The sequence below is a fragment of the Pongo pygmaeus genome, chromosome 10 (genome assembly GCF_028885625.2).
Source record: "Pongo pygmaeus isolate AG05252 chromosome 10, NHGRI_mPonPyg2-v2.0_pri, whole genome shotgun sequence".
Lineage (NCBI taxonomy): Eukaryota > Metazoa > Chordata > Mammalia > Primates > Hominidae > Pongo > Pongo pygmaeus.
In genome coordinates this window covers 57947553-58019641 of record NC_072383.2, presented here as the reverse complement: position 1 = coordinate 58019641, position 72089 = coordinate 57947553, and positions in this window count along the sequence as shown.

The window sequence follows — 72089 nt, the reverse complement described above, 5'->3', positions numbered from 1 at the left end:
TTTCATAGATGTCCATTTTCTCCTTGTGTCCTAATATGGCAGAAGAAGTGAGCTCTCTGAAGTCCTTTTTTATAAAGACACTAATCCCGTTCACCCGTTCACGAGGATGGACCTAATCACCTACCAAAGGACTCACCTCCTAATACTCTCATAATGGTGGTCAGGATTTCAATATATGAAGTTTTAAGGAACTACAACTTTCAGTCTATAGCAGAGCAAGACCTTATAATGCTTTTGAATTACCAGTATGCTTTGAAGATTTCAAAGTGAAGGGTATAATATGCAGAATTTCAGGAACATGTATTTTAAAGGAGGATTGCAAGACCAATGCTCCAAGGAATATTCTTTGCAAAAAGCTTTAGCTATTTGGATGAATGAGGTTTACCTAAAATTACCAGGTCAAATTTCCAATCCAGAAGGAAGGGAGGAAGTGCAAAGCCATTTATCATTATTACCACCAGACTAAAGGCAAATGATCAACATGAGAACCACACCAGCTCCTGCTAGAAACTCTCTCTGATGTTGCCACACTGCTTACCTTTCTCTATATCCACAAAGAATAGTTAGCCTCTACTCAGGATGCATCTACCTGCTTCTACTCAGCCTGTCCATTTTGCTCTATCTATTAATTTGTTTTAGGATTGATATATCCAATACTATATTTGCCTATCCCCTGCAGTTCTCTCTCTTGCCTTTATCTTCACCTTAACCAGAACTCCCTTTGTTTCTGTTCCCTTGGCTCCCACCTTGTTGTCTCCACCCACTTGTTACCTCACTTCTGAAACATACTAAATTTCTATGTGTTTTCACCTTCCCAAATCAACACACCACAATTATACGTTTCTAATTCAATTTTTAAGAAATTTCATATACATATGAAAGATTGATAGCATCTTATCAAAGTCACCCCAAATAGGATGAAAACCATTCAATGTTAAAATAATTCTATCTTTCAACATATACCATTACTTTTGTAAATGTGTATTTTGTTTCTGGGCCTTAAAACAATGATACTAGGAAAAAGGATGAATGCCACAGGTGTTATTTACTTTACCTACATGGGCTGAAACCATCAAGAGGTGCTTATGATTTCCATTTCTGGGAGAACTAATTTCCACACACTGTTCTTGACCAAACAGCATTAATGTTTACCACAAGAGCAGTTTTAGAAGTGTCTGGATGCATATGCTCTCCTAGCCTCAGATTAAGGACAAGGCCCACAGCTAATTTAGTGAACAGTGAGTTAGGAATCCAAAGCAAGGAAAGCTGAAGTATAGGAGTATAGGCTGTGGGGTGAATAAAAAGACACATGACCCTTTAAACAATAGTAAGAATGCAAAAATTGTACAGTATGCCTCTCTGATTAAAGCACTAGACACATGGTAATTTATAGCTCTTTCAATGAAGGGACAGTCCGCTATGTGGAACCAAAGATGTAAGGCAAGGAAAACATCTCATTAAGATCAATGGGATTTGAAAAGAAATCTACCCCTACCTTCTTTGAGTAGATTTTGGCTGTATATGAAGCACATATGTAGAAACCCTGTAGACAATAACATAAATTGTATAACGTGATTTTTAAATATCTGGCCCTGCTACTCTTCCTCATAAAGTTTAGCTAAGGTTTCTTTTTTCCTTTTGTCTTATTTACAGCATCTTAAAAATACCCTTTAAACACTTTTCAAGTTGTAAATATTAGATCCAAGCACAGATAGTTTGCTCCAATTTTTATATGTTCTGAGTTTACTATCCAGACACTTTGTGTTTATATGCTATTTCTTTCCATTTTACATGAACAGACATTTTCTCCACAGAATGAAAATGTAATATTTAGTTCACTTGTTAAATACTACAAGCAAGATTTCATAAACAAACAGTTTCAAACTATGTTTATTTAAGGAGTACTTAGTTTTGTGAAAATTGCACAGGTAAAATGGGCTGTTGACATTGAAAATGTAAGGCTTTTTTGTCATGTTCAGCTTTGTTTAACTTGGGGAAAAAAAGTTTGCTTATTTTTTTAGGAAAAAAAGGAAGGTATGGTTTCTTTATTTGGAAAGTTTTCTTTGTCTTTAAATTAGACACTATCTTTTGTACATAAATCAGAAGAAACTATACAAGTTATCTATAAAGTATTATCCCACACTGTGGGCGGCAAGCCACCCAGGCGCCGAGGCAAGAGACCGAGGACACGAGCTGTTCCAGTATAATAAAATATAAAGCAAGAATAGTTATACCAGATATAGATCTTAGATATGATTATATATGAATATCATTAATCATTAGTTTGTAGCAATTACTCTTTATTCCAATATTATAATAATCCTCACTCTATAATCATAGCCTAGGAAAAACCAGGCCATACAGAGATAGGAGCTGAGGGGACATAGTGAGGAGTGACCAGAAGACAGAGTGCGAGCCTTCTGTTATGCCCAGACAGGGCCACTAGAGGGCTCCTTGGTCTAGCGGTGACGCCAGCGTCTGGGAAGACGCCCGTTGCCAGGCGGACCGTGGTCTAGCGGTAGCTGAAAGTGTCAAGGAAAAACACCTGCTACTTAGCAGACCGGGAAAGGGAGTCTCCTTTTCCCCGGGGGAGTTTAGAGAAGACTCTGCTCCTCCACCTCTTGTGGAGGGCCTGACATAAGTCAGGCTTGCCGGCAGTTATCCGGAGGCCTAACTGCCTCCCTGTGATGCTGTGCTTCAGTGGTCACGCTCCTAGTCTGTCTTCATGTTCCATCCTGTACACCTGGCTCTGCCTTCTAGATAGCAGTAGCAAAATTAGTGAAAGTACTAAAAGTCTCTGATATGCAGAAATAATGGCATGAGCTGCCTTTCTCTCTGTCTCCTCTCCCTCTCTGCCTCAGCTGCCAGGCAGGAAAGAGCCCCCTGTCCAGTGGACACATGACCCACATGACCTTACCTATCATTGGAGATGACTCACACTCTTTACCCTGCTCCTTGTGCTTTGTATCCAAAAAATAACAGCGCAGCCAGACATTCGGGGCCACTGCTGGTCTCTGCGCATTGGTGATAGTGGTCCCCCGGGCCCAGCTGTCTTATCTTTTATCTCTTTGTCTTGTGTCTTTATTTCTACATTCTCTCGTCGCCGCACACGGGGAGAGACCCACCAACCCTGTGGGGCTGGTCCCTACACCACACAATTAACATAAATGTTAAATATTTTAAAGTATGAAATGTCAGATTAATCATATAGTATGAAATACATTTGAAAAATTTTCTTGATTAGAAAAGAGATAAAAAAACAAACCACCTGTATTAGTCCATTTTCATGCTGCTAATGAAGACATACCCAAGACTGAGCAATTTACAAAAGAAGGAGGTTTATTGAACTTACAGCTCCACATGGCTGGGGAGGCCTCACAATTGTATTGGAAGGTGAAAGGCACGTTTCATATGGTAGCAGACAAGAGAAGAGAGCTTGTGCAGGGAAACTCCTGTTTTTGAAAAAAATCAGATCTCGTGAGACTCATTCACTATCACAAAAACTGTGCAAGAAAGACCCACCCCCATAATTCAATCACCTCCCACCAGGTTCTTCCCATGACACATGGGAATTGTGGGAGTTACAATTCAAGATGACATTTGGGTAGGGACAAAGCCAAACCATATCATTTCACCCCTGGCCCCTCCCAAATCTCATGTTCTGACATTTCAAAACCAATCATGCCTTTCCAATGGTCCTCCAAAATCTTAACTCATTTCAGCATTATTGCAAAAGTCCCCAGTCCAACGTCTCTTCTAAGACAAGGCAAATCCCTTCCACCTATGAGCCTGTAAAATCAAAAGCAAGTTAGTTACTTCCTAGATACAATGGGGTTACAGGCATTGGGTAAATACAGCTGTTCCAAATTGAAGAAATTGGCCAAAACAAAAGGGCTACAGATCCCATGTAAGTCCAAAATTCAGAGGGGTAGTCAAATCTTAAAGCTTCAAAATGATCTACTTTGACTCCATGTCTCACATCCATGTCATGCTGATGCAAGAGGTGGTTTCCCATGGTCTTGGGCAGCTCTGCCCCTGTGGCTCTGCAGGGTACTACCTCTCTCTCAGCTGCTTTCATGGGCTGGCATTGAGGGTCTGCAGCTTTTCCAGGTAAACAGTGCAAGCTCTCAGTGGATCTAACATTCTGGAGTCTGGGGCTCTCTTCTCACAACTCCACTAGGCAGTGCCCCAGTAGGGACTCTGTGTAGGGCTCCGACCCCATATTTCCCTTCTGCACTGCCCTAGCAGAAGTTCTCCATGAGAGCACCCCCCTGCAGCAAACTTCTGCCTGGACATCCAGGCATTTCCATACATCCTCTGAAATCTAGGCTGAGGCTCCCAAACCTCAGTGCTTGACTTCCATGCACTTGCAGGCTCAACACCATGTGGAAGCTGCCAAGGCTTGAGGCTTGCACCCTCTGAAGCCACAGCCCGAGGTCTACATTGGCCCCTTTCAGCCACAGCTGGAGTGGCTGAAACATATAATACCAAGTCCCTAGACTGCACATAGCACACGGACCCTTGGCCTGGCCCATGAAACCACATTTTTATTTTAGGCCTTTGGGCTTGTAATGACAGGGGCTGTCATGAATACCTCTGACATGCCCTGGAGACCTTTACCCCTCTCTTGGGGATTAACATTTAGCTTCTCGTTAGTTATGCAAATTTCTGCAGTTGGCTTGAATTTCTCCTTAGAAGATGGGATTTTCTTTTGTATCACATTGTCAGGCTGCAAATTTTATAAACTTCTATGCTCTGCTTCCCTTATAAAACTGAATGCCTTTAATAGCACCCAAGTCACATCTTGAATGCTTTGCTGCTTAGAAATTTCTTCTGCAAGATACCCTAAATCATCTCTCTCAAGTTAAAAATATTACAACTCTCTAAGGCAGGGGCAAAATGCCACCAATCTCTTTGATACAATATAACAAGAGTCACCTTTGCTCCAGTTCCCAACAAGCTTCACATTTCCATCTGAGACAACCTCAGCTTGGAGTTTATTGTCGATATCACTATCAGCTTCTTGGGCAAAGCCATTTCATAACTCTCTAGGTAGTTCCAAATTTCCCCATAATTTCCTGTCTTCTTCTGAGCCTTCCAAACTGTCCCAACCTCTGCCTGCTACCCAGTTCCAATGTCACTTCCACATTTTCAGGTATCTTTTCAGCAATGCCTCCTCCACTATTACCAATTTACTGTATTAGTCTGTTTTCACGCTGCTGATAAAGGCATACCCAAGACTCGGCAATTTACAAAAGAAAGAGGTTTATTGAACTTACAGTTCCACATGGCTTGGGAGGCCTCACAATCAGGGCAGAAGGTGAAAGGTACATCTTGTATGGCAACAGACAAGAGAAGAGAGCTTGTGCAGGGAAACTCCTGTTTTTAAAACCATCAGATCTCATGAGAGTCATTCATTATGGGAACAACACAGAAAAGAGCTGCCCCCATAATTCAATCACCTCCAACCTGGTTCCTCCCACTACATGTGGGAATTGTGGGAGTTACAATTTAAGATGTGATTTGGGCGCGGACACAGCCCAACCATATCACCTTCTATACTGAGAGAAAAAGAAAATTGAATTAAAAAAAAAAAAAACCACACAGTAAGAGCTATTGGCAATAAACTCAAATTAAGGGACCTAAAAACCTGTTAATAAAGCTAAATAAATGCTCCTCTATATGAAAAAATTATTTCAAATACTAATCTATATGAAATGAAACCAAAAAGTGGTCAAAAATGAAACACACAAGTAAAAATTTTTTATTATACTTCAAAAATATAATCATGCTAGTAAAAATACATAAAATAGAAAATAGAGAAATTACCATTACAAAAAAGAAAAAATGATTGTTAATAATTTTAATTATATTAATATATTTTTAAATAAAGGAAACATATATATATACTTAAAACCACCAGGCTAATAATAGTATTATATTTCTGTTTTCAAGCCTTCAGTTTGAAGTCGTCAATGGCTTTATCAAAATTGTTCTTTGAATATTCATTCTCAAAGATTGTACACCCAAATTTTTCAATCTGCCTTCATGTGTAGTTGATCCAAGAATGATTTTATAAACTTTACGTTTGAAAACTTTTTTAACATAAATAAAAGATATACCCAAAGGAAAAGTCTTATAAATAAAGAATGTGTTTGGTTTAAATAAAAATCCAACTCTCAATACAATGCAGAATTTGTTTTTACATTCAAGTGATCACATAGAAGCATTGCAGAAAATTGAGTTCTGCTTCTTTGTGTTTTAAATTGCCATTTTATCATAGTTTATTCCAAATTACCACTTAAATGCAGGATGTTTAAATGGTAATCTTATACCATTTTAAATGGTAAAATGGTACCGCAAAGGTTGGAGACACGTACTGTGCCCAAAGTAAACTTAAACAAATCTGAAATTATTCTTCATGCAGATGCCTAGAGTTGAGTGTATATGACTATATAACTGGGAATTTTCTGAATTAACTTCGATGTGTAATACAATGATCATTAAAGGATTAGCAATAAAATTTTTCTGATTTGAAATATATATAGTATTGAATCCAGTATTCAAACCCAAATCTACCTGACTCTCAAATCTATAAAATGCAAAGCAATGTAAAGGACATTTATACTGCGTTGAAAATATAAAAAAGCATAAAATATTTTGGAAACCATAAGTAACAATTCAAAGTTATGGGTATCTAGGGATTATTGAAAGACTATGGTATGAGAAAGGGCTAGAATGGCAAATTGGATCCATACTACAGAGAGGATTGGAAATACTTGGTGAGTCATTAAAGGTCTTTAATTAGGTGAGAGGGCAGATTTGTGTTTATAAAGAATCCTGGCAGAAGAATGGACATAGATTGCAACGGAAATACTAGAAGTGAAAAAGATATTAATATGCTTTTACAACAGACTGTTGAAGACATAATAAAAACGTCAAATCATGGTAATGATAGAGAGAAGATGGTGAGAGGTTTTAGTAAGGTGAGTAGTGAGGGAGGGGGAAGTGTTTATTCTCTTGTTCTGTATAAATACTTACGGGTGTGCCTCATATAACCTCAGTGCCATTATCAAGAAATCTAAAAACATTAGCGAGAGACAATTTGGCTTTCTTTTCTCTAAAAGCTGATGGCCAATATGACAGTAGTTTGACGCAGTCCTGCAATGTGGATAAGAATTACCTATATAGGGATTTTCAGCAGCCAGAAAACTAGTAGGAAGCTCAATGTAATTTTTTAAATAAAATAAACAAAATTAATACCTAAGTTTTTGGTTTGAAATTTATCTCTTCAATCTTTATCTGACATAGCAGTTTTGAAGGATTTATTACTTTTACCTATAGTTCTTAACTAATCTTAAAATATTCCCTCTTGCCTTCTAGAAAATCATGTGTCCCTGACTTTTCACTCACCCATTGTTTGTTATTTCTCCCTCTCAGTAATAGACTCAACATTTTTTTGCTTTCACTTCGTATACAGATCCCAATCCTAGATGGTCCATTCTTCTTTATCTGTCTACTTTCATGGTGACCACCCAAACACTCATGGTCTCAGTGTATACCTATATAAATTGTTACTCAAGTCTGTCTAACTTAGAAATATATGTTAAAGTCCGATTTCCTATTTAACACATCTGCTTGTAAATTCTACAAGTCATTAGCTATATGCTCATTAACTCTATTTTTTCTTCTAGACCTGCATCTTTATTCCATGTACTGAATATTTAGGCTATATTCTAACACTAATATATCTATTTTGTAAGCAAAATAGATCTGTTTTGGGAGATCGATTATGGGAGGTTGTGTTTCACAAACAATATTTTGATACCACACCAAAAACATGATCCATAAAAAATAATAAATGCCATTTAATCAATATTTAAAACTTCACTCCTGGAGACATTATTAAGAGAATTAAAAGATAAGCCACAGTATGGGAGAAAATAACTGCATATCTCACGTATGATAAAGGGCATTTTTTTCCTCAAAATATGTGAAGAACTCTTAAAATTCACAATGAGAAAATTATTATTTAAAAAAATAAGAAAACATCTATAAAGTCAATTCACCGACAGAAGAAAAACAGATGGTAAATATGAATATGAAAAGATGTTCAACATCATTAGTCACTATGGAAATGCAAATTAAAAACACAATAAGATACTACTATATGTCTATTAGAATGGCTAAAATAAAAAATACTGATAGCTGATGAGGAAGTTGGACAATTGGAACTCTCATCCATTTCTAGTGGTAATGCACAATAATACAACTATTTTGGAAATATATCTAGGAGTAAAATTTATTACCAAATTACCATAAGACCCAGCAGTCTCACCTTAGGCATTTATCCAAATGGATTGACAACTTATTTTCTCCACTTCTTTCCCCAAACCAAAATCTATTATCTATCTATCTGCATAATTTTATAGTAGTCATTCATATCAACAAAACTTGATGCCAATTTAGATGTTCTTCAAAAGGTAAATGGATAAACAAAATATACTATAACCATACAGTGGCATACTTCTCAGCAATAAAAAAGAATGCACTATTGACCTACACAAAAACTTGGATGAAACTCATCTGCTTTTTAAGTGAGAGAAGCTAGTTCCACAAGTTTCAATACTATAGTATTTTTTACAAAAAAGAAGTAGACACAGAAAACTGAGACCATGTTATCCAGGGGACATATATTCAAAAGTCTGCAAGGGATGCTAATCTACTAATACATGTATAAAGCAGGTGCTGAACTGATAGTTTTATAACCCAATTTTTGTAAGTGTCATCCTCTTCCAAAACACAATCTAGACATTAACAACAACAGCAAAGGCATGTTTAATAAAACGACTCCCATACACAAATTTGGACTCAGTTTGGCTCCTAATCTAGCCTAGAGAAGGAAAAACTTAACTCATAGCTCACCTACTGGAAGGGATATTAACTTCAGAACATGGTTTTACATTTACGTTCAGGTCAACCTACAAATAAAATTATGAAAATGTTTGTGGGGAAACATTTCTCTAAAACACTAGTACCAGGTTTAGTTATCAAAGGATATTACAGAGCATTTCCCCTGAAACTTTTATAGCTATTTTAATACATAGTTTCTAAGCCGAACTCAGAAATCTCTACATGTTCATTTTAGCCTTCTGTGAATCTGATGATTGTGAGGGTCTACTGTGCATACTTAGTTGTTTAACCTAAATCAATTCTAATATTGAATTTCTTTGAATATGCAACATGCAAGTCAGCATCAAAATCAATAGCACTGGCTCCTCATTGTCACCTGCCAAGAAAACATTTATGAAATACAGCCCAACACTCATTCTCTCCTTCATTCACAGTCACTAGTATTCTGCACATAACATTCACCCTAACACTATGAATAAATGTGTGCTATTCAAGTGATAATTTTTCAAATGTGAGATCAGTTTGGATTTGACAATTAAAGAAATGTGCAATCTTTCTGAAAATAAAATAGGGCCAAACTTTTCTGTTTTCTATTTATCTACAAAATGATCATGCATTGGGGTAATTCAAGTGAAGGAGCATCATTCATAAAACCCAGATTTGATCCAAACCATAAAACATTTTTAATGCATTGCATCAAAATATCAAAGTAACAAGTAATAGCCTAGGTTTCTGAAAATATTTGACTTTCAGGAGGACAGCCTGGGTACACAGAATGATTATACAAACATTGTAGCAATACGCTATTAATTCTATGTTTATCCTCTCTTCAATGTGACTGGCAAAGCAATTGGTGAATGTATTCACCATGCAGTGATCAGACTCTTTGCATAGGACTGAAATAGCATCATCAGCAATGCATGGTTATTTGAGTAAAGTGTTCAAATTATTGATTCTTTGAGTAATAGCTATCAAGATAATAGACAGAATTTAGTTTTAAAACTATATGTTATATGAATATCTTAAACATCATATGAATTATTTTTTCCTAAATAATTTTTCTGGTTTTCTTTTTAAAACCTTAGTGTATTTATTTTTACTCTGGGTGTTCAAAGTAAACAACAAACATAAAACAAAAATAACTATACTTGGTGGCATTGCAGTGAGTTTGTATTATCGGAAATTAAGTTATTTCACAAAGAAAATTCGATGAAATTCAATAAAATATGACACAATTCCTATATTAACTTTAATGAAGCTCTCCTGGAGCTAGATGCTTGGAGAGTTTTAAAAGCAGGTAGCTTGGATGCCAGCTGGAGTTTTCTCAGCTCAGTCAGATTAAGCAAAGAACAGTTGTTCAGCTTTATTAACACACACAATTTAGCAGAGTAACAGTCAGGCTTCTCTATTTCATGGGTTGGTTGCTTACTGGTAATATCATTCCTGGGAGAATTCAGGACTTTTAATTAGGCTGTGAATAGTTTACAGTATTGAGCTACGAAATGGAAATTAAACTAAGGACATTTTATTTGTGAACTGGTTAATTAAATAGCAGACAAAAGCAAGCTACACTTGTATAAAACCTCAGCAGATTTGGTTTGCCAGCCACGTGTAAAAATATTTTCTTCTTTTTAATTTCAATTAGTAGCCCACTGCACTGAACTGAAACTGAGTCAAAAATGGGTTTTGAACTTCTACGTAGTCACATAACATGAACCAGACTTTAAACACTCATTAGATATTCACAACCCTCAGTAAATCCACTCTACCTTTTCAAGTTTATATTAAATGGATAAATTATGACTCTTGAGAAATACAGCTCATTGCTAACTCACAATATGTCTAAAATAATATAAAAGGGGGAGGTGTTTGCATGAAGCAATACAATTTTACAGAGTTGATGGAAAAGCTACTTTCCAGTATTAGACAATAATAATAAAATTCTTAAAATCTGATAATTAACAATATAGCTCTGAATAATCTCACATACATTTAAAGAAAATTGTTAAACCTCTGCTGTATACCATGAGTCATACTAGATGTTGTAGATAAGTAAGATTTAATTTATTTTCTTAAGGTTCTTTTCCAAATAAAAATCTGATCATTTAGTGACCTGGTTTAGTGTCCTTCAATGTCCTCTCATTGAGATAATGATCAAAATCTTTCACAAGGTTTAAAAGACTCTGGAAGATCCTTGCTCTATCCATATACAAGGCCTTGCTTGAATCACTTTCCTCCGGTGTTCTCAGGTCTGGCCACGTGGCCTTTCATTTCATCAAATGTGCTAGGCTCTTTCCTGTCTCAGAGCCTTTGCTGAATCTCTTCCTTTTCCTCCGAAAACTCCCTGCTCCCACTTCAACTTGTTTCCCTGTGTTTATTCTTCATAGTTGACTACAAATGATAGTTTATTTAGGAAAACTTCATGGACCACCCCCAGATTAAAATCCCATTAACTGTTTCTAAGAAGGGACTATTCAATATTGTTGCTGTTGAGCAGGTAATTGTGTATATGACTATAAAGCTCTGGGAATAAGTTTAAGGTGGAAAGATCAATCTGGGAGTCAGATTTATCTTATTTATTTAAATACAGATGAATTAATATTTAAATGAATATCAAGCCCAGAAGCTAAACGATAGCATCACAAGGAAGTATTCAGTTTACCAATTTTTTCCTTTTAACTGACCAGCTTAGTACACTTGTATTAATTATTTAGATCTGCTTCAGTAACATGTTTTAAGATAGTGACAAATGTTTGTAAGATATCTGCTCAGATTTTCTTCGGATAGCTCCTTAATCCATGTCTGCTGGTATTTATGTACTTTATACATAGCTCTGTTCAAGGCAGTTTTCATGTAACAAAGGTTCTGAAGACTTACATAACTAAGAATGTATTTCATGCCCTCTGTTTAAATGACAATTTGCTGGATATAAAATTCTAAGTTTTTTTTTCAAACTCTGGAAATATAATTGTATCATCTTCTTTCATACAGTTTTTGTAAGTTATTGTCAATCTCCTTTCTTTTTTTCCCTTTCAAATTTTATTTTCGGTTCTGGGGTACATATACAGGTTTCTTACATGGGTAAATTGCAAGTCGCTGTGCTTTCATGTACAAATTATTTTATCACCCAGTTAGTGAGCACAGTATCTGATAGGCAGTCTTTTAATCCTCACCTTCCCCCTACCCTGTACCCTCAAGTAGGCCCCAGTGTCTATTGTTTCCTTCTTGGTGTTTATGTGTACTCAATGTTTAGCTCCTACTTATAAGTAAGAACATATAGTATTTGGTTTTCTGTTCTTGTATTGATTTGTTTGGGAAAATGGCCTCCAGCTGCATCCATGTTGCTGTGAAGGACATGATTTTGCTCTTTTTTATGGCTGCATAGTATTCCATGGTATATATGTACCACATTTCCTTTATCCAGTCCACCACTTTTTGACATCTAGATTGATTCTGTGTCTTTGCTGTTGTGAATAGTGCTGCAATGAACATATGCATGCATATGTCTTTATGGTAAAATGATTTATTTTCCTTTGAGTATATACCTAGTACTAGAATTGCTGTCAAATGGTGGTTCTGTTTCAAAATCTTTGAGAAGCCTCCAAAGTGCTTTCCACAGTGGCTGAAATAATTTTTCTTCCCAACAACAGTGTATAAGTGTTCCTTTTCCTCTGCAACCTCATCAGCATCTGTTATTTTTTACATTTTAATAGTAGCCATTCTAACTGGTGTGAGATGGTAACTCATTGTAGTTTTGATTTGCATTTTTCTAATGATTACTGATGTTGAGCATTTTTTCATATGCTTGTTGGTCATATGTATGCCTTCTTTTGGAAAGTGTCTGCTCCTGTCGTTTTTCCACTTTCTAATGGCATTTTTGTTTTTTGCTTGTTGATTTGTTTAAGTTCCTTATAAATTCTGGATATGAGACCTTGGTTGGATACAGAGTTTGCAAATATTTTCTCCCATTTCATAGGTTTTTTGTTTACTATGTTGATAGTTTCTTTTCTGCACAGAAGCTCTTTAGGTTAATTAGATCACCTTTGTCCATTTTTCTTTTGTTACAATTGCTTTTGGAGTCTTCATAATGAAATCTTTGCCAGGGTTGATGTCCAGAATGGTTTTTTCCTAGTATTTTTTTAGGGTTTTTATAGTTTTAGGCTTTATATTTAAGTATTTAATCTATTTTGAGTTGATTTGTGTATACCATGAGTCATACTAGAGACTGTGGATAAGTAAGATTTATTTATTTTCTTAAGGTTTTTTTCCAAATAAAAATCTGATCATTTAGTGACCTGGCTTAATATCCCTCAGTGACCTCTCATTGAGGTTTGGGAATCTCTACCTAGATTTCAGAGGATGTGTGGAAACACCTGGATGTCCAGGCAAAAGTTTGTTACAAGGACAGAGCCTTCATGGCGAACCTCTGCTATGGCAGTGCAGAAGGGAAATATTGGGTCAGAGCCACAACACAGATTCCCTACTGGGATGCTGCCTAGTAGAGCTGTAAGAAGAGGACCACCATTCTCCAGACTCCAGAATTGGTAGATCCAATGACAATTTGCATTGTGAACCTGGAAATGCTGCAGACACTCAATGCCAGCCCATCATCTCATCAAGGAGGGAGACTGTACACTGCAGAGCCAGAGGAGCAGAGCTATCCAAGACCATGGGAACTCACCTCTTGTATCAGTGTGAGCTGGATGTGAGACACATGGTCAAAGGAAATCACTTTGGAGCTTTAAGATTTGATTGCCCATCTCAAGGGAAATGCTTCCAGCTTTTGCCCTTTCAGTATGATATTGCCCTCTCCTTTATCTTGCTCTTTTTGTCTCTAATCTTCTTTTCCTCCCTGCAATCTTTTCTGTTTGTCTTTGTACATTAAATTTCCTCATATATCTAGAACTGTGTGTTTTTATATTTCTCCTTTTTGGCAATTCATAAGCCCTTTCAATATCAAGATAGTTTATCATTTTATTTTTTAAAATTTCAATACATTTATGTCTATTGTTTTTTCAATTATTTTTTCTTCTTCATTTTTATCTTTCAGTTCTTCTGGAATTCCTGTTACCCACATGTTACGTTTCCACCTTTATTCTTCATCTCCTTTATATTTTCTTGTTCTTGGGATGTTGCTGCTATAGTTTGGATATGGTTTGTTTGGCTGCTCCAAATCTCTTGTTGGAATTTAATCTCCAGTGTGGCAGTGTTGGGATGGGGCCCAGTGACAGGTGTTTGGATTTGGGGGCAAATCCCTCATGAATCACTTGGTGCCATTCTCACAGTAATGAGTGAATGCCCACCCTATTACTGCCCATGAGAGGTGGTTGTTAAAAAAAGCTGGCATCTCCCCTCCTCTCTCCTGTTTCCTCTCTCATCATGTGATCTCTGCACACACTGGCTCCCTGCCTTTCACCATGAGTGGAAGAAGTTTGTGTCCCTCACCAGATACAGATGCCCAATTTTGAACTTTTCCTGACTTAAGAATCCTAAGCTAAATAAATCTCTTTTCTTTATAAATAACCATCCCTCAGGTATTCCCTTATAGCAACACAAATGGACAAATCTTCTTTCTTCTATGAGGCTTTTGATTCTGATTTTTTCTAATTCTTCCCTCAGCTGTATCTATTCTATCTATTTAAATACGTGTTATAATTCTCACATATTTCCATGCCTAGTATTATAACTGGCTTTTTAATGTTTTCATGACAATATACTTTCTTATTTAAGTTACTATGATTATTAAGTGAATAAAATTCTAGAACTTTTTTATATTGATATCTCTGTTCTTGATACAATGTGTGTAATACAGTGCATTTTTTGTTATCTATGAAAATAAAGGTGGTCTTCAAATTTCTTGTTAGTTTGGTTTATGGGCTCATTTTCCTCGGAACAGGTTTCTCTGTCAAAGAATGTGTATGGGGGAAGGCCAGGCATAGGTCTGGTTATTCTCTATGGGCTTAAGGAGTAGTGGCAGATGAGCTTCAGAGTCCTGTCTTGGTGAAGGGATTCAGCAGTCATATTGCTTGATATTGTTTTTAGAGCACTCTGAGTTTTAGAAATCTGGAAAAGGGGAGAAAACATCAAATGGAACTGTTGAGGAGCAATGAGTGGGAAAGAAGAGAATCAAAAAGATGGTGGTGTACTGACAGAAGAAAATGTTTCAAGAAGGCAGCATCAATCACAAAAATGTAGAAAAATGGCAGGGCACAGTGGCTCATGCCTGTAATCCCAGCACTTTGGGAGGCCAAGGCAGGTACATCACGATGTCAGGAGTTCGAGACCAGCTTGACCAACATGGTGAAATCCCGTCTCTGCTAAAAATGCAAAAATTAGCTGGACGTGCTGGCGCACACCTGTAGTCCCAGCTACTCAGGAGGCTGAGGCAGGAGAATCGCTTGAACCCAGGAGGCGGAGGTTGGAGTGAGCCAAGATCATGCCACTGCACTCCAGTCTGGGTGACAGAGCAAGACTCCGAAAAAAAAAAAAAAAAAAAGAAAGAAAGAAGAAAGAAAGAAAGAAGGAAGGAAGGAAGGAAGGCTAGAACAATAACTAGATAGGGGAGTGGGATCCAAATATGACATTTGTAAGTCTGGGGAAATTAAATAATACAATTTGTGTGCCAATGTCAAGGTTTTTCTCTAGAATGATGAGTCAATCATTCCCAAATAATGAGACAGTCATTGTAAACTTGATAAACTCAATAAAATTGATAATTTTAATTTTTAGTTACAATATATTGCCTGATAATTTAGGATTAAAAATGCATTCTTTCTTTCCAGAAAAAAATCTGTATTTTGCAACTTCAAAAAAATGCACATTTCATAACAAAATGTTAAACTACTTCAATATATAATTTTACATTCTCTTTAGATCATAAGAGAATTTTATTAACAATCCACAAAAGTTTTGCAAATGTTAATACACTTGGGTTTCTTATTTTAGCACTGTTTCTGACTTACATAGTTTATAAAAAATTGAGTAATTCAGAAGGCAAATCAGAAAATGTATCATGGCTTATTTAATTGCTATTCAACTATATATAATACATGATGATAGATGCCTGTTTTGAAATGTAGCTTAGCATGCCCTTAGGAAATAATGTGTTTGTACATATTCATTGTTATAACTGACCTGTTACAGCAACTGGCTAGCAGTAATGCCAAAACAAAGATTCATTATAAATAGATCAGTTTATTTTAGTAAGAGTTTAATTGTGACTCCATAATCATTCAGTTTTACATGCCAGTTAAAAATATCAAATAATTCTCCCACTGCTTTGGTTTTTATAAATGAATAGTGACTGTGAACCATCTTGCCCTCTCTGCCCTTATCCCACAATTCACCGTTATGTTTATATCTAAATCCTTAGGTTGCCGGGCACAGCTTACGGATAAGTGGGTGGTTTGCATGTCTTCAGAATGGCTCTGAAGGCATATGCTGACAGAAGCACTAATTAGTGAAGCGTATTTCAAAGTAAATAATTTGGTGTAGAGAACTTCACCAGAAGCCTTGTTCATGAAACTAGACACAATAATTGCTAATATAGATGACCAGGTATTGCTGTTGTCTTCTCAAAATCACATGGGCAATTCTAATCAATTCTGAACTGTTGTGTGTCGCATCTTTTCCTTTGAAATACATAAGCGAAATTACTGAGCCAATTTCAGGCTATCAAATAACAGAAAGAAAGGAAAGATTTGCAGTCTGATAAAGCTAAACTTTGCCTTTGGATTCAGAAAGACTTTAGTTCACAACTCATTTCTGGTAACCATTAGCTGTGTCTGAGGAAAATTCTTTATCTTCTCTGAATCTGTTTATTTTATAAAATATAATTGTATACTTCAAAAAATTGATATATAAACAGTCAAGAAAAATAAAGAGGTGTAAGGCAAGATATCTAGTACAATCCTTTTCACTCAAGAAATGCTAGTGTTTTTAAAAGTTATTATTAAGTCTACATATGATGGATTGAATGAAATACAGACAAGGGAGAATTTGTAAATTTGTACTGAAAATTTATATTTATTTATTTTCCTCCTTCTCTTGCTCTTCTTCTCCTTTTTTTCCTCTCTCTCACTTACCCTCTCTTTGTCCTCTTCTGCAGAGTCCTGCAAACATTCCTACATTTGCAGAATTCTCTACTTTTTATTATAACTAGTACTACCTAACAAACAATCTCAAAATGAAGTGACTTAAACAGCAATTTATTATGACCTCGCATGTCCATGAATTTTGTGGGCTTCCTGGGTTCATTTGATTAGTTCTTGTTTATGGTCCCTCAAGGGGTTGAAGTCATGTGTCAGCTGAGAACTGGAGAGTCTTAAAGTTTGAGTGGGCATGGTACCTAAGATGGCTCACTCACATGGCTGAGAGTTGAGACTGTTAACTGAAAGTTCAACCAAAGCTGTCAACCAGATCCACACATGGCTTCTCATGTTCATCACTGTGTGGTGGCTGGGTTTTAAAGTAAGTAACTCAAGAGTGAATGTCCCAAAAGACCCATGTGACAGCAGTAAGAAATTCTCTGACCTTGCCTCCACCACATCCTGTGAGTCAAGAGTGAGTTACAGCACCAACCAGATTTGAGGGGAAGATACCACAAAAGGAGAGATACATACACAGAGGAGATGACATTTTTTAGATTGGATGCCACATGTCTTATACTCATTCAGGGGGAAATAATGCCAAGAAGAAGCAGAACATACCAAATATTTATTTTCCTGGTGTATGTTGCTTCAAGAGCATAGACATATGCTCTAGATTCAGCCAAACACATATAGCTGCCCTAATAATAAAAGAAGTTGCTAAGGAAGTCATTTCTGGCAGGAGCTTCAACAGTGGCAGTATCACTTCGTTTCCACAGGCAGTAGTGTCTGGATTAGTGCATCAGTGACATCAGCAGCTTGTATCAGTGACAGTTGGATACTCCAGTGAACAAATCAGAATGGTCGGGGCTAGGGCACAAGTTGTGACATCTAGTCCTCAACCTTGAAAAGCAGATCTACTTGTTTGTATCATGCTGTTGGATATGACTCTGTCTTCATGTTTTTGAACCTCATCCATCAGGCTCTTCAGTGATTCTTTTTGCTGCCAATGGTCTTTTAATATGTTATTTTTGCTTACTTTAGTCAGGTATAATTTTATTGCTTATATCAATAATTATGTTTCATGATTTTTTTATGTGAGAAAACTTCCCCAGGTCCAATGCTAAACTATATAATCTGTTCATATTGAGTAACCTCTACAGAATAAAACATAAATACTTGCATTATTATAACATTTAAGGTCTTCATATTATAATTAACCATTTTACACTTTACCTTGAATATTTTTTATTTTATTTTGGTTTCTGAAGATAAATATCATGCTCCATAAATGTGATCTCATAACAAGTACACAGCTTAAGCCTCTAGGTGCATATATTCTACTACAGAAATAAACTTGAAAAACAAAAAAAATGGAAACAGTGCTGTGCAAGCTGTGTATATAATGGTTAACTTTAGGTTTTTCCAGTTTTGTCTTCACAATTTTTGCTTTTATTTTTTATGGTTAAATATATTTTAGAAGAATCCTAAGAAGAAAACCTGAGGCAGAGCAACTGTTCAGTAATATTTTAATGGAGCTGAGTCATCTAACCTATCTGCTAAAATTCAGACAGCTAAATAGTTATGGGACTTGTATTATCAGGGGGAAGGAGTGAGGGCACATCCTCACCAAGGAATAAGCAATGAAATTATAATAAGCAATTATATTAATAACAGTTATAATAACAATTATAAGCAGTGGAATTATACTAAGTGAAGCAAAGGACATGCCCTAGGGTAAGCTCTTCTTAAAATATTTTTAGCAGGTTACTTACTGACTATACATCAGATTTTCTCACAGAAACAAAGATGTTACAACAAACATTACCTAGCAGAGTATTGCTAGCAAAGGCATATTACAATGTTAACTCTCATTCTGATATTCAAAGAAAAATTTCCAACAATATATAACCAATTTGGAAGATACACGTAAATGCAAAATTAAAGAGGGAAAAATGGTTAACAAATACAACCTGGGTCCCCTAGTCATTGTAGTTAATTCAAAGAAACATCAGACTAGCACTGAATATGCCTCATGTTTGATTCCAATACAGTGCCACATTTTTCTGACCTACTCTTTACCTGGCTTATCTTTCAATAAATAGATGATTTAAATTCTCTGTTTAACGTACTTTGTATCAGATGAGTGTATGTGTGTGTATGTGCACGTGCATGTAAGAGAAAGGGAGAGGTATGAGAGTTAAGAGTAAAAAATATTATGAAGAACAAAAATAATGCAAATTCTAGTTATATCAATCCCTTTCCATTTTTAGCAGCAGAGTCATTTACCAAAGCAGGTATATCAAGGCATTGATTGAAATTCCAATGATGCCGTAATATTTTCCAAAGAAAAAAATTAGTAAAAGTGGTTTTTCTCCAAGGGGACAGCTCACTAAGTTTTATAAGGGCGTTTCTTGGTTTTGGTGAGACACCTAAAAATTCATTAATAAGAGAGAATAAATATTGCAAAATGTAATGTTAATATTTTAATTGAACTAACCTATGCCTGACTTCTGAAAAATAAGTTACATTCTAATGTTTTCCCATATTTATATATGAGAATATCTTTTAGGGGACCACAACTATGTTACAAGCATACTTTATGTTCTCTATCACTTTCCTCCAAGCACTTTTCTCAGTATTAGGCATAAAGTATTGTTAGTGAGCATTTACAGTGGTCATGCCAATATCACTATGAATCTCGTTTATGAACAGTTAACGAAGGCCAGTTTATCAAGTCACGATCAGGGTAGAGATACCTCATGACTCCCACACCAATGATTTTTAAAAAGTTACTAATGCTTATGTAAGATATTTATTTTAATGACTTTTCTACCATTTTCTAGAAATATTTCAAAAGAACTATAAGAAATGATCAAAACAACATATTCTAAAAATATCTGGCAAACCCCATAGAAATAATAACTTTGCATATGTGTATAATGGGCCAGATGTTCTCTTCAGTTAATTCTTAAAACAACCTCAATGTCAAAGAATTACCATGAATCCTCATTTTATTTATAAAGAGATTCAGACACAAGCAATTAAGTAACTAGTCAAGGGTTACGCATGTCGTGAGTCAGAGGGCCAAGATTTGAATCTGGGTGGTCTGGCTCCAAAGCCCATCTCTTCGTGCTCCGGAATCTTGTCTTTATGGAGATCACTCTATGTGTCAATTCTCCTGGCAGGGTCTCATAATGTATTTCTGAGGATTTACTAACTTGAGGTTATTTTTATTTTCATTCATCATTAAAAGTTATTCAATTATTTAAAATTCCAAGCACTGAAGATTGCTTTAGTGATTGAAACAGGAGTTGTACATAGGAAATGAAGCAAAATAACATATTAAGAGACAAAAGCTTATTTTGAGTTGAGATGTTGTGAATCAGTGGAATAAGATTGATAATTGTATTTCTATACTTGAGATTCTCTGATTATGACACTATGATTTCTTACAGAAAGTCAAGTGGGCACTTAATATAAGAGGATGGTCCCTGAAGCTTTGCTATTTATTATGTTTTCTCTCAGAGAGAATTGTTACCTTTTTTGACTCTAAGTAAAGACAATAATAATGAATACTTAGGATATTCCAGGATAATGCCATTTGGGTATTCGCATTTCTCAGTTTATTTGCCCAGTGCACACAATTTAACTGAAACATAAAATGACAAATCTTGTTGTTGCATACACCAAAATATAATTATCTTTCAACTCAGGAAACTTCTGTCTGGTCATAAGATAATCCAAAAAGTACATAAATTATGATTAAGATTAGGTAAAATGTCATTTTCTTTCTATTTTTAAATTTACTCACCATATAAAAAACAGAAATAAAAATTATTCTTCAGTTTTTAAAGTGATTTTTAATTTTTATTTTTACTTTGATGCTTTCATTGCCCTTTCTCAGTTGCTCTATAATTTATGGAAGATACCCAAAATTATTTTCTCTTGTGAATAGTCTGTAAATATTTGAAAGTGCTATTAGTGCTACTGCAACTTATTAAAATACCAGTTTGCCTAGTTACAAGTTACAGAGTTTCAAGATCAATTTGAATCTCATCTCCATTTAAAATAAAATTTGTCAGTCATGTTCATTCAGCTATTTAACATTTATTGATTGATTAGTTTTATATTCTCAGAGCAGGTAGAAATGAACACACAGACAAAGCTCATGCTTCAGTAGAATTGTATTCTAGAAGAGGGAGACAAAAATACACAATTAAATACATAATGACAATTCAATAAATATAATATGCATTTAAATAATTGCTATGTCAAGAAATTAACAAATTAGGCAATATAGAGTTATAGGATGGTGAATCTACTCTAGTACATGCGGTTCCAGGAATCTTCTCTAATGTGATGGCATTTAGGCAGATTTAAATGAAATGAAGACATTGGCCCTCTGGCAGGCCAGTAAGTGTGGGACAGGAAGATTAAGTTCCATGATAGGGGAAGCTTAGAGTGTCCAGTTATATGTAGGGCAGAGGACTGGGAGCTTGAGGGAGGTGTCATAAAAGATAAGCAGAGTGATTTGAAATTTCTGTGACTTTCATATAACTATTATGAAAAGCAATCTTGCCAGTGACAGGTAAGAGGTTAACTTTGCAGTCATGGAATCTCTAAATTGTCAACTGATATCTCTTCCCATCAAAAAACACATAAAACAGCACAAATATCTCATTATTAGAACATGACAATATCATATATGGACATCATAATTGAAGTGTGACAGGGAACAAAAGGACAAAATTATAATAGTTGGGCACTTTTGATGTCTGCATAGTTCTCAGAAATAAGATGTGAATGAATATTCCAACTTAATTCCAGTACAGCAGGATATTATTAACTGGTCATTATACCTTCATTTCCTCCCCTTCAAAGGCCACCATGCACACACAAAGTCATCTTTTGGTAACATCTTTTCTTTGAATAGTGTATGGATAGAAGTTAAGATTTAGGCATTGGTAACTGAAAACATATTTTTTATAAAATATCGCCTTAATATAATCCATGAAAATAACAATAGCAAGCCCTTAATATGGTCTAAACATACTTTTAAACATCCTGCTGGAAACCACATCATTTAATTTGATAACAATTCTATGAAATTGTATTTAAAAATCCCATTTTTATACCCATTTTACAGATGAGAAAACTGAGGTAGAGATTACTGTTTAGCAAAGTGACACAGCTGGTGATGAATACAATTGGAAATGGAACCTGAGCTAATAAGCTTTAGAATTCATGCCTTAACTGCTATTCCATGTAAAACTTGGTAAAAACAACAAAACAAACAAAATATGTGAAATGCAACATAACAAAATAACAGAATTTTAAAAATTCACTTATAATTTTGCCAACCCAACATTCACCTATTACATTTCTTTCATGTGCATTTTCTATGTTTATGAATATATATTTTTAATTAATTCTAACTGGAGTGCTCTACAATTTTCTATTCTATTTCAAAGGTCATTGAAAACGTCAGTGTTACTTTGGGAGGCGAAGGCGGGCGTATCACGAGGTCAGGAGTTCGAGACCAGCTTGACCAACATAATGAAACCCTGTCTCTACTGAAAATACAAAAAAAAAATAGCAGGGCATGGTGGCGGGCACCTGTAGTCCCAGCTATTCAGGAGGCTGAGGCAGGAGAATGGCTTGAACCTGGGAGGCTGAGGTTGCCGTGAGACGAGATTGTGGCAGTGTACCCCAGCTCGGGTGACAGAGTGAGACTCCATCTAAAAAAACAAACAAACAAACAAACAAAATAACAACAACAACAACAACAAAATACAAACAAGTCAATGTTGGGATCATTTACAAAGTAATTATTTCAATATCTCAATAATATCACATTGAGTGGACGGACATGACACTCAATCATTTGGGATGATTCCAGCATTGCAAAAGTCATCTGTTTTTTTTTTGTTTTTTTTTTTTGCATGAAGATATCTTTACTTTTTCAGAACATTACCTTGAGAAAGCAGTCTAGAAAATGAGGTTGGAGTGGTTTAAAGATACAAACACATGTATGGCTCTTGATACACGTGCTGTTTATAAGGTACTTTATTTGCCTGATACCTATTGTATGAAAATTGATGATAATCAGTAACTGTATAACTGTATCTTGTCTAATCATTCTGATAATATATTCTGTTATGCTAAGGCTCAGTCCCGGAAGCTGGGCAGGTTTTTGAATTTTGCTAAAGGAAAATAATACAATACAGGTGGTAACACAGGTAGTAAACATTTAGGAGTGAGTAAAATGTTAAGCACTTGGAGAAAAAGAGTGAATACTATTCCAAACTAAGAATTTGATATCTCTCTTCTGACTTATCTCACTTTAGAAAAAAATGTAACCTGACCTATTAGTGGATTAGATACTGCCTGTTTTCAAGACAGCTAGATAAAAATTAAAGAACAATGCAATTTAATAATCAAAATATTTTCAACAACATAATTTTTCTAGGGATGATTAACATGACAACTAGCTGGGACGACTTTATGTGTTGCTAGAATTATTGCATATCACTCAGACAAAACATAATAGTCTGCGTATGCATTATGCTAGAGCATAAATATGACAAAATGTGTGCCTTTCCAGAATGCTGAAGAAAGTTATTGGTCTTTCCATCATTTTTGATATTTAATGTTTAGTGATTCATACTGAATTTTTTTATGAAATATTATTATATGTGTTAAAAAATTAAGAGTGGTGCTGTCAGGAAACTTCATGAGGTATTTAACATATAAGCTAATATTTTCCATAAATATTTCCATGCATTCACATTCACATCTTTACTTATCTCAAATGAAAGCCTATGGAAAAGACTTCATTTAGGCATTCTGAAAAAGATACTTACTGAGAGAAAGAAAAACAATGACTAACAAATAGCAGTCATTTAATACCTTGAAACTAATGGTTTTACCATTAAATGAAGCTACCAACAACATTGCATGAAAAGATGATCTTCATTAATGTAACAGCACCCTCTATGTTCAAGAGTCTGCAGTAGAGAGTAGAGTAATAATCTTTAAATAGTTAACAAAACCTGTTTTTTCCCTATCAGTTTTTATACCTTAGGGTGAAATTTTCTTATTTATCAGTCAATTTTATAGTCCACCTTCATAAAGCCAAAAGAATATAATTAAGATTTTATAAGGAAAAAAATGAAATAGAATTTTAAGTCCTACTGTCAATTTCTTTGGAGAAATGCCATTGACCTATCATGTTTGGATATTAAAAGCAGAAATAATTTTTTGAGCAGGAAAATAATACATTTTAATAGATATAATTAATGTTTAAAATCTTCTAAGTAATAAAAAAGTATTAGACTTTGACATAAACCACAGGCACCAATTATAGGTTTCATTCATAAGGCACCTCTTAACAAATTGTAAGGCAAGCCTGGCTGAATTATATAGAAACCTTTTACTAGAAAAATATTTTACTAGAAAGATTTTTATCATAGAAATAATACCAGAGGAGCATATAAAAGTACCTTCCAGGTAAAAACAAAACAACAACAAAATCTTTATTTCCTCTCTACCCTTTAGTATCTATAATGTGTTCATAAATTTTCCAATGTAAAGCTTTGACTTATTTCACTAAATTTGTCCTTAATCTGTTAAAGGCAATATAAAAATTACAATAGTAAAGGCTAGGTTTTTTGAGGACTTACTTAAATAGGAATAGTTCTAAATGCTTATTTATTTTTATTAGGAATTTAAAATGCTTGTTCATTTAAGATACCTATCAGTTTATGTTAATTGTTTGCATACTGAGCCCATAAACATTTAAGGATACTGAATTATCTAACATAAAATGAAATGCAAAAAATGAATAATACTTGTTTGTTTATTTATTTATTTGTCTATTTAGAGATAGGTTCTCTCTCTGTTGCCCAGGATGGAGTGCAGTGGCATGATCATTGTTCACTGCAGCCTTGAATTGCTATGCTCAAGTGATCCTCCCACCTCAGCCTTCTGAGTAGCTGAGACTACAAGCAAGCACCACCATGCCCAGCTTTTATTATTATTATTATTATTATTATTATTACCATGTACAGACACAGAGTCTTGCTATGTTGCCCAAGTTGGTCAAGACTATTAAAAGACTATGACCATTTGAAGAAATGATTCTCCACATTGTTCTCTAAAACTGCCAAACTTATTCTACATGATTTATAATACAATATTACCGAATCTTGAATGTATAATACTTGAGATGAAAAAATAGGCAAACCAAAACAAATAAATTTAACAGATGAAAAGTTAAACACAAATATGTCCAAGTTTATCCCTGTGATTTCCATTAAATATACAAATAAGCTATCTTATGGCTAATAAGAAATTACCATTGAGATGCTAAAAATTATCAGCAATGTAAGAGTGGAATCTGTCAGTTCCAAAATACAAACTCACAACGTTTCATATCTCCAATTATCGTCTTTTTGGAAAAAATGAGGGGCCTTAAGGTAGAGGTTATAAATAGAGGACCTATGCTTTTATTTAAAGGATGTGGTAAATGAATAAATTGTTTTTCAAATTATAATTATATTCTACCCCTAATATTCAGAAAATTATAAAATTGTTGAAGACATTTACTTTTCTAAAACTAAAAACATAATTTTAAAAAAATAAACTCTATAAAGTTATATAATTTTAAATACTGAGAAAAAAAGGAGTGAATTTATTTACTTTTTCATTTCAAGGATATGGAAGAAAATTCAAACAACATATATTTGAACAGTTTTGTTTAAGATACGGTGAGGGGAGCCAATACTTACATATCAAATATAGAGCAAATTTGTCTATACAAAAATCAATTGCACAGTACAAAAGATAAATGCACAAATAGCTACTGCAGTGGTAGTACAGTCAATTTGGGCAGAGATCATGTAAATTTTTGAGGAGGTTAGTAGATATTTGTGGTAAAGGAGGAGTGACTAACAACTCACTACCATGTAATGTACTATTTAATTGAACATGACTGTATTCCTATAATGATTAAAAGAAAATGTCCAAAAAGTCAAGGTATTCATTACCCAAATAATAATATTTATTTGTGAATTTAAAATATTGGGAAAAGGGGCCTGAATTCATCAATTCAACACCCATTAGTGAGTTAAACAGATATAGAACATTCTTAAAAATCAAGAATGCTTGGAATCAATGACTTCTCAAATGTAGTGATTTTAGAGTCAAGGTTAAATCAGTAGTCAAGGACTGAAAATACAGTGACAAGCATAGACAGTACCTGCACTTCACCCTGTCCTTCCTTTACAAAAAGAAGTTGGATCTAAATGCCTCCTCCACCCAATATATCCTCTTGTCTGTCACCAATGACATCCTTGTTGCTAGATCCTGAGTCCCTAGCTCAGACGATCATCTCTATTTGCTTCCTACTCAGCTCCTTCCATCTGGTCTTGCTTTGCTACAGTTTATTATTTATGTTACACCAAAATGACCTTTCAAAACCATCAATCCAGATAATAAGCTCCATGAGGGAAAGGCCCCTGACAAAGAGAAATTCACTGTTGTCTGTAACTTCTCACCAATGCACCAGCACCTGGCACATAGTACACAAAGCAAGCCTTCAATGCATATATTTGAATGAGTGAATGAACAAATATAACACCTGTTTACTGCATTCCCTTCAGTGGCACCACATAAATTTCAACTTTGTTAATGTGACCTAGAAGGCATTGCAAACACAAATCTCGTCTTTTTAAATCTCTCTGTCCATATCCTCCCTTACCCCCACAATGTACTCTATTATCCAGTAACACTACACCTCTTTCAGTTCCTGCAATAAAACAAAACAAGACAAAACAGCAATAACAAAATAAAAATACAAGTTCTCCATTTTAGTTGCTTTATTTCAGTCTGGAATATTCCTCTCTTTGCTGTCTTTCTTTCTTTAAATGGCCCCTCTTAAGACTAACACCTACTCATCTCTCATCTTACAGTTTCAGCTCCCCATCAGTATATCACCTTGAATCCTTCTCTCAAAGCTCCCAAAACATGAAAGACAAATCTCTTATTTAATTTAACCTACAGCCTAATTCAGGTCACGCAGTGTACTCTGAATAAATGTATGTAGAAAGAAAAAAGAAAAGAAAAGGAAGAAAGGAAGGAAGGCCGTCAGGAAGGCAGGAAAAGAAATGTCAGTTAATTGATAATTAGTTAAAAGAAGTTTATTCATTAATTTTGTAAATCAAAGTTGCTTTTGCATATGTTTTGCAAAAGACTCTTGCCATCATCATTCACATAAACCAGTTTTTCTTAACAGATCCCAATATAAAATTTTTGTCTGGGGAAGTAATAATCATACCTTATTCATATTCAATAAAGCTCTGTTATGAACACTGTACAGATATTCAAATATGGATATTCATTTATATATATTAATAACAATTATAGATGCATTTAATCAACAAAAGATTCACTGATTGACAGTATGACGGAATGGGACAAGCATGGAACTTCATATATGCAGCCACCTGTGCTGAAATCTTAGACTTACCAATTCAAGTTTTCTGACCTTGAGCTAGTTACTGAGTATCTCTGTGTCTCACTTTCCTCATGTAGAAAATAGAGGTAAAAGCACCTTGTAGGGTTTGGAAAGAATGTACAGTACAAGAAAGGTTGAAGGTGTTCAAAAGTGAGTATTATTTCAAAGTCCTTGTGTTGAAATCTATATCATCAAATGTTTCTATTTTAGTAGAAAGAATATTACAAAATAAAAGAAATTACCACTCAAAGATATCATAGTAGATACCTTTATATGCCTGCTGTTTTCCTATTTAAGAAGATAATTTAGACTTGACCATGACTAATTACCTTAGAGATAGGTTTCCTGCCTCTATTGAAAATTAATTTGTCTCACATAAAGTACAATAAAACATGCATTACATTAGGTATTTAGTGTTTAGTAATCAATTCATTAAAAAATGATTTAAACACTTGTAAGTATATCATTGATGCCTTTTCTAATTTCAAGAAAATTTTATCAGAAAGTATTGAAAACTTTTAGCTTGATTCTTCAAAGGTTAAACCCTTCATCTTTTACCCAACTGAATTTACAGTTAAATATCTAGGGGTTGTGTATAGGATTAAATAGTATCACACTCTTCATGGTGTTTAGCCAAGTAGATTAATTGGAAATATTTCTGAAATGCTTCTTAAATATCAAGTCCAATTCTAGGAACTAAGGGCTTAATAGTAAACAAAATGGAAAAAAATCCCTACCCCCGTAACATCTTAACACAGTACCAACCTATTACCTCAATTTCATAGGTCAGAAGTCAGACTAGTTTTGCTTAAGTCTCTGCTTAACTTCTCACAAGAATGAAACCAAGTTGCCAACAGGGCTAGGCTCTTACCTGGAGTCTCTGGAGAAAAATCTGCCTCCAAGGTCAATCCAGCAGTTGGAAGAATTCATTTCCTTGCAGTTGTAGAGTGAAGTCTTCATTTTCTGGTTGGCTGTCAACCAAAGGTCACTCTCAGGTCTTTGTAGCTGTTACTTGTACATGACCCATTCTATTTTCAAAACCAACAGTGACACATCCAGTTCTTCTCATGCTTCAGGTATCTCTGACATTCTTTTCTGCTATCAACCAGAGGAAATTATGTTTTTAAAAGGCTCATCTGATTGAGTCAGTCCCATCTAGATGGATAATCTCTGTTATCTTAAAGTCAACTGACTTGGGACTTTTATTACATTTGTAAAATCCCTTCACAGAAGTACCTAGGTTCATGTTTGGTTGGATATCCTGCAGACAGAAATCTTGGGAGTAGGCATCTTTAGAACTCTGCCTACCACAGAAGACACCAATATTTAAAGAAATAAATGAAATATATAATATGTCAGATGATAAAGGCTATGAAAAGAATAAAACAAATAGAATACAAGAAATGCTTATGTAATGATGACAGGCTAAAAGGAACATTGAGAATCCCCCTAGAATTTAAAGCAGAAGGTACTGTGATAAAGCTGAAAATGTCAAATGCGAAGAAAAAGGGAGGGATATTGGCAGGAGTATCTAGTGTTTGGTCACTCCATTCTTAATCCCTATTTGTGGTTACTGGTAGACAAGGTGGGAGGGGCATCTTACAAAAAATATAGACTAAGCTGTACCAATTTAAGAAAAATACAAATGGAAGCTGTACCCATCCATCCTCAGGTGCATTTTCTTCTCACCAGCCTGAATATGTTTGTTATTATTCCAATGCATGCTCTTACTCTGAGCCTTGAAACAGAAACTGTATTTTCAAAACTATATTAGGACTCACAAAACAAATAAATTGTACCAAAGCATGACACACAAGACAAACTACCTAAGCTCAAACCTGTTTAATGCATTTATTCAGACCCTGTGTTCTAAGCTAAAGCACAGATCAACTGATCTAACAGTAACTCCAAGACACATCTATTTTAAGGATAAGACCACTGATCTTCCAGCAGCTTCTTATTTTACAAAATCATGTCAATCCCTATGAAGACCATCTGATGACTAATTCCAGTATCCAAAATGCTATAAATAACCTCCAGTATCCAAAATGCTATAAATGACCTTCCCTGATTCTCCATTTTGAGAATCTTCATGGTTCCCCATCGTTTGCATTTTCTTTTCTTGTAACAAGCTAATAAACCTAACAGCAGAGTGTCCCTAATGGTCTTAGTCTGTTAAAGCTTAACAAGCAGAATCCTTAATGAGATTTGTCAAGCTCCTTACTGATATCTACAGGGATCTCAATTCTGTAATAGTGTGTACAACTGAGACATGTGGCATTGCCCCCTGCTGAAGGCCACCCTGCCCATAACTATGTAGTTAAGTTTTACACTGAATCTGAGCTCCAACTGTTTCACAGAGTCCTCAATATTACGTTTACTTCTTTGTCCTGAGAAAAGAATGTCCCAGACTTCTTTGTCACTTGGTCAAATTTGTACACAATTTCTTTGTGAGGATTTTCCAAAGCATTTCTTTGCCACTAACCATCTTCTCTGCCAATCGATTGTCTGTAAGGCTCTATGTCTAAAAAGCTTCAGCAAATATGCTTGTGCAAACAGTCAGATAGTAAATGTTTTAGGCTCTGTGGACCAGACCATTTATGTTGTAACTATTCAACTCTATTGTAGCAGTAGAACATCCATAAATATGTAAATGAATGAATAAGTCTGTGTTGCAATAAAACTTTATTTACACAAATAGGTCTTGGTCTGGATTTAGCCTCCATTACTATAGTTTGCTGACACTTGGTTTATAAAATGAAGTTTAAAGGTGAGGCAGGAGAATAGGGTCTGGAGGCAGAGGGAACCTAAGGCTGATTCACACTGACTTCCTAGAACTGAGTTAAAAGGAAAACACCATGTCTCCACCCCCAAGTAACAAAAAGATCAGCGACTATTCTCTTTGCAATCCCCGCCCCTTTTTCTTGTTACAGATGAAAAATGAAAGTACCTCTGATTGGTCTCCTCCTGCAACTATTCAGATTGGTTGCAAGCCAAGTCTTCATGTGTAACTTTGTATTAATAATTTCACTTCAGCCTCTGATTGGTCACATTCCACAACCAATCAGACTGGTTGCAGGCCATTATTTCATTTACATAAGGTATAAACCAAGTAACCAATGGGAAACTTCTAAAGGGTATTTAAACCCCAGAAAATTCTGTAACTAGTGCTCTTGAGCCACTTGTCCCAGCCTGCTCCCACTCTGTGGAGTGTACTTTTGTTTAAAAAAAATTGTGCTTTTCCTCATTGCTTTGTGCGTTTTGTCCAATTCTTTGTCCAAAATGCCAAGAACCTGGACACCCTCCACTGGTAACGAAGGGAAAAAGACGGATAAAACATAAGGTAAATTGGCCTCCAAGCTAAAACAGTGCTGACTGCTTCAAAATTTCATGTTCCACCATGTTCTTTGGACAAATTTTATGTCAGTTCACCTTTTCAAAACGTTCTAAGAATATTTCTTAGTATTGCCTTTGTGTTCCTCTGAAACATTTTATTTAATTCCATGTGCCAGAGCTAGAGGTTTCTTCTGGGCCACATATTGGTGATTACTAGTCTATGGCCATGTTCTGGAGACACATGTTTTCAGGAGTATAATCTTTACTGATATTCGCAGTTCTCATGGCGCCTTTTAAATCTGTGTTCCCTCCCGACTGAAAACGTTTTTCTTTCCTGCCTCATATTGCAATCTTAACTCATATGTAAATCTCTCTAACTGGTATAATTTCACCAAGGGCAATTCGGAATTGCAGTGACATTTAGAGGAACTTTTAGTATGAATAAGGTTGTTCATTTGAGAGGCTTCGTAAAACAAGCATTTAATGACTCAGATTATAAGGTCTCGTACCATCTATTGAATTGTATATAAGTATTTATATAAACGTAAAATGAAAATTAAAAGAAATTTTTAAAAATGTTTAACTCCTAATGCTTTAAATATTTTGACTCTTCCAAGGAGCCCTTCCTCTCCACATCCCAAGTAGCTCAAAGAAATGTTTTTTGTTTTAAAATTCAGTGGATTAATCTAAAGGCCTTGGCCTTGGTTAGCACTGAGAATTCCTGGTTGGCACTCAGAATTTTTAAATATAATTTTTAAAGTCTTTTAAAATTTGATTCATATATATAGAGTTTTATAACTTTTATTTTTTTAAGTTCATTTAATATTTCTGAAGAATAGACAAGAAAGAAAGTTCTTTTTAAAAAATTAGTGTGACTATACTGATTTTAAAACAACCTTGCCCATGCCTATGTCCTGAATGGTATTGCCTAGGTTTTCTGTAACGCTCTATGTCTAGGGTTTTTATGGTTTTAGGTCTAACATTAAGTCTTTAATCCATCTTGAATTAATTTTTGTAAAAGGTGTAAGGAAGGGATCCAGTTTCAGCTTTCTACATATGGTTAGCCAGTTTTCCCAGCACCGTTTATTAAATAGGGAATCCTTCCCCCATTTCTTCTTTTTGTCAGGTTTGTCAAAGATCAGATAGTTGTAGATATGCAGCATTATTTCTGAGGGCTCTGTTCTGTTCCATTGGTCTATATCTCTGTTTTGGTACCAGTACCATGCTGTTTTGGTTACTGTAGCCTTGTAGTATAGTTTGAAGTCAGGTAACGTGATGCCTCCAGCTTTGTTCTTTTGGCTTTGGATTGATTTGGCAATGCGGGCTCTTTTTTGGTTCCATATGAACTTTAAAGTAGTTTTTTCCAATTCTGTGAAGAAAGTCATTGGTAGCTTGATGGGGATGGCATTGAATCTATAAATTACCTTGGGCAGTATGGCCATTTTCACGATATTGATTCTTCCTACCCATGAGCATGGAATGTTCTTCCATTTGTTTGTATCCTCTTTTATTTCCTTGAGCAGTGGTTTGTAGTTCTCCTTGAAGAGGTCCTTCACGTCCCTTGTAAGTTGGATTCCTAGGTATTTTATTCTCTTTGAAGCAATTGTGAATGGGAGTTCACTCATGATTTGGCTGTTTGTCTGTTATTCGTGTATAAGAATGCTTGTGATTTTTGCACATTGATTTTGTATCCTTAAAACAACTATGTCTTCTTCTAATTTTATCACAGAGTAAACAATATTCTACTTTCTATAAGGCTAGGGATTATTTTATCATGATTTGAACTCTAAATTTTCTATGTTGAACTCTAAATTATCTATGTTGATTGGGGTTCAGAAATTTGAATTTTAGTAAGTATGATACTGATCCAGACTATCCATATACTTGATTATACTTGGACAAACACTGGGCCCCTGTTGTAAGATGCTCCTTATTTCACACACATACCAGTGATCTTATCCCTTTAGAAAGATCTCAGAATATATAGTCTGTTTTTTTTTCCCAAAATTTCTACGTAGTGCCTTCAAGGATAGGCATATATGGAAGACAGCAATTCATAGATTTCCAGAGAAATTAAACACATGAAGTTAAAAGGTATCACTAGAATCTTAGCAAATATTAATCAAGAAGACCAACATGATACACAAATTTTATAAATCAGTTACTTAACCACTCATGAAGTGTTAGCATCAGTATGTTTAACTTGGTCTGTGACCATAAACTAAGTACTGAATGAAATCACAAGGGGTTTTCTGGAATGGGGTGTGTGTTGCAGGGGTAGGAGGGTAAAATTAATAGAAAAGGGACATAAACAAATTTTCACAGGTGATGGAAATGTAAATCAGAAGATAGGTTTAATATACTATACACACATTTGTCTAAAATCATTTAACTTACACTTAAGATCTATACATTTCAATCTAAGTTTTACCTTATTAAAGCCAATCAGTCAATAGACAAACACTGTGAAATAATGTTCTACTTTTTGCCCCTTCCTTACACCACCCTTCAACTCTGGTCAGGGTTCTTGGCATTTTCTGTTTCTGTAACCACTGAAAAGAAGTCATTAGCCATGTAGCAATTCTGGAAACTCTCTGTTTGTATCCATCCTACTTGAACTTTTCCAAGTCACCACAGCACATCACTTAAATGTACAGGTTTCAAAAATGCTGTTAAAGCAACGTTAATGTGTCGACAGGTTGAAACAGATTGTGTGCATTCTTTTGTCCAGCTTATATTTATTTAGGCACTGTGTAAGAAGCAGGAAAATATAGAATGGCTTTTTCACCACCAAGGGGCTCAGTTTAGCCAATGAGAGTGATAGTTTGACAGTGAGCAAGAGCTTTTGTCGCCTCTGCTATTTTGAGATAGAGAGTAAATAATGCGCATACAACTTAGTTTCTCTTCAGAAATTACATCTCCTCAGTTACACTATAGAAACCAACCTGAGGAAACTCAACAGAGGAAAACCAACAAGGCGCTGTAAAGCATGACTTGGCTCATAGAAAGAAAATGTACATAATATAAATAAAAATATAAATTGGTTATTGAATTTTATCTAACGTAACAGTTTAAAGGTCAATTTTTCATTCTAACCTTTGACTTCTATACATCTTCACCTTGCCACATATTAAATGTAGAATAAGAACTGAGTATGTATTATTCATTTGATGCCATATTAAATGGAAGATAATTTTAAAAACCAAATAATACAAAATTACTGTACTGATAAGAACTTTAATCCAAGAAACTCCAAAAATTAATATTTTAAAATAATTTTTGTTTAATTACTATCAGAAGAAAAACATTTTCATTTACAGTGTCTAAACTACAACAAAATAGAAGAGGTGACAACACATGGAAAAAAGCATTTAACTCTATTAACTCTATTCAAGTTCCCCTCCTTGTAAGCACTGCTGACTACCTAAGTCTAGTGACTTCATAAATAATGGCAATCAATAGCAATGTCCTTTGAAAGTAAGAGAATGCTGATTTATTAACGTTTTATTTATTCTTAATGAATGAAAATCTATATTCATAAAGTATAATTTATGTGTACAAATAAAAATAAAGAGTAAATATGAACGGGATCCAGACATACAAATGAACAAGCATGCCATATCAGAATTTTTTAAGTTTAGTTTGTGAATGAAATAACCTTATAAATTGACTATTACAGACCAAGAGAAAGAGCTTGAAATGCAGCTTGAAAATGTGAGCATAAAATTTCAACATGTTTCTTACAAATGTTATATATAACAAGACATTTCAAACGATGAGCAAACATGATATCCACTACAGAGAGAAAGACACCAAAAGATGATGAATGAAAAGAAGCATGAATAAAAAAGTAAATAACTCTGTTAAAAAAAAAAAACTGCTGACAGAGAAACTATACAGATAGATTGGTTAGTGACAAGAACCTTACAAGCATTAAATTTAAAATAACAATTTTGCTAATATAGAATATAAATGTTATAAAATGGAGTAGTAATAGACATAAGAAAAAAGGAAAGGGAAAAATAATATATAAGAAACACCTCCACTACATGCATTACATTCACACACACACACATACACACACATACACACACAAACACACAAATCAAGAAAGGGCTGTTAAAGAATGATCATTAAGTCTGGGTGCATTGGCTCATGCCTGTAATCCCAGCACTTTAGGAAGCTGAGGCAGTCGGATCACCTGAGGTCAGGAGTTCGAGACCAGCCTGGCCAACATGGTGAAACCCAGTCTCTACTAAAAATATAAAAATTAGCTGGCCATGGTGGCAAGCACCTGTAATCCCAGCTACTCAGGAGGCTGAGACAGGAGAATCGCTTGAACCTGGGAGGCAGAGGTTGCAGTGAACCAAGATTGCACCACTGCACTCCAGCTTGGGGACAGAGCAAAACTTCATCTAAAAAAAAAAAAAAGAAGAAGAAGCATTAAGAGGAATATCCTCTCTATGATTTACAAGGACTTATAATGATACTTTATTTAATTACCTACTTGTGTCCTTCAATGTGGTTTCAGTATTTCAGATAAATATTAGTGACTTTTACGAAAAGAAAGTTTAATAGAAACAAAGGTATTAAACATTTTTAACAAATGGATTAATTTGATTAATAATGCATATAACTTTTTAACATTTGAGAGATAGAAGAAATACTGCCTTATATCTTTCTGTAGAAATATTTGACATTCAGGAAATAAGTGCTTCTTTTTAACATGGTTCAAGAGAAACCATGGTAGATGATGGGAAAATATGCCAAATAGAAAGTGAATTTGAGAAACAAATTGTTATAGTAGAAAGAACATCAGCCTAGAATTCAGAAGACTGGGAATCCCAGCTCTGCAATGTACTTACTGAGGCACCCCGGTTTAATTGCTACCCTTCTCTAAACTTCTATTCCTGTCTCTTTAAAAAGATGACTAATAGTAAAGACATAAAGTAGTGTTAACAATTTTAAAAGGCAATGTTTGTATTTCCTTATTTCCTAGTCCTCTGATTTTGAAATACAAATTTATCTCTCCTGAATTTACAGCTCTCACTGAATAGCATCTATTCTATTCACTTATTAACAATGGACATTTCACATATTAGAAATTAGTACTGGTGATCTAAAATTTGGAGCAGTTGGTTGCAATCCATTGTTCAAAATAATGAGGAGAGTGACTTTCATAATCAAATGTCCAGGTTATAGTAGTACTCATCTTAATATGCAATAATGCAACTTCTATGAAATAGGAAATATTGAGGTTTAGTCAAAGATAGGAAGATATAAAAGGATTAGGGCAGTGGTGTACTGGTAAATATTTAGTAGCTGGCTCTATAGTAAAATCTTGGATTTATAGCCTTTGTCAATCTGTATAATGTAACTACTTCCATCATACCCCATTCAAAGGTACCAATGTGACGTGACCTTGCAAACAGCTGTGCAGCAGTATGCCACTTACAGTATTTCCAGCATATAGGTACAAGAGATAAAAATGACTTTAAGAACATAGATAATAGTAAAATATGGCAAAATAATTAGGAAATTATGATGTTTATATTTTCGTTACCAATTATTTTAACATCACTTAATTGAAAGATCATGTAATTTATTTTCTAATAACATCTATTTCACAACCAGCTCATACAATTTTTTAAAAATTATGATTGGCTCTTGCTAGTCAGTATGAACCTGTTCCAGCATACCCTGAGTAAGGCAGAAAGTAATAGGAAGAGGGTACCATGATAGCCTAACCAGCTACGATGATGCTACAGTTTATTCACCAACTCTTATGGTCACCTGGGCTACAGGTGAATGAATATTAGCATGAAACTAGGAGATGGTAACTTACAACTATTCAAGGATGCAGAGGTGTGGCCAAGTCTGGAAGAGATGTTATAATCCACAAAAAGCAAGAGAGAAGCAGACAAAGGAAGTCTGGCTTCTTCTCAGACTTTAATTGTGTCAGGCAGGTTTGGAAATACTAACCTCAGCATGTAAGGCTTTTTCATATCTAGAAGATATTTCTGGTTAATCCTTTACATTTCTCAATGTCTTTTAAGTAATACATTTTGAGCTATTGTAATTTTTAGCAAAAACTTCAAAAGACAGAATCTGAACAAATGTCACCATTTCAGTTTTGATTTTTATTTTGAAAATACTTCCCTAAAAAGAGCAAAACTCTAAAAAATTACTCTTCTTTGAAAATTTTCTTATGTATCATTAAAAAAAGCTGTGGCAACCAAAAAACATGCTGGTGGAAGTAATAAACCAATTCAGCAAAGTAGCAGGACACAAAGTCAACACAAAAAATATTAGTTGTATTTCTATGCATTAACAATAAAAATATGAAAAGAAAATTAAGAAAATGATTTTATTTATTACAACATTAAAAGAATAAACCACTTAGTAATTAACCAAGGAGGTGAAGAACTTGGACAATAAAATCTGCAAAATATTTCTGAAAGAAATTTAAAAAATGAAAATATATAAATGAAAAGACATACCATGATCATGGATTGGAAGATTCATTATTGTTAAGATGTTAAGACTACCCAAAGTTATCTACAGATGTAATGCCGTCTCTATCAAAATCTCAATGATGTTTTATTGTAGAAATAGAAAACTCACCCATTCATAGGGAGTCTCTGGGGATCCCAAATAGATAACAAAATCCTGAAAAAGAATAACAAAATTGGGGACACACACTTCTTGATTTTAAATATACTACAAAGCTACAGTAACCAAACAGCATTGTACTGGCATTAAGACAAACATACAGGCTAATAGAACAGAATAGAAAGTTCATAAATATTTTCATATATGACCAAATGTATTTTTTCTCAGAAGAAATAACAGCTAAAAACTTTTCAAATTTAGCAAAACAAAAAAGAACCAAAATAAAAACATGAACTAACAATTCATGAAGAAAAGTGAACTTAAAATAGGATAAATCCAAATAAATTTATGGCAAGATTTCTAATTATACTTCTGAAAATTAATAACAAAAAAATCCTTACAGTCAGACAAAAACAACTCATCATGTATAGAATATCACCAATTTGAATGAAAGCAGAATTCTCCTGAAATCATGAAGGCCAGAAGGGAGTGGTACAATATATTTTTAAATAAGTTTTTGTTTTAGGTAAGTTTTAAATTAATGGAAAAATTAAGAGAATAGTATACAGAGTTCCCATATATTTCATACCCTATTTCCTCTACTGTTAACATCTTACATTAGTATAGTACATTTATCAGAATTAATGAACCAATATTAATGTTAGGGTCACCCCAACCGGACTGTTCGCCCCTCCCTTCCCATAGGTCTTACAATGCAGTCCTTTGTGACCTCCACACAGCTCCCCCAGGGCTAAAGACAAACCCCCCTTCACTGATCCCTCCAGTAACTGTTTGTCCAGGCACTTACAGGATGCAATTAACATGTCTGTTCACCTTGCATAACAAAGCTAGCAAAAAACATCTCCAGGATGCGGTCAAGACACCTGTACCCCCGACTCAGCTCCCCCACCCCGACTCAGCCCTCCTGCACACCCAACTCAGCTTCCCCACCCTGACCCCATTCCTTGCCCTATAAAGCCCTGCAGTAGTCTGTTAGCGGGGCTGCCTCCTCTGCTTCTGTCAGGAGGTAGCCCGGCAGGACTGACTATAAATCAGCTTGCCTGAACTTGGGTCTACTGGCCTCATTCCTTTCTTGGCTGTCCTTCCAATTATCCTTTACAATTAATACATTATTATTAACTGAAGTTATTAGTTTATTCAGATTCCCTGAGTTTAACCCCACATATTATATCAGTTCCAGGATTCTATCGAGGACATCATATTATATATAGTTATCATATTGCTTTTGGCTTCTCTTAGCTGAGACAATTTCTCAAAGTTTCCTTGATTTTGATGACCTTAATAGTTTTAAGAATACTTGTCATGTATTATATAAGATGTTCCCATATTGCAATTCACCTGATATCTTTATCATAATTAGTTGTGTGTTATGAGTTTGGGTAGAAAGACCACAGAGGTAAAGTACTTTTTTAATCACATCATATCAAGGGTACATGTCATAAACATGACTTATTGCTATTAAAGTTGAACTTGATCACCTGGCTCAGACAATCTTTGTCCAGTTTCTCTAGTATAAAGTTACACTCCCTCCATTTCCATAATGCATTTTTTGGCAAGAAATCTCTGCATGTCACCCGTAATTAAGAAGTGGGAATTTTTTCTCCTCCTCCCTGAGGTTGACATACAAAAATTATTTGGAATTCTCTGTACCAGATATTTTTCTATTTCCCCATTTATTTATTCATTTAGCTATTTACAGCAGTATAAATATAAATATACTGATGTCAATATGTACTTGTGCTTATTTTATATTTTGAGTTATTATTTGATAAGATTTTACTCATGTTGTTACTCAAACAGTTCCAGCTTTGGCCATCAAAAGCTCAGAATTTCTTGCAGAGGGCTGCTGTGTTCCTTTTACATACCACAATCAATGTGTTTGTCTTTTTGTGTGTGTATGTGTAGGTATTTTTTTTACTTTCTAGCATTTTAAGATGCTTCAAGTTTAAATTGTATACTTCTTGCCCCATTGCTGGAATCAACCAGTTCTTAAAGGCTCGTAGTTTCCTTTAACTGGGGAATGGTATTAGAGACCAATAGCTGGGTGCTAATGTGCTTACTACTACTATGGTGTCATAGTAGTTAAGAGGTTTTTAGACCTCTTAACTGACAGAGCAAGGAAATATATGTGTTCATACAAAACTATGTATGTATACATATTTATAAATATTTCTATATGTAACCATCGGTAGCTATAGATGCTAAACATGAGCTCACACTGTCTCTAGCTCTATCCACTATTACGCAGATCAGTCTAGCCTCCTCCACCTGCTTATGTATAACTACTCATTTTAACAAGAGCAATGTAGATCCCACCATGCAAAATCCATTTACTTAACTATTCAATTGTAGTACACATGTGTAGCAGTACAAGAGTTGTTAACTCAAAGTGCCACAAGAAACATCTTTGTTAACTGAGTACAATTCATAAATACTTTTGGTTTTACTCTTATAGATGCCACTCATTTCCAAGGTTACTTAGGCCAGCAACTTGCCAGATACCTCCTTCAGTGAAGTTGTTTCACATATTTGTAATACAATGAGATTATTTTGTCACATTTTTATTCCATTCTGAGGTCTTTTGAACTCCTAAATGATTTTATTTAATTGTATACACTGAATCCAAAGCAAACAGGAGAGAGAAAAATAAGTACACAATAAGAACGTAAAGCCTCTGGTACCTAAAGCTACAGCAAACATCCACTGTCCAGTTATTAGCCAGATTAAGAAAAAAAGTCATGTTAAAATCTTATTTACCTTAGTTTCTATTCCTTAATCCGAAGGCATGCTGAAAAGCAAAAAAAAAAAAAAAAAAAAAGTCTAAATAGACAAACAAGCATCAGAACTAGATTCATATATGATGCAGATGGTGAGATTATCAGATAGGAATTTAAAATAACTAGGATTGATATACTAAATGCTCTAACAGAATAGCTAGAACAATATTCAAAAACAGATCAGTAAGAGAAATGAAAATTCTAAGAAAAATTCTAGAAATCAAAACACATAAACAGAAAGGAAGAATTCCTTTTGTGGTCACATCAGTAGACTGGACAAGCATAAAAACACGTGAGCATGTTCTATAGAAATGTCATAAATTGAAATGCAAAAATAAAATAATAATAACAGTAATAATAAACAGAGCATCCCATAATTGTTGGACAATTACATAAATTGTAGCATATGTGTAATTGGAATATAAGATGGAGAAGAGTGATAGACCAGACCAGGAAAAATACCTGAAGTAAAAATAGCAGAATTTTCCAAAATTAGTAACAGACTCCAAACTGTAGATTCAGGGAATTCAAAGAATATCAAGCAGGACAAATATCCTGAAAGCTACATCTAATCATATTATATTCAACTGCAGAAAATCAAAGACAAGGAAAAAATCTTGAAAAGATTCAGAAGAAAGCAAATAAACAGTATACCTGCAGAGGAAAAGGAATGATAATTACAGTAGACTTCTAAGCAGAAATTCCAAGTAGGAAGAGAATGCAATAAAATATTTAGAGTTTTGAATTAAAAAAAATAAAATACCAACCTAGATTTGTATATTCAGCAAAATTATTCTTCCACAATAAAGGTTAAATAAAGACTTAAGCAAGCAAAAATGGAATTCATTGCCAGCACACATGTTCTGTGAAAAGAGAAACTTTTCAGAGAGGAGGTAAATGATATGTCAGAAACTTGAATCTATTTAAAGAAAGGATGTCAGAGAGTAAAAATAAAGATAAAATAAAATATGTTATTCAGTTATTGTTAATTAATCTAAAAGAAAACTCTATCAAGTAATAATCACAACGATATATTTGATGATTATAGTGTATGGATATGTGAAGTGAATGACTGCAATAACGTGGTATGAAAGGGAAGAATTTGAAATACTTTGTTATAAGATAATTACACTACATGTAAAGAGATATAGTTTTATTTGAGAGTGAACCGAGATTAATTATAATGTAGAATGAAAAATCTATGGAAACATACAAAATAAGAAGCAAAGCTCATACGCTGAGAGGAGAGAAAGTGGAATCATATAAAATGCTCAATTAAAACTAGAGAAGGCAGGTAAAGAGAGGATAAAATGAACAAAAACAAGTTCACTGAATAGAAAACATATGCAGTCATAATAGATATAAACCCACCTATGTCAATAATCATTTTAAAAGTAAATGGTATAAATGCACAAATTGAAAGCAATATTATCAGAATGAATTAAAAGTGAAGCAATTCTATGTTGTCTGCACAGTCACTATAAAAACAAAGTCTCAGGCATGTTAAAAGTGTAAGAATACAGAGAGATATAACATGTTAACACTAATCAAAAGAAAGCTGAAAATCTGTGATAAGATTCAGGAGGATAATTGTTCAAGGTCCATATGTAATGAGAATGGAGTCAGTCTCTTACAAGACATTACAACCCTAAATAAGTATGCACCCAACAACAAAGAGTAAAAATAGGAGAGGCAAACTCTAATAGAACAGGAGTGAAAAATAGGTACATCTGTTACAGTTGGAGACTTCAATATTTCTTTATTAATATCCTATGATAAAATCCTCACATGAACTTCTCATTCAAGCATCACTAAAACCTTATTTTTCCCCATTTTACAAAGAAAAAAGTGGATTTTAATTTGTCCAAGGTAACAAACATCTGCGATTCTAATTCATATAAAAGTTTTACATAATGCTATTTTCTTTTATCCCATATTTGGGTTGAAGCATCCCACAAGTGCTCAGTACAAATTGATTGTACTGAGAATAATCAGTACTATTATTTTAAATGTTCATGTCTTGTCTTATGCATCCCATTATAATGATATCAATTAGCCTTTCCTGAGTATTTGATATGTATTCAGATATTATTTTAAGCTTTTGGCATGGACTCTGTCCTTCAGGCAACAACAAATATATGAGGAAAATAGTTCAAAATCCTCATTGTACAAATGTTGAAACTGAAGAATTAAATTATTAAATTAGAAATATATAGGATTAGATCTTAAAAACACAATCCTACTCCAGAACACATTGCTACAGTGCTATATTCTTGGTAGGCATTTCAAAAAATTTTTGCTCATATCCCCTTTGAAGAGTCAGTATTACTTCATTCTCATGCTGCTATGAAGAAATACCTGAGACTGGGTAATTCATAAAGAAAACAGGTTTAATTGACTCACAGTTCCACAGGGCTGGGAAGTCCTCAGGAAACTTACAATCATGGCAGAAGGCATAGGGGAAGAAACATACCTTCTTCACAGGGCATCAAGAAGGAGAAGTGCTGAGCAAAGGGGGAAAAGCCCCTTATAAAACCATCAGTTCTCAGGAGAACTCACTCACTATCATGAGAACAGTATGGGGGTAACCACCCCCATGACTCAATTACCTTCCACCTGGGCCTTCCCACAACACCTGGGGATTATGGGAACTAAAATTCAAGATGAAATTTGGGAGAGGACACAGCCAAACCATATCAGGGTCATACAAACAAGTTTTTCATTGGTCTATGTATCTCTGTATGTGCCAACAATATAGTTCACTCTTCTTTCTTGTTTCATCTTTCTGACTTAAACTCTCAAGTGCAGGTTAAATGTGCTTGAATCTCTGTACAATAAACATAAGGAATACAAATATCTAATTAAGTAATCAAAGGAAATGTCTTGTCACTCAAAAATGAAAGGGCACTGTAAAGGTCACGCTATTTTATTTCCTTGCTTGAAATCAAGAAATTAAATTTCTGATATATCATCATAGCATATATTTTAATAAGTAGAAAAAGTAATACAGTGCATATCCCTTTTATTTTTGACATTTAATAATCAGTCAGAAATGACAGTTAAGTTAACCCTTAGCATTCTCAATTTAGTCTCTTTCCTTAGTATGTTTTGCTTGGAAACAATTCCTAGATAAAAATTTGTTCCCTGCTATCATTTCATATGTCAGTAAGAGGGGAAGTATAAATAAATACACACACACACACACACACACACGTATACACACATATATATTACATGGAACTTTTGTTTTTGTCTTCCTATTTACATGTTTACTTGAACTATATGTGAATTGGTATTAATTTTTCAGTTGATGTTTTTCAGGTACTCCTGTGAGATTTTCTGTTCTTCCTCATGCATTTTATTCCTTAGATCAGGGCTTTTTTTTTTTCCTCCCTCTCCTCCTTACTTTCCTTCTTCTCTCCTTTCTCTTTCTCCTCTTTATACCTTTTCTTCTTCCCTTCTCTCACTTCCTCCTCCTCTTTTTCTCTTTCTCTGTTTTTCTCCCACCCTGTCCCTCCTACCCTTCCCCTATTATCAGATACATACTTTTTCAAGCACTCCAGTATAATCAATAAATAAACTAAAGTTTCTCTTAATTAGTGTGTGGTCCTGAACCCTTCTCCTGTAGTTCCTCTTTACTCCTTGTGCTTTGCACAAGGTTTTGGACTCCACAGTAATAATTTGGAAACCACTACTCTGGTTGATTGACAAAAGCCATCAGTGGACAATCTACATAAATATTATAATCATAAATGAAAGCATTTCTGAGGCATTCATATTTTGGTATCTAGGGTTTTTGTAATCTAGTAGAAAAATATGTTTTTCAAAATGCCTCTTCTACCTGAAATTGTTATTAGGATCAAGCTCTAGACTATCAGGGGAGATGCCCTGGAAATGTCAGTCTACTTCCCCACCTGATGAATGGATTCTATATGCAAGCTGCTTTAGACTCAGGTCATTTTAGCTTAAAAAGCTAAAATTTTGAAAAAATATATATTATTTCTATCATCAGGAATTTAAAAAATATTTTATAAACTGAATAGGGCTCCACAAATGCAAGACATTACTATTCTACTCCTGATTTTTGCATTGGTAAAAAATGTACCACTACTTTTTTCCTCTAAAATCAAGAGTAGATTAATCTACTGGGAAATGAAAATAAGTGTGAGCAAAGTTAGTGTTAGTTATTACCATAAACTTTATGATTATAATAACATGAATTATTAATGATATTCTGTCCTTTGGTAGAAGAAAACTTAGTGAAGTAGTAACAGTTTTTTTTCTGTTTTTTGTCTACATAACTGATGTTTATTTTACTTATAAAGGTTCATGAAGCACCAGCAGCAAATTTCTCTTTGAATGTGTCTGAGAAACATTTATTAGAATAAAGATGAGAATTTTAACTCAACAGCTGTCAGACCAAATCATTACATAATAGCCTTGCGAACTCTTATAACTAAACTTTTATTTATACTTTTAATCATGTCTTCAGAAGTTAAAATTAAGCTTATAGAGACAATACTATATTTTGCTTAAAATACATTTACAGATTTTTAAAGCCATATGTAATGACAAAATTTATTAAGAAATAGAAAGAGTTCTATAGTTCCAGGTGGCAGACTTAAAATCCAAAGGAGGCAATGTATTCATTCTACAAATATGTTTGAGTATGCAGAATGCAGTATGAATTGTATCATCTCCCAGTACTAAAAGCTAGGAAATAAAGAAGGCAGTCTTTATATCAAGTAGCTCAGAGGAAATAAACTGAAAGTTATGATAAGGGCTTTATAGTAGTATTAACAGTGTGATATATAAGGGCATAAACAGCCATAATTAGCTTTCCCAGGACTAATAACACCTAATATTTACTGGCATCATGTAAAGACACAGTGCTTTTCAGATGAGTGACAATTGTATTGGGCCTTATAATAACTTTACTTCAAAAGACAGTAAGAAATGAAAATACATGCAGATTATATTGGTAACTACCCTCACCTACAATTATCTACCATATTTTCTCCTATTCTATGAAGATAGACCAATAAGGGAAAATACATTCATATATTTATAAGAAAGTCCACATAACTGCAATGAACTCTTTCACAGAAATGCTGGTTATCTTTGTTTAAGCCTATGACAACCTTAAAACATTTGTATAATTGGCTCCAATTTCAACACAACTATTAGGAAATATTTACTGCGCACAATGAACTAGTATATTTATCGATGTAGAGTTGTTGAATAAACCATAGTCCATGGTTCACACCACAATTTATGGGCATGCTGACAACCAGAAAACAAGTGAGAATACAATATTCTACAACAAAGATATAAATATTCTATGATAAGTTCTAAGATAAAAGATAACTTATTCCAATGAAGATTTAGGAAAATTTTCATGGAGAAGCAGGCCATTAAAGAAAATTTCCACAGGACGAGATAGGCTATGCACACATCATGAATGAAGACACAGATACTGAGATCTTATAAGAGAAATCCATTGGAGTGATGTCAGCAAGATGTCAGAGTAAGACACCAGCCTTAATGCCTTCACAAAAAACAGCAATTAGACAGCTGGTCAGGAACAAAAATAGCCTTGAAAGGATTCAAGGCTCCAATTAAGAAACTGCAGCAATTCAATTGAGCGAAAAATGGAGAATAATCACACAGAAATGGTCACTGAAGACACTGACTTACCTGAGAGGTCTGGAGGTGGCTAGGGACAAAGAACAAAGGAAGAGGCTATCATCGTAAGCCACACAGTGGGTGTCACCGAGATCCTCAGAGGCCTGCTCTGCAGAGGACAGACATCACTAGCACTGACCTTCCCCTCAGAAAGGGAGAAGCTGATGATGATCCCATCAAGAAAAAGCCACTGTTGTGCTAACCCAGGACCATGGCCACCTCCTCAACCCTGTATGTGCCCAGAGCTTTGGAACTCTGGCCACTCTATAAATGCTTGTGCTCTACATGTTGTCTCCATAGCTGCAGAGCATACATCAATGCCTCATGCATAGGAGACACTACCACTGCAGGATAGCCTCGGCCTATGTCCTGAAGCTGTGGTCACTCTGCATGCCCATGCTGTTGATCCCAAGTCCCACCATCACTCCGTGAGCACCTGTGCCTCAAACGTCAGAGCCATAACCACAGTGAAATAGCCCATGCTCCAGACCCCAGAACCACTGTCACTCCACAAATGTCTGCCCTCTGGACCCTAATTCTGCAGCCACATCAAACAAATTTGAACATCAAATGCTGGAGCCACTACCCCAGCAGACAGGTTTGTGCTCTGCATCTGAGAGCTACTGTTGCTCTGCACATGTTCGCACTCTAGAAAGCCCCAGCTCCATGGCCACTACAATAGCACCAACACTGTAAACACAAAAGCCAAGGACACAACTTCCCTCATGGAATAGAAAGATTAGGAGGACCCCAGCAGTATTTGCCACTGAGACGGCAACAGCCCTTGCCACCACTGTGGACACCCACATCCTTGGCCACTGAAAATCCCTGCAATCTTTACCAATCAGCTGGCAGAGGTACATGGAGACTACTACTATACCCTCATTGGAGCTGAAATTGCTGTACCCCATCAGACTAGCACCCTCACATCCACTCATAGGTAAAACTCTTTTCTCACTGAAACTAGATCACAAAGTCTGAAAGAGGTGATGCTCCATCAAATGTTCACACATCAACATAAGCAATAAGAAACATGAAGAAAAAGAAAGAAAACACAACATCACCAAAAGAACACACTAAGTTTCTGGTAACCAACCACAAAGAAATGAAGATCTACAAATTGTCTAATAAAAAATGTAAAATAATTATTTTAAGGAAACTAACAGCTACAAGAGAGCACAGAGAGGTAAAAAGAAGGTCAGAAAAACAATACATAAGCAAAACAAGAAGTTAAACAACAAAGACATAGAAATTATTTTAAAAAGAGCCAAGCAGAAATACTGAAGCTGAAGAGTACAATAAGTTAGATGAAAAAATACAACAGAGACCATCAACAGTGAACTGGATACAGCAGAAGAAAGAATCTGTAAACCCAAAGACAGTTCATTTGAAAATATTCTACCAGTGGAGAAAACAAGAAGAATGAAAAGAAGGGAAGAATGCCTATGGAGTTAATAGGAAACCATAAAGAGAGCTAATTTTCACATTCTCAATGTTTCAGGAGAACAGAGAGAGAAAGGGACAGAAAGCTTATTTTAAAAGCCTATGTATGATAATAAGTCTGCTAATTTTCATGACTATAGCAACCATTTCACTATTTACACTGTTGTATACCTTAAATATACACAATTTAAAATAAAATACAATCCTTCATTAGTCTCATAATAAATGTAATAAAGGGGGGAAAAACAAGAATAAATGGCTGAAATTTCCCAAATCTGGGGAAAATATTAATATCCAAGTACAAGAAGCTCAAAGGTTTCTAATTAGATTCAATCTGAAATACTTTACCAAGATATATTTAATCAAACAGACAAATGTCAAAGACAAAGAATTTTGAAAGCAACAACAAGAAAAAGAGGTTCCTCTGCTAGGGAACCTTTGTAAGGCTATCAGCTGATTTCTCAGCAATAAATTTCCATGGTCAGAAAGGACAGGGAAAAAATGTATACAGTACTGAAAGAATGGAGAAAAAAAACCTACCAAACAAAAATAACTTATTTTCAGAAGGCCATCCTTCAGAAATGGAAGAGAGAAAAAGATTTCCTTAGAAAAATAAAAGCTGAGGAAATGAATCACCAGTAGACCTGCCTTATAAGAAATGCCAAAGGGTGTTCTTCAAGCTCACACAAAAGATTAGTAATTAGTAACATAAAAATATATGAAAGTATAAAACTTACTGGAAGTAGTAAGTATATAGGCAAATTTGGAATATTCGAATACAGTGATGGTGGTAAATCGGTCACTTATATGTCCAGTATAAAGGTTAATAAAATAATAATAGCTACCATAATTTTTAATCAGTACATAATATAAAAATACATAATTTTTTTTCAGGGGTAGTAAAAGGGTAGAGTTTCTATATGAAATCAAAGTTAAGTTGTTATCACCTTAAAGCAGATTGTTATAAATATAAAATGTTATATGTAAACATCATGGTAACCATAAAGCACAAACCCATAGTAGATATACAAAAGATGAAGAGAAAGGAACCAAAGCATATGATTACATAAAACCCTCAAACCACACACACACACACACACACACACAACCAGCAAGAGGGAAAGAAAGGAACAAAGGATATAAAAATCATCCAGAAAACAACTAACAAATTGAAAACGGTGAAACCTTACCTATCAATAAATACTCTGAATAAAAATGAATTACATTCAATCAAAAGTTGTAGAGTTATTGATTGAATGTGTCTAAAAACAAAAACAAAACAAAAATTAACAAGGCCCCACCATGTGCTGCCTATTGAGACTCACTTCCACTTTAAAGACACACAGAGAATGAACATGAAGGGATTGCAAAAGTATTTCATGAGAATAAAAGCCAAAAAAGAGCAATGGTCACTATATTTATTATTTATTTATTTATTTATTTATTTGTTTATTTTTTGAGATGGAGTCTTGCTCTGTGGCTCAGGCTGGAGTGCAGTGGTGAGATCTCGGCTCACTGCAAGCTCCGCCTCCTGGGTTCACACCTTTCTCCTGCCTCAGCCTCCCGAGTAGCTGGGACTACAGGCACCAGCCACCACGCCTGGCCAATTTTTCGTATTTTTAGCAGAGACAGGGTTTCACCATGTTAGCCAGGATGGTCTCAATCTCCTGACCTCGTGATCTGCCTGCCTCGGCCTCCCAAACTGCTGGGATTACAGGCGTGACCCACCGCGCCTGGCCCACTATATTTATTTCAAGCAAAATAAACTTTAAGCCAAAAACTGTAAAAAGAGACAAAGAATGTCATTAAATAATAGTAAAAGGCTCAATTAAGAATAAATAGCAATCATAAATCTATGTGCATCTAATATCAGAGCACCTAAAGATATAAAGCAAATATAAATAGATATGGAAGTTTTGGACAGTAATACAATTATAGTAAAAAAGGTCAATACTAGACTTCGAACAGTAGATACATCATTTAGAGAGAAAACCAACAAAATAAAATACAATTGGACACTTTAGACCGAATGGACCTAATGCACAAATATTTTAAAATATTTGGTAGAATTCAGCAGTGAAGCTATCAGATATTGGGCTATTATTTTTTGGGAGACTTTTTATTATTGCTTTCATCCTGTTACTTATTACTGATCTATTCAGGTTTTCTATTTCTTCATGGCTTGATTTTAGTAAGTTATATGTATCTAGGGATTTATCAATTTCTTTTAGGTTTTCTAATTTATTGGCATATATTTGTTCATAATAGTCTCTAACCCTTAATGACCTTTTGAATTTCTGTGATATCTGTGATAATGTCTCCTTTTTCATATCTGATTTTATTTATTTGAGTCTTCTTTCTTTTATCTTTTATCAGGCTAAAGGTTTTTCTGCTTTGCTTATGTTTCCCAAAGAACAACTTTCTCTTTCATTGATCTTTTGTGTTTTGTCTCCATTTGATTTATTTCTGCTCTGATTTGTATTATTTATTTTCTTCAGCTAATTTTGAGTTTCGGTTGCTTTCTTCTTTTAATTCTTCCAGATGCTTCATTAAGTAATTTATTTGGCTTTCATTCTCATGAAATAACTTTTGCAATCCCTTCATGTTCAGTCTATGTATGTCTTTAAAGTGGAAGTGAGTCTCAATAGGCAGCACATGGTGGGGCCTTGTTAATTTTTGTTTTGTTTCTGTTTTTAGACCAATTTCAAATTATGCTACAAGACTATAGTAACCAATATAGCATGGTACTGGTATAAGAATAAATACATAAACAGATGGAACAGAATAGAGAACCTAAAAATAAAGCCAAACATTTACAACCAGTAGATCTTTGACAAAGCATAGAAAAACATAAATTGGGGAAAGGACAGCCATCTATTGGTGCTGGGGAAATTGGATAGCCACATGTAGAAGAATGAAACTGGATCTCTATCTCTTACCATATACAAAAATTAACCCAAGATGGATTAAATAATTAAATCTAAAACCTGAAATTATAAATGTTTTAGAAGGAAACCTAAGAAAAACTCTTCTGGAAATTGATCTGGACAAAGAATTTATGACTAAGATCCCAAAAGCAAATGCAACAAAAATTAAAATAAATAAATGGGACCTAATTAAATTAAAAGCCTTCTGTACAGCTTAAAAAATAAACATCAGGGTAAACAGACAACCTATGGAATGTGAGAAAATATTTGCAAATTAAGTACCCAACAAAGGACTAGTATCCAGAATCTACAAGGACCTCAAACATATCAGCAAAAAAAAAAAATAATAATTCTATTAAAAAACTGACAAAGAACGTGAATAGACATTTCTCAAAGAGGGTATACAAATGGCCAAGAAACGTTGAAAAAAATGTTCAACATTACTAATCATGAGGGAAATGAAGTATCATAATGAGGTATCACCTTACCCCAGCCAGAGTTACCATTATTAAAAAGTCAAAAAAACAACAGATTTGGCATAGATGTGGTGAAAAAGGAATATTAGTGCATTTCTGATAGGAATGTAAATTATTATAACCTCTATGGAAAACAGGAAGGAGTTTTCAAAGAACTAAAAGTATATCTACCATTTGATCCAGGAATCCTACTACTGGGTATTTACCCAAAAGGAAAAAAAGTCATCATATCAAAAAGACACCTGTATGTGTGTTTATTGTAACACAAATCACAATTGCAAAGATATGGAATCAACCTAAGTGCCCATCAATAAATGAGTGGATAAAGAAAATGTGGTATGCATACGTACTATGTAATACTACTCAGCAATAAAAAAGAACAAAATAATGTCTTCTGTAGCGTCTTGGATGGAACTAGAGGTCTTTATTCTAAGTAAAGTAACTCAGGAAACAAAAAAAAAATAGTGCATCATTCTCGCTTAAAAGTGTGAGCTAGACTACGGGTATGCAAAGGTATACAGAGTGGTATAACGAACATTGGAGACTCAGAAGGGGCTAGGAAAGAGGAGGATGAGGGATGCAAAACTACCTATTGGGTACAAAATACATCACTTGGGTGACTGGTGCACTAAAATCCTTGACTTTACTACTAAACAATTCATCCATGTTAACAAAAAAACACTTGCACTTCTAAAGCTATTGAAAGAAATAAATTTTAAATGGACAAACGATCTGAAGAGGCATGTCTCATAAGAAGACATACAAATGGCCACCATATATATGAGATAATGCTCAATATCAGTAATCATCAGAGAAATGCAAATCAAAACTACAATGATATATCATCTCACCCCAAGACGGTCAATGAAAAATGTTGGCAGGAATGCAGAGAAAGGGGAAACCTCATTCACTGTTGTTAGGAACGTAAATTAGTAAAACCACTATTGAAAACAGTATGATAGTTCCCCAAAACCTAAGAATAGAACTACCATATGATTCAGCAATCCTACTACTAGACTGGAAGGAAATCAGCATATCAAAGAGATAGCTGCAGTCTCAAGTTTATTGCAGCACTCTTCACAATAACCTAGATATGGAAGCAACCTAAGTGTCCATCAGCAGATGAATAGATGAAGAAAATGTGGTACATACACACAATGGAATATTATTAGCCATAAAAGAAAAATGAAATTCTGTCATTTCCAGTAACACAGATATAAGCCAGGCACAGAAAGACAAATAAATACTGAATGGTCTCACTGATACGTGGGAGCTAAAAAATTGATTTCATGGAGGTAGAGGGTAAAATGATCATTACCAGAGGTTTGCAAAAGTAGTGAGGAGTGGGGGAATAAAGAGGGATTGGTTAATTGGTACAAAATTCAATTACGTAGTAGGAATAAGATCTAGTGTTTAGTGGCACAATAGAGTCACTACATGTAAAAACAATTTGTTGTATATTTCAAAATAATGAGAGGAGTGGATTTGGAATGTTTCTAACACAAACAAATATATAATTGTTTGAGGCCATAGGTATTCCCATTACCCTGATTTAATCATTACACATTGTATGCTTGTACCAAAATATCATATGTACCTTGCAAACATGTGTAACTATTATGAACCCATAAAAATTAAAAATTAAAATTTAAAAAATGTATCCACATGATTTAACTCAAAAATCATTGCCTAAACAACAAAAAAGTTTTCAAAAGTCAAAAATCCATGGCCGGGCGCAGTGGCTCACTCCTGTAATCCCAGCACTTTGGGAGGCTGAGGCGGGCGGATCACTTGAGGTCAGAAGTTTGAGACCAGCCTGGGCTAACATGGTGATATCCCATCTCTACTGAAAATACAAAAAATCAGCCGGGTGTGGTGGCACATGTTTGTAATCCCAGCTATTCAGGAGGCTGAGGCAGGAGAATCACTTGAACCCAGGAGTTGGAGGTTGCAGTGACCTAACATCGTGTCATTGCACTCCAGCCTGGACGACAATAGCGAAACTCTGTGTCAAAAATAAAAAATAATAATAAAAATAATAAAAAATCCATGCTAATAATTTTAATGTATATATTTTTTTATTTTTGAGGCATCCTAAATGTTGCTGGAAAGTAGAAAGCAATTGAATTAATGCTGTTTAAATAGAGATAAGTACTGTATTTTTTTCCATAAATTTTTGATTAAATGAGATTGAAATATTCTGGGTAAAATGTGAGAAATTTTGAGCAGTAAAGAAATGTTCATCAGAGACAAAGACTGTATATTCTAACCACTTCTTCCTGAGATTGAGGTTATTAAAATCTTTTGCAGTGGATTGTAGTGGGAAGAGAAATAGACCCATGTAATTAAAAAAACAATCAATCTGAGAAAAGAAAGGGACAGGACAAGCAGGACTACTAGTGTACTAAGTAGAAAAAGAATGATTACTTTGTGCTGGAGACCTTACCTAATCCACCTGATAGACAGACTACCCTGACGATGTGGCAATGAATAAATTCAGCGATTCTCTTTAATATTAGGAAATTAAGTCAGTTTGGACATGGGTGCCACCTGGCTGCACATCATACTGAAGTGAGAGATGCCATATTGCTCTTCATTTTGAAGAACTCTTGTAGTCTGAGCATCATTTCACACTAAAGTAGGAGGAAATGGCCTCAGCTGAAAGCCTGACCCAGGACTTCATCCTGTGTGAATAGTTATAGTTCCAACTGATGCTGCAATATAAGAACATGGGCAACAGTGATGCAGCAAGCAAATTTCTTTAATTTCTATGCAATTGTCTAGAACTTGGCTACAGCAAAAGAAGTTCAATGACTCTTTGAAGAGGGGGCTTATACCAGAGCAAGCTGCTTCTAGAAAAAATGGAAGGTTCCTCTTAGTTCATCTGAATTTCTTTTTTGTCGTGGTGAGGCAAAAAACAACAGAACTGTATTTTGGGACACTATTAAGCACCCATACATTCCTGGATATTTTAGGGAAAGGGATACAAAACTGGAAAATCATGTTGATTGCTGTACTTTGAAATTCCTTGGGTTGGATAATGTGCATTATTTTCATTTTGATCTGTGAATCAATACATCTTAAGTTACTATTAAAGCATGATTTTGACTTTATAACGACATTGTACTTTTCCCAGTGTTAAAACAAATTTTCTTTTATTTATTTTTTTCTGTGCTTTTTCTTTTTTGCTTTTGATTTCCCATGGGTACTAGTTGATTAGCAATTAACTGCTGGATGCAAATTATTCTAAAGATAGACATGCAAGTCATGCTTATTTCCAAGGGTCAGAAATTTACTAATATATGTGATTATTGTGCAAGCACCATATTTGTATTCACTACCATGACTGGAAAGATAAAAATGCTTCCAAGCTTCTTTGCTTAAACACAAAGCAAAACAATCAACCATTTTAAAAATGTGGAAACAGAGACCTACAAACTGTTTCCCCCTTCCAAACATATTTTTTGTGGTTCTGTAAAAGAGCAATAGCACTATTTGTTGTTGTTAAATATCTTAACACTCATCTAATAAGATCAAGCAGTGTTTCAGTAATGCGGGAATCCGTGATTGTTAAAATGCTCAAAAAAACTATTGTGGTTTTTGCCTTAGATATTTTGAGGACACTGAATTTTTTATTTTCTCTGTATTCTATTATAGTGGAAAGAATGAAATTTGATGTACAATGTTTCTGGTTTAGAAACTCTAAAGAGGCAGGATAGATTAACCCAATCAAGTTCAGTACAAGTGTCAAGAGTGATGATGTCACATACGCACCAAGGGGGTATAAAAAGTATTGTTACTGACATAATAAGCCTTTCTAGGGAAAGCAGGGTGGCTTCCCAAGCCAGTACGAGCTCATCTTCCATGGTGATTATGTAGTAAGGCTGGAGCCAGATTTTCCATATGCCAGCTGGGGCTTGCATGATTTAACTTCCACTGGTGCCAAAGAAGAGAACACCCAGGCTTTCTTACAGTGTTCCCCACATGTGAATCAGAAGGTTAAAGGAGAGTGGTGGGGCTAAAAAGCTCTCAGTCATCAAATATCACAAATGGAATTAGACTCATTATTGCAATTAATTCCAATGTCAGATGGCTGAAATATTCCAGGATTTATTCAATTGAATTTGGACTTGCTTAAGTTATTATTGTGCTTTATGAGATCTATAACTCAGTGCTAAAAGTGGGGATAAAAGTTTCATTGACTGCCTTGGTTAAGAGCCCAACATTATGTATTTTGAAAACTGAAATGAGTTGCCTGGTCACTACCGATAGCATCTAGAACTCAGAAGGGGATGAGGAGTATATTGATGAGGCCTTTTATTCTGGCTTTATTATGAGTGAGAGATATGTGACCTTGAGCCAAGAGCTTCCCAGAATTCTTCATTCCAAAGTGGACAACGTTGCATAGAACATGGTTGTTGCTGACATTGGCTGGACCAGACAATAGCCAAAGAGTCTATAAAAACATACAGATAAAACTGATCATTGACCAGTGAATCTGATGCTAAGATCACTGCCTAAATTTCAACTATTGTGCTAGACCTTGGGTTCCATCCTTGATCAGCGATGTTCTCGTTAAGGGATGAAAAGCAGCAGATCTCCAGTAAGCTTCATCACATACAATAGTTTTGCTGCCATCTGTAAAGTATATAAACTATCTTCATTTTTCTCTTCATTCAATTGATTTCAAGAGGCTCTCTAGGTGAGGTGTAGGAGTAGGAGAGGAAGTAAACTTCCACAACACCATGGAATCTGACAACACACTGGAGATAGGGAAGGCTATGCCCCCTGCAGCTGGGATATGCCAGAAGACCGAGATTTAGCTTGATCCTGTAGGTATACTTTTCATTTTAGTAAGGAGACCTTGACTATACCAAGCTTTCAGAATGCTGCTTTCGTGACCCAGGGCATAATAAGCAGCTGGGTATGAAGGGTGATAGGCTCAGAGCCTGTGTGGGTCCAGCAACCGCTGTGTGCTACCAGCAACTGCTGTTGTAATGGTATGCACTACAAGGAGTGCAAATGTTCAGGAAGGGCAGTTTCATGCTCTGGAAGCCCATGGGAAATTTATGGACATCCTGGTTGATTTGATTTAGAGACTACAGAAGGTATGGGAGGAGGTTGCTGCAGCTTCTGCACTGGCCAGATATCTCAGAGACATTAAGGGGAGTGCCTGTTGCATTGCAACTCAAATGGATTCTAGAGCTATTGTCATAAGGGAACGTATTCAATGTGGGCTGATTTGCAAGCAACAGTATAACTATGTTTAAGTAAACTTTATAAATGAGAAAGTTGTTGCCTTCAGAACACAAAAAAAGCCTAAAACTTGTCTGGCTTGTGTCAAGAAACAGCATTGACATGCTCAGTATTGAGCATGTTTCTTGACAGTGTCAGTGATGGAGAAGCTCTTGACTAACCAAATAATTTTCAGAAATTTAACCAAGGTGGCAGGGCCTTGTACTACATATGGGTCAATGGCCCACCCATTTTTTGTAAAGCTCCTTTGTGAGTTTTTATATACCCTGAGTGAGTAAATCAAGTGAATCTCATTGAAGAAGGATTCATCAATGCAATGTCATACTTATGATCCTAGAGAAAGTTGGATAGAATTAAGATCCTCCCTGCAATGATTATGTAGGATAGCTGGGCTGTTGAAGTACTCTATGGGTCGCCAGGTAAAAGTGCATTGTGTTCACTTCACCTTGAAGGCAAACTTCAGCTGTGAGGCTATTGAAATAGGCTCTGAACATACATAGGAAGCAAATATGTAACTACAAAGAGCTTACTAAAGTCTGATTGAATGAAGTCAGTAATTTCAATAACATTGGATATTAGTGCCTTAATGAGTAAATCCACATCACTAAGGGTGATGTAATCTACAATAAGTCTCCATTCATTATTTCCAAGTTTAAAATCTGGCCAAATTATGCTTTTATGGGGAAATTACAGGGAAAATCACCCCTTTTCAAAACAGGTTTTGTATAATGAGTTTCATTTCTTAAGATCTGTTTTCCTTTATACTGAACTATATTTAACTCTTTTAACTTGAGTGAGGGGAGAGGAGGAGGTCCATTGCAAGTCTTATTTGTCAAGCCAATTGTAATTCCCAAAGACTTAGTGTAATTTTAATGTATTACTCATTGAATTGGAATGTCCATGCCTGCTATGGGATATTTTAGGGCAGTAAGTGCTGTGGGATTTTTAAGCAAGGCAGTAGCTCCAATGGCTAAAGTGAGATTCTTCTATATTTGGTAATTCCCAAAAGAGTACAGGGGATACATTATTTAAACTTAGTAGAATCCCAGATATAACTGTAACTTGAGTGAGCCGTTCTATTAAAGCCATTAAAGTTTGCCAATTGATGCATTTCAGAAGATGTTAAAGTTAATTCAGAATTTGCATTGTGGAAGCACAATGGCTAATCAGCACACTTTTATCCTTTTTTTGTAAAAAAAAAAAAGTTTTAGTAAATTTTGAATTTCCATATGAGTAAAATTATGCACCTATATTTTAGGTATTTGTATTTTTCCTCTGTATCCAAAAGGAAGCTCTTTCTCCTCTTCTTCTTTGGCTATGGTCTCTACTCCAGAAGCATATCCTGTTTGTCTTGCCTATTTTTGTAAGTTCCTTCCTTTAGAGATCCTTAAATCAGTATTGTCATGGTTAGGGATTTCTCCCAAGCTGGTGGATGCTTTATATGTGTTAAGTAACTAGGTCTGAATCAGGTTTGAATTAGCCCTGTGCTTGTACCACAGCGGCACATGGGCATTTTTCCCTGGAACCCAGTGGATCAGGATCTTTTTCTTGTGGCCACAAAAGTACAGCCAGTAGCAAGAGCAGAAGCATTTTGTAGGGTTCTAGTAAGTCATTTGCTTTTAGCAGTGTGACCTCTTGATGCCACATGGTAACTATTCTTGCTCAATACAGCCAGCCAATGGGGCATACATTGCAAAGAATATCATTCTTTTTTCTCTGAGTACTCTATAGAATGGGTGCCTAGGCCTCTGTTTAGACACAGCCAGCAGTCACAAGGTAAGCCATTGCCTTGAGCCTAACATCAGTTGTGGCTTACACTAGAATCGAGACACATGACTCAAGCTAAGATATAAAGATAGGTCTGGGCAAACACAGATGACCCAAGGTCACTTTAAGAAAGTCCCAGTCCCATACTTCTGTACTTAAATGGCAACTATTAAAACTTTTGACTTATATTTATACATCTATAAAAGGCTCAGCAGGATTTAACAACCACAGTACAGGAGAAGCACAGCTTTAGGGCATGCTTACCAGCAGGCACCAAAACCACTTAGCAGGCCAAAGCAAGAGAAAATAATGGTGCCTAGTGATGGTGATCCCTGCCTAGACAAACTGCCCAGAGTGCCAATTGTAACCAATTCTGAAAGAAGGTGGAAACTCCCCTGAGCATTGGTTCCGGTTGAGACTAATGATGCTGCACACACAGACAAAGAAAGTATACAAAAGTTTATTCCTCACATATTGAGGCTTTCCGGCACAAGCACAGTAACTTCCCATGACAATCTAAAAGGAGACTGGCTCTGCTTCTATGGTAGTTAGGGGATGCGACTGAGGTGAAGGTTCTTATGTATGAGCCAGGGTTTTCACGCTTTGAACTTCCAACCAGGCTGAAAGGAGAGAGCACAAAGATTTGTTATCAACTTGGCCCAGATATGGAGCAGAAGGTAGAGGAGGAGAAATGAAGCTTGAATGTTACCAGGAATCAAATATCAGAAAGGAGTCATCCTTTATTAGAGTCTAAATGCCTCCTCTAGTCTCTGATTATTATTCAATTACTTTGTGAAAGAAAAGTATAATGATATTAAATACCTTTTGAGAACAAAATGGATAAAAATAAATGTCTATATAATATTAATACTATTATATGACAAGAAGACCAAATTTAAAATTGAGGAACATTAAAAAATGAATGTAAGGAACACTACATGGCACTGTAACTAAATTAGAATTTTATGTGAGGGAGAGCATAATAATTTGGATAATAACATAAAATGATATACACAGGTAATTAAAATTTCAGCTCCTTTATAAAGAATTATTTTCTGGGGTGTACCAAGCTGTATATGATATTACCTTTCAACAATCACGTAATCAGATTTAATTTTGCATAGTCTAATTTGTCTGCTTAAATTATCAAGCATTAACATTGAATTTAAATAATTTAGTATTGAATATGTATAAACATTAAGGCAGAAAAGAGTAGCTATTTATTTCACCACCAAGAAATTAAAGTTGGCTGAATTTCTAAATACCCTGAAAATTCTACATTGACCAAAATGATGGTATTAAAGATAGAAACAAAAATGTATTTTTAACATTCCTAAGATTTAGAGATCAGTTTCATAAGCAGCCCAATAGTCCTCCTAAATATGTCAGGTGTGCATGAGTCATGCTTTGCACTGAAAGTTTAAACAATGTGATCATTCATAACTTTATTACCAATAACCTTATGATTGTAATGGCATTTACTGAAGATGATATTCTCTTGAAGAATGCATTACAGATTTCCCTCCTCTTTCAGAGGAAAGTAAGTATCAAAGTTGACTAAATATCTTTATACCAAAGTCTGTTACAGGTTAGATTGAAGGCAGTGAAAGGAAAAACTGATATTTAGCATAAATTCTATAATGTCTTTTTTAACTGTCATTCACACTAACTTTTACATATAATTTTAAAATAAATGAATTTTGGCAATATTCATTAGCTATTTTTGTTTTGTTTTCTGTTGTTGTTGTTGTTGTTGTTGCAATTTTCCTCTTTAGCAAATACTGTTTGTATTAGTCAATTATCATGCTGCCATGAAGAAATACCTGAGACTGGGTAGTGTAAAAAGAAAAGAATTTTTATTGACTCACAGTACTGCATGGCTGAGGAGCCCTCAGAATACTGACAGTCTTGGCGGAAGGCACCTCTTCACAGGGTGGCAGGAGAGAGAATGAGTGCCAATCAAAGAGGGAAGCCCTAAGCACCTTATAAAACCATCAGATCGGCTGGGCACAGTAGCTCATGCCTGTAATCCCAGCACTTTGGGAGGCTGAGGCGGGCATATCATGAGGTCAAGAGATCAAGATCATCCTGGCCAACATGGTGAAACCCCGTCTCTACTAAAAATATAAAAATTAGCTAGGCATGGTGGTGCACACCTGTAATCCCAGCTCCTAGGGAGGCTGAGGCAGGAGAATCGCTTGAACCCAAGAGGCGGAGGTTGCAATGAGCCGAGATCATGCCACTGCATTCCAGCCTGACGACAGAACAAGACTCTATCTCAAAAAAACAAACAAACAAATCAGATCTCCTGAGAACTCAGTCACTATCATGAGAAAGGCATGGGGGAAACCGCCCCACGATTCAGTTATTTCCACCTGATTTTGCCCTTGACAAGTAAAGATTATTACAATTCAAGGTGAGATTTGGGTGGGGACACAGAGCCAAACAATATCACTGTTGTAAATGTTTTGCTGTTTTGCTTATTTCTATTGAGAAAATCACAGAGGCAAGTGTTTAAAAATGTATAAGCAACTTTAAAAGCTGTAAAGTGCATCAAAATAGTATGCTTTTATTTCAAGGAGAGCCTAGGATGTTTCAATGCTAGCAAAAGCTTTAGCACATATGTATAGAAATTAAATATCCAAGATATAATTTAAGACATAGATTCATAAAGCTCTAGTTAAATAACTTGTCTAAGATCAACAGCTAATTAGTTGCAAAATCAGACTGCAACTCTAAAAGCAGTAACTCTAAGATGCCATTATAATCAAGGGACTGATGCTGTCAACCCTTGAAGATAAAAGACAAAATTACTACTAGAAAAAAATATAGGCAATCTGAATTAGAAATGTGAATTTTTCCGTGCAATTGGTGACTAGCCTAAAATTATGGAAAATAAGCTTACATAGACAAAAGCCACAGTACATTAAATACTGTCTACTCAAGAAATACACTGGAAATAAAGTCACAGAAGTAATCTTTTTTCTCTAAAGAAATTTCTCTATTTTGTGTCGGGAAAATATTTCACTGGGTTTTCCAATGTTTGTGTTAAATACCCTTTCTCCTAGAACAGTTTACTGTCTTTCATATGGTTTCATGTTCATCAGGTATATTCGTGGAAAATACTTTTGGTTTCAATTAACAAATAATTGACTGATAGTGGCTTAAAATACAAAGATATTTATTGTTAACAACTGTGGTGTAAATAGGTGTTATGTATACAGTTGTTAAAAGGTGTATTCAAGTAACTGGGACTTTCTATATTACTGCCCATCCATCCTCACCATATTAATTTTTCTTCCTTGTGCTGTATTATCAAGTTTGCCAAATGGTGACTACTGCTCCACAGGTGCCTTGACAGTAATAATAAAATGGAAGGAGCAATGCTAGATTGTCTCTTTTATCAGTAAAGCAAAGCTTCCTCAGAATCCCATTAACCCCAGACTTTTGATTATAATTTATTGGCTATAGCTGAGACACGTGGCCATTTTTAACTCAAGAGGAGGAAAGAAGGCCACTATAGTTGGAATTAGTAAGAGATACTGCATTGCAAATGGAAGTTGTGTTTCTCAGCCAATGGGATAAATCACAAGAAATTTCTGATCACTAATTTTTCCTTAAGAAATGGTTAAAAGAGAGAGAATATACTGATTCCTAGAAAGGAATATCTTCCAATTAATACGTTGGCAATATATTTTATATATATTTCTTGTCTAAATTCTCTTTATGTAAATTTATGTCCCTGATAAAAATGATCAAATATAAACAAAGAAAATCCAGTTTCTGGACTGCAGGACCAAGCACCGTTGAAAGGAATAGCAGTTCTAATTAGTGGCTATCTCTGTGTATCTTTTTCTGAAGAAGGAAGCTAGACTCTTCTACTTCATTGTTCACAGAGTAAGTGTATTGGGTTTTGAGGCAGACTAGTAATCATTACTCTTTCCTTCTTATAGGTTCTGAACAAAGGGAGAAATAGATATAGCTTTCAAATTAAGATATTTGTATCAGCTATGTTAATGGTAAATCTGGACTAAACAATGTAACTGTCATCAGAGACTAAATTTTAGTCTTCATCCTACTTCTTTTCTTCATGTATAATTCACTCATTTATGGAGGATCATAGCTGTTTTAGAACTCAGTTGAATGAAAAAGATAAAGTTAAGGGTAGAGAGAAGCAGAGATAGAGACAGAAAAAGACAGAGAGGGAGAGATTGAGAGATGGGGTGATGGGTTGAGAGAGGGGGTGGAGAGAGAACCCAACTTGCCTTACTTGGGAGATTTGAGGTCTTGAAAGTTCTAATGACTTTGATAAGATTCCCCTTTGTTATTTAAGCAATTCTTCATCATGAGTGTGGATGAGAAGTGCCCTTTTACTACTACAAAACCTGAATAACTCAGATATTTGCTTTCCTAGACACCCTTCCAACTGAGGCACACACAAGTACTAGTCCTAGACTCCAATAATCAGATCCCTCTCTCCCAGACAATCAGATCCTTCTCTCCCAGAAAATAGCTCTCTTCCCCAGAATAAATTAGGAATTCAGAGTAGGATGAAGTCAAAGTAAGTTTGAGTAATTACTTCAAGTCACATCTGAATCACTGAATCAGGAACTAAAGAAACATGAGCAATGCAAAATCCATGATGGCACTGACTATAGCAACAGCAAATCCTCTTTCTGGAGCAATGATGCCTATGGTGGCAAGATTGGGATTCAGTGTTAGTACCAACAATGGCAGCAATGCCAACTAACAAACACAGATTTCCTTGGAGAAAGAAACAGTTTCCTAATTGAACTGACACTGTTACCTCACTGTGGATATGGTAATGTTTACTACTGGTTGTTCCTTTTATGAATCAGTTTAAACTAGATTATGGTGTTTGCCAGATAAAGTAAAAACTCAGAGATCATCGACAATAATCATTTATTTCCGCTTGGGACTCACACCTTAGGAACAGTTCCTATATGGGATGTAGTGACTTGTGTGACAGAAAAAAAGAGAGATGTTAGAATCATGCAATGTCTCCTACAGCTTCTTCTTGGAAGTAGTGTTTAAAATTTATGCTTACATTTCATTGTTCAAAGCAAGTCTCACTACAAAGCTTGATACTAGTAGAGTCGGGAACCACGTCCTTATTCTTATCTGTTTTGTTGTTTTTTGTTTGTTTTGTTTTGTTTTTTTAACTTTGCTATCAAAACATCTTAAGCAATTCTGTGAACTATACAATATATTTTCAGTAAAATGCTTTTCTGTTTATATTAGCAAGAGTTAGCTTCTGTTGTTTACAACTTGACTGATACATACCCCTATGTGGCCACTAAGCCCTGGCTCAGGTGCTCTGAGCACACCCAAACAGGAGCAGAGAAATAGCATGTTCTAAGGAACAAAGAAAAAGCTTGTAGAATCACTGGCAGAAAAGTGTTTTTCAGTTCTCCTGTATAACATAGTAGTGGTAAAGAACTGGACTCTGCAGCCATAATGCCTTGTTTAGGATCTCAGTTCCGACTCTTTTATCTCCATGACTTTGAGCAAACTATTAAACTCTCTGTTGCTTCAGTTTCCTCATCTGCAGAAAGAGAATAATAAGGAACTTACTTCCAGGGCTGTTGAAGGGATTAAATGAATTAATATATAGATGTAGAACAGCATGTGATTCATAATAAATGGTGTAAATGTTATCGCCATTATTATTATTATTACTCCTAGAACAGGGCTGAAGATTATTAGCCCCTATTTTATGAGGTGTGGTGGAAGTCCAGGAAAACACAGAAAATAGCTCTCTTCCCCGGAATAAATTAGAAATTCAGAGTAGGAAAAAGTCAATGTGAGCTTGACTAATTATTTCAAATCACATCTCATAGAAGTTAAGCCTGAGTTTATACTATAGTCATATTTGCTTACCAACCTCTCCAGTGGTTTGGAAAACCAACCATCCGAAAACACAGCAGGGTCTTCATGATAAGTTTTCACATAAATATTATGCCTAGAAATATCCTGTGACTGGAGTAGATTTGTTGAAGGGATTATTTTGCTGGACAGAACCTGGTGCTACTCAATTTTAAAGGAATGGCTGATAATACAGTGCCTCCAATCTTGACTGAAATATTGCCTTGCTGCTGTATATATATGGGCTTAATGACAATACCAGTGAAGAACAAATTATATTCTGAACCGCTCCAGAGTCCATTGTACTGTCTGCACCTATGGATCAAGTAATAACACTTGCAGAGAAACTTAGTGTTGTCAGTTGGGGCTAGCATATTAAATCTTATCCAACAGGAATACTCCAGTCACAGAGAGAAAACAGAAAGGAAGGAAACGTGGTGTCATTAGAGACACATTTGATAGTTTTTTTACAGTTTGACAATGGAATTTGGAATGAGGAGAGTCAGAAGAAAAAGGAGAAAGTTAGATGCTAGTCAGCATGTAACATTCCTAAATAGGAAAACATCTGCTCACTGCATTTTAAAATAAAATAAAATAACTACATAAAACAGAGAAGTATATATTCATTTATTTACATCACTTTCACTGGGAATAAAATGAAGTTATAATAACCAGTAAAAGGGGGAAAACTATGACAGAATTAATTAGATGGTTTAAAATTGGAGTTATAGAAATATGAGAACTATAAGTATAATAAATATATTCAAACAGCACATAAATATTATTATAAATTATTAGGTTGCTAAATGGGCTATTGATTATGCAGTATGTGTAATTTTAGGTAATATTATAAGAAAGAATATTTGCATTTTTCGGACTTCTTATTTGGAAATTTTAGTTATTATGAATTGGTTTTTTTATGAATGAGCTTCTTAAATTTTAAGGGAAAGAAGACAAAAATTAAATGATGTAAAACTGGGGCTATGTATATGTGTGTATTTCAGAGATAGTCCACAAACCTGTAATTATATTACATAAGCATACTTTATTATTTATAAGTAGAAACTTAAATGTCTAAAAATTAGACCATGCTGAATTTTCAGAGGGCTACATTTATGAAAACAGCCAAGACCTTGTTGTCCAATAGTGAAGGAATAGCCATGACAACACAGCTTTGAAAAACCAAAGAGCGCATTTGACATATGACATGCAATATGTTGTTCATCTATGACATGAATGGCAAGAAGTGGACTGACTGGTTTAAAATTTTTATAAAAGTGAGAGGCCTTTCAATTGGAAGTGAATACACATGGAGGATTTGACAGAAAATATAAGTAGCAACAAAGAAGTAGGTTGAGAAAATGGATTATTTATTAATTGAATTATTAAAATCAATAAGGTACAATGTTAGGTGCCTTAATTATTTTATCTTATACAATCCACACGAGTTCCTATAAAAAGGGTAAATAACCCTATTTTTACAATTGGGAACGCTAATGTTGAAAGGGGTAAAGTTTTCCAATGTCCCAGGTTTGGCAAAGGGCAGAGCTAGACTAGAATCCTCATCATATATTGGACTAAGACTTTAAAAGCAATAACAAAATCTATAGATACTGACTTTATGGAGAAGAAAAATGGTATCAGATAGACTAGAAGTACTATAGATATGTGCCCTAAACCAAGAAATATCAGAGGAAAATAGTCGCCTGAACTTGAAGCTCCTCTAGGAACACCTGCATGCCACATTAGATGCATGCTGTGATGCAGTACAGCTCTGTGGTGAAGGTCATTCATCATGCTCACTCATTTAGATGCATGGCAGCATCTCTATCTATGGCTACATTTACAACTTTGAAAAGTTAAGAATGGCAAAGAAGATTGATGAAAGCAAATTTTATACTTAAAAATGATTTAAATTTGTTTTTAACAGCTTTATTGAAGTGCAATTGATGTACAAAGAACCACATATATTGAATGTGTACAATTTGAGGAATTTGGGCATATGTAAACATCCATGACAGCATCACCACAATCCAGGTAATAGACATGTTCAATCCCTCCCAGAATTTCCTTTGTTTTTTTCATTTTGTTTTTGTTTTCTTCTTGGAGTAAGAACATCTAATATGAGACACACCCTCTTAACATATTTGAAATTTACAATATCATATGGTTAAACTACAGGTGAATTTTTTTAATCTAGTGTAACTGAAACTTCATATCTTTGAATAATCACTCCCCATTTCCCCCACCCCTCATTCTCTAGAAAGCACTATTGTATTATCTGCTTCTATGAGTTTGACTATTTTAGATACCTCATATAAGTGGAATCATGCGGTACTTAAAATATAACACTTGACATATTAATTTGTGACTACAGAGAATACTGTTCTTCCTCAGTAACTCTTCTTGTTTCAAGAGCTGCAGAAATACAATTTACTCTTACATCTAGCCAAATATTTATAATTTTCTTTCTCTTTTTTTTGGGAGGGGGTGGGTGGATGGAGTCTCGCTCTGTCGCCCAGGCTGGAATGCAGTGGCACGACCTCAGCTCACTGCAACCTCCGCTTCCTGGGTTCAAGCAATCCTCCTGACTCAGCCTCTCTAGTAGCTGGGACTGTAGGTGCCTGCTGCCACACCCGCCTAATTTTTTGTATTTTAGTAGAGACGGGGTTTTACCCTGTTGCCCAGTCTGGTTGTGAACTCCTAAGCTCAGGCCATCTGCCTGTCTCAGCCTCCCAACATGCTGGGATTACAGGCGTGAGCCACCATGCCCGGCCAATATTTATAATTTTCAAAGGTTGTAAATCATTTTTAAAATTACATAAAATATACTTGAATTTACAGAGTATTCAATCTGTTCTAGATTCAATCTGTGTCAGTTATTTTCAAGATCATATAGCCTCACAAGCATTTATTTTTTCATTTTACAAGTGACACTTGAACCATTTATCTGAAAACTTCAAACTACATGACTAGTGAAAGGACTGCTTGCTGTTACCTCCATACCACATTCCTTCTTGATGGCAATAACTGTTATGGACTGTTTTTATTTTAGCACATTACTTCCAAAACTCTTCATGCTCATTATATGTTCATATATATGTGATATTGTGATGTATGTACACATGTGTATATATATGCACACACAGTTATACATGTGTACACACATACACACATTTTTTTTCCTTTGGGTTTTTGAGAGTAGACATAGAATCACATTGTATATATTCTGCCACCAGCCTTTCACTTAGCATGAAGATTTTTCCATGCTAATTGTATAGTTCCATCTTACTGTTTTAACTGGTGCATACTAGTTTAGCATTAGAGGTTTTCACTACTACAAAATGCTCCAGGGAACGCCTTTTGATTGTTGTTCTCTAGATTAGATTCCTGAAACTAGAATTTTTCTTATGCAACAAACACATTATGCTTCAAAATATACCAGGTATACTGAGAACCCATACCGAGTGTGAATACCTATTCATTCTAAAATTCATCAATGTGTATATTATCAATCTGGTCCCATTTTGTTGAGGAAAAAATACAACTAAATATATTAACTTGAAATACACTATTTAACTGTGGGTTAAATTTCTTTACATATTTTATTGACCAGTTGTTATTTCTTTTTCTGTGAAATTACTCAATACTATCTGACCATTTAAAAATCAGAGCGTCTTTCATTTACTAGTGCATAGATGATATTAATATTATTAAATATTAATATTTTTCTCTTATCATTAAGAATATTTTTTCCCAAAAAGCCAATTATCTTTTAACTTAGTGCATGTTATTTAAATGCCCTACCTTTTTGATGGGGTAGAAATAAACTGAGTACACTTGGCCTTCTATAAGCAGAACTGACAGCAAACACAGTTTCCTTAACACTATTTCAGATGTTCCTGCTAAGTATGCCTCTCCAAATCTATCAATATTAATAAGTGACTTATTTATACTGATCTGGCAATTCAACCAATGGAAATTTATATTGTAGCCATAAGCTAGTTGACATAGTATAATTATTTTAAGATCCTTGTTAAATCATTTGGTAGTCTTCCTCTCTTCTAAAGCTCTTCCGTGTGTCCAAGCTAATGGCTTAAGGCTGGATACACTGATAATAGAAGATTAAGTCAGGGAAATGGAGCAGTACATTCTGTAAACTTCTTATAAAATTTCAGAACCTATTACCAGGTTAACCTTTATAAGTCACTGTTTGTCATGCTACTTTCTATTAAAAGTCTCAGAGTTCTTTGTTGTCCTAGTACACAAGGAAACAGTGAAATTTAAGGCTCTACACAACCTAGTCCTACTCTACCTTGCTCACCTTATTTCTCATTCTTAACTCTCTCGACTTCATAATGAATCTGTACTCCAGATAAGCTTGGAATTTGCACTTACAACTATAATATCTAGAGCAAAGAGGTTTAGCACCATATCATAATTATAAGACTGAGACATTATATTAAAGGCAGTCAGGGGATACTTTTTTTGCCTTGTTTCATCATGAGGCAATAAATCTTAAAAAGCTTTATACTCTGCCTTTTTAAATTTTCATTCTCTTTTAGCAGATAGTAAATTAAAACTAGCTGATTAAATAGGTAATGCTCAATAGTTAATAATATCAAAAAATAATTATTTTCATTAAGTATCTGAATTCCAAAATGAAAATGATAAAGTACAAACAGAAACTTATGAATGCTTTACTCAGCATATTCTTTGTGGGTAAATCTTTCAGTTGTATACAAAAGATTGAATGTATAATTTATTGAATGTAGCATAATAAAGCAAAAAAATTTCATTGATGAGAATAGAAGCTGAAGATGTTTAAATAGCAATTTAATATATATGAACATATTTAATAATTTCCTGAGATTTTTATATTGAACACTTTAACAATATAATTAGAACACTGATACTGCAGCTTATTCAGATTAATTAAATTTTAATGTGTCTTAATATTCATGTGTATATAATGGATTTGCTTTATGCTACTGGAAGCCAGGTTTAAAAGAATTACATCAAATAATGCCTATGTGTGCACATTAAATGCTCTATAAATGTCTAAGAAAACCTTATATTTATATTTTATTTTACTAATGATTGAAGTAGATATTTTGAATGAATGGGCACTATTTATTATGTTCTACTCAGCATTTCTATTATGGCAATCGTCTGAAGTTATAAATTTGCCTTAATCTCTATGACACTGCCAACTGAATTCCTGCATGAAAAATATAGAAACAGAAATTGGACCATAGATTAATAATTTTTGATAGAATTTTACTCAGAGACAAACACATTAAGAGGGCTAAAAATAGGATTTGGGAAAAAAGGGAAGATTATAGCCAAGACTATGGCAATAAAGTACATTTGGAAAATAGACAGATGATCAAATCCATTAAATTTTCCCTGCAGTCTTGTATGTGATCATGAGAAAAAGAATGTTATTAAATTACCTTCCAACTCTACTTCTAACTCCTCATAAAATAATAATATGGATGAGAAATAAAATCAAGAAGTTATAGACTATTTATCTGCCAGTGTTTTTGTGTTCCCTTGCCTTGATAGTCACATAAGCATTGCATTTAAAGACCTTGATAGTCACGTAAGCATTGCATTTAAAGATTACACTTCCTGAACACTGCTCTTGAACCCTTTTTCAGTAGCTTGCTCTCTGCTGCCTGTGGGCAAACTGCTCAACTTCTGACTAACTTTGTCTTTGAGTGCTGAGTTGCTTTGTATGCAGCCCTTGCTACCTGATCCATAGCAAGTCTATACAGATATCTATGTAAAATGAATAATAAGAAAATTGTTTCCACATGCCTGGATGCTACATAGTAATATGCTTTCCTAATTGAAAACTTGAAATTGCCAAAACCTGACAGTGTGTCTTTTCTCACCCCCACCTAAACCTGAGTTCTTGAATGGGCGTGTCTCTCTGATTTTTTATTCTTATGTATAGTCAAATGTCATGACCCATTTAATCTCACTATGTGATCCTCATTAGGAATCTCAAAATATGGGATATTTTCTTCTTCTTAAGGGCTAGGTAATGTATGTTTGATTATTTGCTTTAAAACACTTATAAAAATACCTTTTGTTTCCAGGTCTCAGGAAATAACACATAATAGTTATTTAGAAATGATAATGTTATAGTCTGCAAAAAATAAGACTATGCTTAGAATCTGAGATGCAACTACTACCAAATTTTCTAAATTTTTAGCCATGACTTACAACTGATGAGTTAAGCTCTCAGGGGATGTCCCTCCATTCAGTTAACTTACTTACCTACACTAAGATAATATGGCCATGAGATCATATTTAGCATGTCAAAATAATATTAATTCTCATTACTTTCAGTATTATTTGAATCATTTTTTATAGTGATACTTTACATTTAGAAAAAAAATCATACAAAACAGTATTTATTACCATGTATGTTCCAGTGTAGAAGGTAGAGACAGACATATAAGCAAATAACTTTCTAAAATCAGGTGCTACTTTTTTATATAATAAATTATTTTATAGTGTATTGCAATTAAAAATATAATAGCATCAGCTTTGGAATATACAGATACTACAAAAGAATATATATATATAGTCCCTCATTCTTCTTTCTAAATTTTAGAATTTAATTATAATTACACCAAATCTATAATAAACTTGAGAAGGAAAACCTCTAAAATAAATATCTTCTTCATAATTATCTAAATTTATTACTGATGGCAGTCAAATATAAATACGAGGTACATGTTTTCCACATTTGCAGAGTCAAGTTTATTTCCCATTTCCCTTTGTGAGAAAATGAGGAGAAGCTCTAACAAAAAGAGGGTTCTAGAACAGTCATTATTATGGAAAAAATGTAAGGATTTACATAAAGGATTTACATGGGCTAAGCAGGGCTGGGCTTTGAAGATTGTCCTTGGGAAAATGGAGGGTGAGATGTGTATGCTCTAGGGAAGAAACTAGTATATAAGGAAGGAACTGCAAGACTAGAGCTTCAGCTGACTCAGTGTCTGAGGTGGAGCCAAAGGAGATGAGGCTCTGTATGCTAGTTTCAGACAAATTGTAAAGTAGCTTTCATGTTGTACCAAGAGGTTTGGATTTTATTCTATGAGTAATGAAATGGCCAGAAAATAAAAGCACACATTTAATAAGATCATGGTATGTACTAGAGATGAAGCAAGAGATTCTAAGTAGAAAATTGGGTAGAGATATAAGTTAAATAATACAAATGCAGTGTATTAGTCTGTTCTCACGCTGCTATAAAGATATACCTGAGACTGCATAATTTATAAAGGAAAGAGGTTTAATTGATACAATGTTCAGCCTGGTTAGGGAGACCTCAGGAAATTTACAATCATGGCAGAAGGGGCAGCAAACACATCCTTCTTCACATTGTGGCAGGAAGGAAAGGAAGGAGTTAAAGGGGAAAAGCCCCTTATAAAACCACCAGATCTCATGAGAACTCACTCACTCTCATGAGAAAAGCATGAGGGTAACTGCCTCTGTGATTAAATTACCCCCCACCAGGTCCCTCCCACAACATGTGGGGATTATGGGAACTAATATTCAGGATGAGATTTGGGTGGGGATAGAGCCAAACCATATAATTCCACCTCTGGCCCCTCCCAAATCTCATGTCCTCACATTTCAAAACATAATCATGCCCTTTCAACAGTCCCCCAAAATCTTAACTAATTCCAGCAACTCAAAAGTCCAAGTCCAAAGTCTCATCTCAGGTGAGACAAGTCCCTTATGCCTATGACCCTGTAAAATCAAAAGCAAGTTAGTTACTTCCTAGATACCATGGGAGTACAGGAGATGGGTAAATACACTCATTCCAAATAGGAGAAATTGTCCAAACTGAAGGGGCTAAAGGCTCCAAGCAAGTCTAAAATCCAATATGGCTGTCATTAAACCTTAAAGCTCCAAAATGATCTCCTTTGATTCCATGTCTCACATCCAGGGCACACTGATGCAAGAGGTGGTTTCCCATGGCCTTGTACAGCTCCTCCCATGTGCCTTTACAGGGTACAGCTCGCCTCATAGGTGCTTTAATGGGCTGATGTTGAGTGCCAGTGCCTTTTCCAGGTGCACAGTGCAGGCTGTCAGTGGATCTACCATCCTGGGGTCTGAAGGATGGTGGTCCTTGTCTCACAGCTCCACTAGGCATTGCTCCAGTGGGGCTTCTGTGTGGGGGAATCTGACCCCACATTTCCCTTCTGCACAGCCCTAGCAGAGGTTCTCCATGTGGACTCTGCCCCTGCACCAAAATTCTGGGTGGACATCCAGACATAGCAAGAGATGCCTCTTCTCCAGTTCCCAACAGTTCCTCATCTCTATCTAAGACCACATCAGCCTGGACTTCATTGTTGATATCA